We start from the raw sequence: 72,089 nt of genomic DNA, 5'->3' as shown, positions 1-72,089 counted from the left end.
CTACAGTTCCGTATTTTGCATAGAATTCTAAAGAAAATGAATTTCCCCGGCTTTCCTCACTGGTTGTATTGGCTATTTAAAAAAACCTTGTACATCTTAGGTATAATTCAAAGAACTTTTAATTCCCTTTATTTTCATGTATGATTGATGGGTGTACTATGGGTTATAGAGTATACAGCTTGTCCTTACTTCAGATGTGCACCTTTGAAAAAATTGTTAGCTATACTTGGTCATTTTCACTTCGTGAACTTCAGAGGTAAATTGTATTAAAAAAAAGAGCCGATAACTTTTTTTACGTTTTATATATTAGGTAATTCATTCATTGTACTTTCAGAAGCTGGTATTGTCTAGTCTGGCAACATTCATTTTCCCTATTTTAATAGCTGTTATGGACAGTGTACTTTAGAGTAATTCAGGCTGACTTTTTAGCACAAGGGAGCAGACATTTTAGTTAGCAGTGTGCTTAAATCATGTACAATTTCCAAAAGTACAATATCCAAAGAAATATCATCCACATTACATTAATATAGCATAGAGGTATGCCAACATTCTCTCCATTGTGCATGTTTTAAATGCGAACAACTTCACCTTACATACGTCACTCTCTCAAAAGTACATATTAACTGGTGAGCGCCCCCTATATTATTTGCGACATATTTTATCGAACGCGGGTTAATATTAAACTGTCTGCCAGCTGCATTTATCGATGGAAATATTATTTCTTCACCAGTCTCTGTATTTACAGACCTAATCACTCTCCTTGCAATTGTTTTACATCTCCCAGTATTTCCACATGAATAATTTTTACTCTGCGTGATAACTTGTAAATTACGAAAATCATTTTTAAGTTTTTTGGCCATCAGTATGATCGATTACAAGACCGTCTTCGGTTGGTCCAGGGAAGCATTCGAATATAAATTGGTGACAGTAATATATTTTCTTTCCAGCACTAAATTTGAGATAGCCAGTATTATTGACAGCACCGACTCATTTTTTTTAGTTGACAGCGTATAATGATACCATCACGAGATGAGTCGTAATTTTCGATGATAGGATGTTTAACAAATTCATTTTGCTCCATTTATATATAATCTTATTTGTCTAAATCATTATTTTGAAAATCTTGTTATATAGTCTTCAGAGTTTCTTATAACTTTCTCATTATTGTCGTTGTTATGTTGCTATGATAATATCTCTTCGGTTTTCAGTATATTCTAATTTCACAACGCACACACAAATGTGTTTCTCCTCTAACTCCAACAACGCAATTCAAGCACGGTTTTGGTCCTAAACTCCCTATTCGTACGCTTTGTGAATGATGCCCGTAGACTTCATTTACACAAGTTCTGTTACAAGGAGTTGTAAAGCCTATCATTTTCCACCTACACTTGTTCTTTGTTTGGATCACTGTATATAAAATATTTTAATTTAAATGTTTGTCTTAGTTATAATATGGAGATATTATCGGCGATTAAGATTAAACCCGCTGAAGGCAGATTCGATCTTGACAGAAAAACTCCTGACTTGCGGAGGTGAGCTCTGGTGGATCCGACAAAAACTCTGATTAATAGTATTCAAGATGCTAAAAATGAATTTCTCAACGATGGTGTATCGCACGTGTGGTCGACACTCAAAATCATGTGTAACACTGGTGGTGTCACCGCTGGTGTCGACTAAGGTGTCACTAATGCTACAATGAACGACGATCGAGCGGAAAAGATTATTGATTATCTCGACGATAAAAAATATTTTTTCAGAATAAAGTTTGTTGTGCTTACAAAAACAGACAATACTTGGATTATCTGCGACAAATATGAACCTGTCTTTCATAATGAAAAAATTGCCGTATTAAGTAAAAATTCAAAGCCAGGAATGTTGACTGGTATTGACAAACCGTATTACGAGCTAGCGTATCCTATGACCGCAGTTATTTATGGAATTTATTCGCTAAATGATAAACTCATCGTCAATGATCTTGCGCCGATGAATTTTCAAGGCTAAATTGTGTAGCCGAACGAGTAATGGAACATTTTACAAACTCGATACGTGGAACTGGCTTAACGAATCAGCGACGTGAATAAAAAAAAAAGAAATGGGTTGAATCAGTCAAGGATACGGGAACTACAATAAATGATGTTGCTGAATTAGGAAATAAATTAATATTCCCAATAATAGTAAAAGCGATAACCATATAGATTTTGTACGAATCGAAGAATAAATCGAGGGAGGGGGGTCACTTGAAATTATTGATCATAATGTACATGCGTGGGCTAGCGCAGTAACAATATTTCCACGAAATCAAACTATTAAAGTCTACCGGGGAGATATGTTTGATTTTATTAACGAAATAAGTAAGAACGATCCTGTATCAGTATGGTTATTTCAGAGTTCTGAAAACGATCATGATTTTTTTTATAGACCAGATGGAAATATCTGTATCGAAGAAAAAAGGAAGTTTGATCAGTTTGTAAGACCTAACGGCGAAATATATCGTAAAGAACCTCTAAACGAAAAAATTAAAACTCTTGCGTGGCGATATTTATCGCCGAATACACATGACCCTGACGATGTTGAACAATGGCTGATTAATTGTTTTACCGTTCCGTCAGTCGCAGCTAATTTTGTTCAGAAGAAAAATTCGTGGAAACAACAAGCGTTGATTTTCTTGAAGATGTGCAGCTAAGCTGCTGCGAATATGGACACGGTGGATTGTGGAATACTAAATACAAACACAATTATGTTATCTCGGTTGATATGGTTGCATGCTATCCGGGAAGTTTTCTTGGTATGGGAGAGTGTTCTGGGTATTTTAAGAGAGTTGGACATCCCACACACCAGATGACCAGAGTATCGGTAAATGGATCATTACCCGATTTTGATTTGACTGGATTCGCCTGTGTCGAGTCATTCGAGTTTGCTAAAGGTCGTCATCCGATCTGTTATGTTTGGTTTGGCAGACATTTTTCTGAAAAAAGGTGGGCGCCAATAGTACTGTTACGATATATGCTCGATGCAGAAATACTGATATCGCTGATTGTAAGTGAAGAAATTATATCATATCGTTCTCAGAAAGAAGTTTGGTTACCGCCACAAAATGAATATTCTGAAGAAGATCCTGATATAATTGATTATGAGAATAAAACAGCAAAGGATCACGGCAGAAAAATAATCGGTAAATTTACCCAGGGAGGGTCATATGATCATAAACGACATTGTGCAAGATTAATTATAGATGGTGCCGAGTTAGATTTTAGAATTTCCGATACAACGAATAAAAATACGTTTATTAGTCGAAAAATGACTTTCTTGCCAAATGGAACTAAAATATGTACAGTTGTGAGTTATCTAGACGGCGAGTCACCACAGTTTACTCATTTAAGATCAATGCTTGCGTACGTTTCGATAAATCTATTATCGATGATAAATAGAGTTTCTGAGTTTGCTGTCAGAGTCGCTACGGATTCATTTTATATCGATAAACAAATACGAAATTGCTAGAACAACTACATATCGGGGTTTATGCATCATGGGGTGAATGGAGAATAAAGCTAGAAGAAATACTTGATTATTCTGAATCCGCTATGTCTCGATCAGAGATATTTATCGTAAAAATAATAAAATATCAAAATTATCATCTCCACCATCTGTATTTGATCCTGTGGCTAGACATAAGACGGTTTATCTCAATGGGCCTGGATGTTCTGGTAAAACAATTCGTGTGATCGAATTATTTAGGTGGAGTTCGTCAAACTCTGTTGATATAATTATATTAACACCTACACTCAGACTCGCAAGAGAAATGAGAGAAAGAAGTATTAAATCGTGCACTTATCATAAATTCTTTCGATGGCAGGGAGATAAATGAACTTCCTGAACGAATGGGTGAAAAACACATTCCAATGATTATTGTTTGGGATGAGATATGTACAGTGTCGCTAGATACGCTAAAATATTTCTTGATTGGTTATTAACAAAAAATACTGCTGTGATAATGTGTGGCGATCATGGTCAGCCACCACCTTTTGTTGAATTGTCTCCACACGAATGGTTAAAGAAGTTTGTAGATTATTATGAACAAATAACTGATGATCATGGAGCACTTGATCGAGAATCAAGAGAGTTTAAGAAATTAATCAGACTACAACCGGATAAAAATATGGCGTGAAATAATTTCAGAAACTTCTATGAACGATTTTCTGCAAGTGTGGAGGCCCAAATGATTTAATAGTGGTAAGTAGAAAGATAGTTCGTAATACACTTCAACAGTGGTTATTTCAGTTGCATAAAGAAAAGTTTTCAAATCTACCCGTACCGTTGTGTTATCGACAGAATATCGACGTTGATATACCAGGATCGTCAGAGAAACATAATTTTGTATTAAATGATATTGTCAGTGTTATTGAGAGGATGTTAGCCATGGAAAAAACTCCATGGACGCTAGGATATGCAATGACAATTCATTCATCACAAGGATTAACTATTTCTGATATGCGAGTTTGGATCGTCGATGATCGTATCGAATGGTCAAACTTGGTTTATCTCGAGTCAGAAAAATATCTCAGCTGCGGAGAATTGTCATAGACTTTACAGAAACTGCAAGCAGCAACTTAGTTGTTGACAATGTTATTGACAATGACATATTAAGAAAAAAATTAGTTTAGTTATAAACATTGTGACAAAAATAAATAATCGCGACTTTGATCTCGACGGTGAATTTATCATGACATTGAAACAACAGCAAAATAATCATTGTGCGAGCTGTAATACAGTAATGTTGTGGAGCAATATTCTTAATAATCCAAGACAATTTACCGTAGACAGAATTAATAGTAGTCTTAGTCATACACGCGAAAATATGATGCTGACCTGTCTTGAGTGTAATCTACGTAAAGGTGCAGCACCTTACAAAAATGATCGCCTTGGTAGTTGTGTATCCTCGGGAATTACTTGTAAATGTTCAAGTGTAAATCCACGTTGAGGAGCAGTTGAATATAATCTGTAGATTGCAGGTCTACCCGTCGATCTTACCACGCTAGAAATGTTATGCGTTGTAATACTACAGATAGGATCAGTTGCTCTTTTTTTCCACCTTCAAGTTCACCGATTCATATAAATATCTTAGAGTAACATTACTTTCCTTCGCCTATTGATATTCAAATAACCGCTCAGGAAGTGTTCGATTAAAAATCGTTCAACAATTGTCTGATCACGATGAATTGCGGCATGTCCTCGTCTAATTTCGACATTGTTTTTTCATTGACGACGATACTGCACCTTGACGTTTTTTGCCAGGATCGCCTGTAGCAGATGTGGCCATCGTAGACCACAGATCCTCGCCGATAAATTCGTTCAAACGCAGAAGCATCTTCAGTTGCTGTCTTAGCAGATACTTGCAACGTCAACGACAGTCAACGCGTATTTTGTATGCGTATTGACGTCAAACAATTTTAATAGTATCGTGGTGTAAAAATAAAATATCCGCCTGATGAACTTCATTTGGCACGCTGATATCAAAATGTGCGGGGTAGATTAATTTGCCATATTGCCTGTCGTGCTGACCAGTTTTCGGTGGAAACACGTGTAACATTTTGCGCATCAGCGAGTTTACTAATCGCTGCTCTACCCTTCCAATATCCTCTTGGGCGATAATAAATTGATTCCTTTATTTTAATAATCGTTGACTAATTACCGGCTCGGAAAATTCCATTTCAGGAAACTCCGTTTTCCAATACTAGTTTACCTTTCATCGCAGATCCTACCAGCCAATCAACTGATGATTCTCTGAAAGATTTATTTTTTATATAATTTAATGCATGAATTAATTTCACATCTGCAATATGTCGTTGCTGAAGATCTTTATTTGTATAAGCTACATCATGAGTATAACATGCTTGATCAATAACGTTTATTGGATACTCTCCGGGTTTTGGTTGATGAAGTTGGGTCCCAGGGACCACAATAATTGTATCCTGGAAGATGTTTTTCTCCAGGATATTTAGCCCATGGAGTTCCTGGTAATTTTCCTAGCGAAGCGGCAATATCACCACCCTTGACATCCGTCAAGGACGAAATAAAAAAAATTTGTACCACATTTTACACACTTGCCTGTAATCGCACGCATTTTTTGTTTTGTTTTGTTTTCGTTGTTGTTGTTGTTGTAGGGTTTAACGCCATTTTTTCAGCACAAGATAGGCTATACATGGCGGCCAGTATTAAAGGTGGAGGAAGAACCCGGGAAATCCCCGGAAAGAACCATCGACCCTCGAGAAGCTACTGGCAAGCTTTCTCACATACCCATATTGGCTGAACCTGAGACTCGAACCTACACAGACAGAGGTGAGATGGCAGTGATCCGTAACGGAGAGCGCTTTAGACCACTCGGTCACTCGGGGCCCCTTTTGTTTTCGTAGTTGTCAACATACTCGTAGGAGTATGTGTTCTGCATAGAACACAATATCGATTCATATTATAAGTATATGGATGTAATTGATTTCTCAGCGACACGAAAGCAAGAACCAGTCAAACATCATCCAGCGTTACCAAATTATATCAGAGCAATTATCATAGGTCCATCTGGGTCTGGTAAAACATAACTGCTACTTAATTTGATAATGCGATTGATCAAATGGGATAAGTTGTATTTAGTAGCTCCGTCACTTGATGATCAACGATGTTACGAAGTACTTAAAAGATTTTAATGAAAATGCAAAATTGTTAGACAAGGACGACAATGATATTATTGAACTTATTACTGATATTGATGAAGCCCCATCCGTAGACGACTTTGATGGATTTATTAATAATTTAGTAGTATACGACGACGTAATGCTGGACAAACAATCAAATCCAGCAAGAATATGTTCTCGAGGCAGGCAGAAAAACACACACGTAATTTATGTTACTCAACCATATACACACATACCAAAAGTGATCGGGGCCCCGAGTGGCCGAGTGATCTAAAGCGCTCTCCGTTACGGATCACTGCCATCTCACCTCTGTCTGCGTGAGTTCGAGTCTCGTATTCGGCCAGTGTGGGTATGTGAGAAAGCTTGCCAGTAGCTTCTTGTGGGTCGGTGGTTTTTTCCGGGGTTTTCCCGGGTTCTTCCTCCACCATTAATACTGGCCGCCATGTATAGCCTATCGTGTGCTGAAAAATGGCGTTAAACCCTACAATAACAACAACAACAACAACCAAAAGTGATCCGAGACAACTGTAATATTTTAGTTGTATTTAACGAAGTGGATACACATACTCTAGGAAATATTCATCAGACTTGGTGTAAAGAAGACATGGATATAATTAAATTAAAAACAATTCTTTTCGCGAGCACAGTCAACCCCACACGGGTTTATAACAATAAATTTACAGGAACCCCGGTCAGGATATCGTATAGGCCTTGATAATTTGTTTGGATGAGACTGATAATTATAGCAGGAGAGGGGTGGGGTGCGAGTACAATGAAGCGTCACAATGGGTAAACGCGCGGTCATACTTTTTAAAAAACGACGACGACAAAAAAAAGTAACAAAAGAGCTTACCCGGTAGAGAGTGACTCTCGGTTGGTTAGAGGTTTTGGTTTGACGTCATTGACCCTTTTTTTTTTTTTCGTTTTCGTAGAAGGCCTTAATTTTCCAAAAATGACGCTCCAGCAAAAACTCTGTTCACCCCCTCTGCTGCCAGAAGTGTGTCCAGATTTGTCTTGGCCTACCACACCGCAAATCTGCATAGAGATTTTGCATATAATTGTCTGGGGAAAATAGAGCAAAAACTAATGACGAAGAAATAATAGTTTCAGCTACTTAAGTTGTGCATGCGTGTGTGTGTGTGTGTGTGTGTGTGTGTGCGCGCGCGCGCGCGTGTTTTAAAAGTATCGATAGCAGAGAGCTAGTGCTCATACGTGTAGTGTTAATAATTACGTCGTTTTCGGCTATTTCTATGATTCCATTGATCTTTGAGGACACTTTTATTGTACGGAAAGACACTGTAATGAGAATTTGATCTCACTCAACCAACAATTGACATTTTACCTGGTACTGTCCATTTATTTTCCGGACTTCTCTATTACGGGACTACCCCCACCCACACAAACATGCGAACAGAGAAAGATGCGACTTTTCAATACTGTATGAATTTATGACGTTGATCACCCTTCTCATCAAGAATGAAGTTCAACAGATACATCCATCTAGTACAATCAGGTGATGCCAATAACATTGAGAACCTCTTAAATATACATGTGGTATTTGTGAAAATGAATTTTGGATGGAATGCTAGTGTCAAACAAAGTGATGTTTGTAACATTAGATATCAAAACAGTTGTACTAGCATTAGTACCCAGCCCATTTGGTATCCTGTGCTTGTTAAACTTAACACTGCAAACCAACGTTTGTCCTATTTAGATTAATGTGGAAGGGAATCAACCAGCGATGGCTTATCCGGTTTTGACCATGTTTGTCACACCATGACCACACCTCGTAGAAGTCACTGCAGCACCCTTTCAGAGCATTTTGACACTGTCATTCCCCTAAATTAGTTTACACAGTGAATGCATGTCAAATGTAAATAGCATACTAACTAATACTAAGTCATCACTTTTTGGGAGATTCAGAACATAGTGACAGAACATCCATACCCCTCCCCCCCCCCCCCCCGCAGTAAAAACCCATTCGGTAACACAGCTTCATCAAACAACTTCAGCTGCCGGATTATACATTTTAATGTATCAAGAATAAACAGACAGACTTGTACAACATAATCTCGAGTATGCACGAGTGAAAGAAGGCAGTCGTGAGAAGATAAACAGATCATGTACTAGACAGTGTCTACTAATTGATCTGACGATAATATCGCACCACGAGCTTGAAGAAAAACTCTTTAACTGGCCTCCATCTGGATAAAGCGACCATAATGTACTGGCTGCAAACACACCCCTTACCCCCCCCCCCAAAAAAAAATAATGAATTAAATAACCGCTTTTAATTACAAGCAAGCAAAGTGGGATAAATTCAGGAACAACTCTCCAATGCTAATCATGATATACTGGTTAGAAACACCGTAGTTATACGAATTTCAGTCCGAAAACGCCGAAAAGAACCTTCAGTTACATGTTGGATTAAATCGGGAATCGCTTGGCAGTTTTCCGGACAAGTATATAAAATTTAATTTTGAGAATTAATCAGTAGAACACAACTGAAATAATTTTAAAGGTGTGATGTTCCATAAATCCCAAAGAAGAAAATCAAAAGTAATCAAGATACCACAGGTGAAACCAGAGATTAAAAGACTAATAAAGAAGAAAGGCCGAGTTTACTGACGGAATAGGAAGAGCAACTTTGAGGAATACAGGAGATAATTTCAAAATCTTAGCGGTATAGTACGGAATAAACTATACGCATATTGCTACTGCTATCTAAAAAACCTAATGGATCCAAAATTAGATAGTAATTCAAATGGCTTTTTGAGAAAGGTATAAAATCTAGAAATAAAGACACCACGAGTGTAAGAACTTTAAAACTTAACTGCAGATCGACAGAAACTGCACTGGACATAGTAGCTATGTTGACTGCACAACCCATATCTGCTTTAACAACAGAGGCACCTGATATTTCAACAGATGTGCCCCCCCCCCCCTTCCCCAGCTCGCTATATGAACCCATACAAATAGATAATTATTTCTATCAGAAGAGTTAAAACATGATTAGACGTTTAAACCCCTTAAAGGAAAGTGCTCCAGATTAAATGGCAATATTTGTCCTGAAAGAAACGCAGGAAATAATAGTATCAATCCTTGTATTCAACTACGAACGGTCTCTCGACACATCAGAGGTCCCAGTTGAATGGAAAAATACTAGCATAGTGCCTAATTATAAAATGGAGACAGATCCAAACCAGCAAATTATCACCCTGTAGCACTAGTTGCTGTTGCATCAGTAATGCGGGAATGCATTAACGTCTCAGATACAATAGACTACCTAAGCAACAAGAACATCCTGCAGGAAACTAGTATGGATTCAGAGTCAAGAAATTCTTCTAAAACGCAGTTCATCGCGGCCACTGATGACATTAGCAGGAATTTGAACAAATGCACTTAAGTTGATATAGCCGTTTGAGATTTATCCAAAGCCTTTGAAAAAGTAACACACCAGATGTCATCAAACAAGTTATCAAATTATGGAATCATAGGTGAAACCCATAGGTGGACTGATTCATTTTTACAAGGCTGAAGGAGACGGGACATACCAGACAGTGTTACATTAACACCCTCTACCCTTGTTTGGCACTCCACAAAGAGCAGTATTTGATCAAGTATTGTTCCTGATGTACATAAATGACATTTGCGACAAGCTCCAGGCAATTGTCCACCTCATCGTTGATGACTGTGCAATGTATCAATAGATTAAAAACTATAATGAGCATGTACTTTGACGGAACGATTCTCGTAACGTTGCTTAAATGGAGTCACAAATGGCAGATGTAGCTTAACATAAAAAATATACCATCATACAGGTCTCTAGTAAAACACTAAATCAGAAGTTTATCTGCACATGGAAGATCATATTTTTTAGCAGCATTTTCCATACCTTGGAGTATAATTGAGTGACAGCCTGAACTACAAAAATTCATATTAACAACATCAACAACAAAGATTCAAGAGTGCTGGGATAATTTAAATGTAATTTAAGGACGTGTCAGTCCCAATCTGATCAAACTCAGATCTCCACTGTCCTACGTGAAGATCAGATTGCGACCGGTTACGGGTCATGTTCTGATGACCTATGTCGTTACCACAATCGCTAATGTTATCAACCAATTAGATAGCGTCTTATATCTTTCTGATTGGAAGCGTGGCCGAAGAGCATTGATGTGTGTCGAATGATTTAATTCATTTTCAAAATTCTGAAAGCTCCACTTCCCTTGGCTAATTCAAAGGTCACTAGAAATGACCGCTAAGCGGTCGCTGCCAGGTGTTAACGTTGGACAGCGGATATCTGATTTTAATCAGACTGTGCCAATCCAAACAGTAAAAGAGATGGTCTACTTCGCCTTTTTAAGCCCAACGCTGAAATATGCATCAGCCATCTGGAACGCTCGACATATGTCCAAGATTAATCAGGTTGAACAGATCCAGAAGAATGCAGCATGTGTTACATTATAACAAAAACCATAGAACATGAGCTACATCATTTGACTAGCCACCATCCTTAACACCGTGTATTGGCAATAGTTACAACCACTGTCATCTTCGCTAGCTATGGTTTCGATCTCTTAACATATCTACTCTTTGACGGATCATTCCGATATATGATTGCTTCGGGTCGGTGAATTTGATTGGATGCAGTGGCACGTTTTCACTGTCAACAACATGGCGACATGTCGGCTGCATCCACTGTTCTTGGCAAATGTTCAATGCACCGCTGTTAAGCGCTATTCTATTTTTTATTTTGAAATTACATATTAAGGAAGGCAACCCATGATATCCAATAGATGTCGCTAATGCAAAGAACTGAAATATCGGATCAATCCACCAAGGTATAGATATGTTAACATGTCGGAATCGTGGCAAGCGAAGATGCTTATGTAGCTCAAAGCGAAAAGTACAGTAAAGATAAGATAATTCAAAACAACCCGTAATAACGATATATCGATTCTTAAAAGTATCTAGGTCTACATATCTTAGGTGAATACGTGGACAGTGTGCTACAGAAGGATAACGTCAGGTTGAAATTTTTGTACGGAAAAGGGTCAGTGTTCATCACTGAAAAATAGAAAAAAGAGCAACATATTTTCTGCTTTACTTTATTGTAAGTTTGATTATTTCTGTTCTTTGTGTATGCGAGATTTAGTGTAATCTCGATTATTAGGTTTGTTTTTTTTTGTATTGTGTGCGAGATTTTGTACAAATCTCAAAGCTCCAGAAATAGCACGGAATAAAACTAAGATTTGCAAGTAATCTTAAACAAAGACCAAGCAACAGACAGCGTAGTCTTAGAAGAGTTAAAAAGTCAAAAGTTAACGATAGAGTAAAACTTGTAACACTCGCCATGCTCTTGATTTTTGTTTGTTAATGAAAAATATATATCAATCTTAAGCAACAGATCTGTGAAAATCAGTGACCATCGTCATTTTGTCACTATAAGTAGTAAATGGAATTGAGTTTTACCATGTGTTTGTGGGTTAGTTTCGACAACTTTTTTTTTGTATAACGTCATAAAAAAACGTGAACCTATTACAAGTTTTATCAAGTACACTTCATATTTAGGTCATCTGAAGTCGGATGTTAAGTCTTACGTTTTGAATCAATACGAACAGAGTTCAAAGATATTTAAATAGTTTAACTTATTTCTGGTCATATGTTTATTTCTGGAATCATATTTTCAGTTTTAATGCTTCTAAGAAGTTTCTTACTTAATCTAAAATGGAATTTTAATTTCCAGTCTGTAGCCTTCTCTAACCTCTTGTTCCTTCTGGACCCCACCGGAAATAACTTTTGATAAACTTGCATGGGTCATCCTACGTTGATCGATATATTTTTATTTCTTTTTATTCCATTTTTTTAAATAAAAAAATAAATTATTGAGCATGAAAAGGTGGAAGACTCTGTCCTCTAGCTTTGATAAATGCGTGTGGTGTTAGTTTTATTGCTGGTGTAGGCGTTGTATTATTAATGTTATTGACTGCTTTAGTGTTATATATGTTTTATACATGCATTATATTTATTGTATGTGCATGCTCTGTCACGTGTTAGATGACTTATTTATATCTTTTGTATGTATTACTATGTGTGGTATATATTGCTCCACCTAATAAAAAGTATCATCTTCATTATTTTTCCTCCAACTCATACTCCTACTTCTTCTTCTTCTTCGTCGTCGTTTATGTCCTTCGGCCATACTTTTGGTGCACTTGCTATTATATATTATAGCCAGGCCCAGTCAGAGGAGTGGAAGCAGGGGTAGAGTTGGCCAAGGCCTTAACCCCTAAGGGGCCTCGAAATGCGTTTATTTTTATATTAAAAAAAACAATTGTGAAATAATAGATACACTTCGTTCTGTACTTAGTTATCGTTTAAATCTTTATACAGTAAATTATATGGGCTTGTTTTGGCATTTCAAATTTCAAATATAACCAGGGCCTAGGGGCCGCAAACTCGAGAAATTGATCGTACACTATACATCTGAGGGGGCCTGATCATAGCTAATGGATATAGTTGTCGTTACATTAATAATTAATTTGTTTGGTAAATAGTTAGCTAGCTTGGTTGGTGTGTAGGTTGGTGGACAAATAGAAGCGAACTTTACATGCTTGTGTTAGGATCAGACTGCTTGACAATCACCAGCGTACAGACAGATTTACTACCTAAGCACCCCATAAATTTGCTAAGCTCTTCCATAACAAACCACACGTCAGACTCACAAACGACAACATAAATGTTAATGATTAGATAAAATGGAGAAAAAAATTATGATGAAGTATTAAAATTAATTTAAAACTATTTTTAGAATAACCGATTTCATGACGTGATGAAACGTAAAAAGACAGATGATACAATATATCAACAAGCAATAGGAAAATAATTTTATAACTATCGACGTAAGTGGACTGTACAATATACGGTATGACTCAGCGCAAACACTGAGTATTAAATTAAATGACAGCCAACCTTATTCTGTTTACAACTGATGCACGTCACTTGCATGCAGTCTAGTCAGTAAAATTGATGCATGATGCTAATGGCGTTTTTATAATACGCAGTCCGCCAGCAAGTATGTACTGTATTATTACTAGCCCATGTCTGCTATCATTTATCTATTCTCTCTTGAATTTTCTCATTTCGATTTTATTTTCACTGAAATCTATAATCCCGTCACACCATTTTGTCTAGACGTTAATTAATCCTCCCAGCAGAGCCCCTGTCAATGGGTGCTTGTCTCCGAAAATGCATGTCCCCATTGACGATCCTCTTTTGTCGCCCGACTTATTACGTAATGTCTAGCCATAATCGAAGTACACACGGTGATAACTCTTCACAGCGGAGGTAAGGACTTAAACTGGCTGTGTTAGATAACTGTTGATTGGTCAAAATGTGTGTATCAGCCAATCAAAGCTAGTCTTTCGTATTGACAGACTGTCTAATAGACAAAATGAAGGAGATTTCTTACAATGGGTTATACCATAGCACGCGTTTTCGACGTATCATCATTGTAAATTGAGTTGCTGTTCATACATGTTGAAGAAGTTAATGATGGTTCTATTTTCGCTAACCGTTGTAAGACAGTAAGTATTCCCTAATGGATTATTACTTGTTTATGTAGGCTCGTTTGCTCCAGAAGTTAAACATCTTGTTAAACGTCGAATGATGTTTTTGACACTTTTCATTTTCTTAATTATGTAGATAAAATTGGACATTGCATTAGCTGAATATAGCTGTTCTGCAGAATTCACGTTGTTTCCCTGATCGAAATGTATAAAACTAGGTTTACAATTACAGTATATAAAAATTACGAGCGGTGACCAATGAATACAGCGAGAAGATTATGAGAATGAATTTTAATTTACAGCGTAGTTTTCAAATGTTTTATGTCAGTATAAAGTAAAGATATTTTGTTCCAATGCTATTTAATAATAAACTCGTATAAAACAATGATCGGATTTAAATTTGGATATATAGCTAAAGCGCAGAATTTGAGCGCAATAAAATAACGAAAATTCAGTTTAAGGAAAGGGTAAATTTTCTCCATCTTTGATAGTTATTTCAGTGTGAAAACATGTATTTTTGTCATAAAGTCTCAGCACTACAAACTTGAGATCATCCATAATAAGTACTTTCTCATTGCTTTCATCTCTACCAACACAAGAAGTGTCTGTTGATATGGCCACTATGTATCAGCCTTTACAAGGACTATTTGCATGGCTGCTGTGTACCCACATTAGCAAAGACTATCCACATGGTGATCAGTGAATGCATTAGGGATGAGTATGAAATATTCTACAGTCTCACGGCAGTTGCAGGATGAGTCTTGGACTGTTCACTCATGAAAAATCATGAGTCCCCAGCCTATTTCTGAGAGCCCTGTGGCATAAACTCACAAGTCCCTCACTTTAAAAAAGAATAGGAAAAAGTACATGAATATTATTATTATACCACATATGGATTAAAATTTTCAGCCTCATAATATCACATTATAGAGAAGATATTTCTCAGTTTTTTGACAAGGGACTTTATACCACACTGCATAGTTATTACTTTTGACTCTTATTTCATGTATGGCATTCAGGTTTTCAGAGTCCTGAAGTACAAGATGCTCCTTTATACTGATCATTTATTCACTCATGAAATGAATTTGCTGCTACTTAGTCAATGATTTTTCACACCAGATTTGAGAATTTTCTAAAATGAATTTGATATTGTCTTTTTTTACATAGCTTGGCAACTTTCAACAACATTCATATGATCCAGGCTAAGTTCATGACTGTTAAAGGCTGATATGTGCAAGTTAGTATTTTTGTTTCAAGTGAAAGGATTTTGCTTTCCATCAGTCTTACACCACTCACGAATTGCTATAAATGTACCATCTCATTGCAGTTTTTTCATTCAAGAGAACTGCTTTGCCCACTCTTGTCTTTTAGTTATGACATTTATGATTTTGCTGCCATTTTTATCAGGATTCTTTATGGTAGTTGAGTCAACATTAAGTACACATTCAGAGTTCAAGTTTTCTTTATTATTGCATTTCTGGATTAATTCTCAACCTCATAAGCTCATATTAGAGAGAAAAGATTCTTCACTAATTGTCCAAAGGACTTTAAATCATATTGCATTGTACCCTCATATCTGCAAGCTAGTTTTTCAATCCAGTCTATTTAGTTTTTACTGATCTTTCACTTGACAGATGTATGTATGGTATTCTGGTTATCAAAGTCTTCAAGTACATCACAAGCCATTATTCTGGTTAATTTATCAGCATCCTTTCCCATAGTCAAGATGGAGACAGTATACATTTCCAAGTTCCATTTGTCTTTGTTGTTTTTACTTGTACTCTCACTTCTATCAGTTTTTTTGCATTAGTCTCATTTTTATTTACTTTCCCAAAATATGACAGTGGATTTTGCTGAGTCATAGTACCTTTTGCACTAGTTAAAAAGTTTCCTATGATAGTTTAATGCCCTAGTCTGAATCACATGTACTGTTACTATTATTTTTTATTCTTGTTGTTCTTGTTGTTTTTGTTGCATAATAATAATTGGACAGTATTGTCTAACCCAGGCTCAGAGAAAGCTTGGATTACTTTCATTATAAACATTGTCACCAATTTAAACAACATTAAACCAGCAGTGGACATCATTTATTTACAAGACAATCACATTCAGTAGAACATCATTTTCGTTGAAGTCATCACATCAGAGAAGGATTAACTGTTAATTATCACACTGGCTTCATGCTTGTTAACTTAAGTATAGCTACCTATGGGTTGTTTTCACAGACATCACGATTGTGTACACAAACACCCACAATGCAACGTGCACATATCGTGCGCCACCATTTTGAGTCCCTAACAGACTTTATTGTCACATATATTCAAGATAATAATCATATTTAATTGTCAATTAGGATATTTACTGAATAGAAATGATACATAGATTATACTTAAAATTATGTGCCCTGTTAGCATGAAAATGAAAATAAAACTAAGTTACCTGGCTTATATCGAAAGACAGAATAGTGAAGTTAAACCGTAATTGAGCAAATATAAACGCAGTTATTTGTTTACACAAACAGACAATATTGTCTTTAAAAAAAATATTTTGTGTGATGTCAACCTTGTCATCTTGAAAGAGTATTTGTGGACAATGATCTTCGGGATACAATAACAGTTACGGAAATAAAATTTCATTACATGTGTATTATGCCAGAACTTATATCTACAAATGCTTTTTGCAAACACGTACATGTGCCAAAGACAGCTGACAAACCAGTTTTAATAAGTAGGGTCAAATATTGTATTTTGTGGTGAAGATTATGGACGTAGGATGATACTGATAAGTGTATTGAAACGAAACATTTGCTACATAGAACATGACTTTGTACCAAATGTCAAAATCGATTATTTTTTTAATACTTTTAAAAATATGAAAATATATATTAACAATTGTTTTTGTATTAACTTGAACTATAATGAAATGAATGATTTCAGCCCATGTAAATTGAAAATCATTATATGTTGCTACTTGTTTGTTTATGCACCTGTTTATTAATGAATCTATTTGTTTATGAAAGAATAACAAAGATGGTTGAAATTTCAATGTTTTACTTGAAGAAAAAAGGAGAAAAGTCACATATTTGATCCATGTAGTTGATATGCACAACAAAATGTGATGTTATAGCCTTGCGCACATAATGAGACATGCCTTCATAATTATGTGGGTTGAACAATGTTGTTAGGTGCCGGTTTGTGTGACTAGAGAATCACAATGGCGGATATGGATTTATACTAGTTTTGTGATGTCACGTGAAAACAACATATATGCTAGGGGAACATCAATAGGGAAAATCTAGCACATCACAAGGTTAAATTTATTTGGTGAAATGGTGTGCCTTATGCAAACTTAATTTATATTGGATCCAGAATCTCTGGTCGCCATGAGACTTTTCTGTCAATATGCCCAGAAAATGGACCAGATATCAGGTATTTTTAAAAAGCATCCCCAGACATCCCAAAGATTAAAGTCTCAATTCTACTGCAAAGATAGCCCCAAGACCTCTTTGATTCATACAAGGATTTTTTTCTGTTGGTCACCTTGTCACCTGGCCCCCATATTTTTGTACAAAATGTGTGTACATATTGGTTAATATATGTTTCAGTTACCAATTATTGGTGATCCACGTGGACTGCTGACAATCATATGACAAGCCACCACTGAACAGGCTTCCTGTAATTTCAGAACAGATCATTGTTCATGAAAATATGTGGATGTACTGTTGAATGCTGGGAAAATGTAAAATCACAGATGCAGAAATGGTTCAATTTTAGGTGTTCCTTCAATAACTTAAGTAATTTGTATACGCCATTTTTCACCCACGTTTAATGAGAATCACTCAATATAGGTGGAAATAACGGCATGTGAACATTCAAACCTATGCACAAGTCAGCCACTTCCAACATTACAAATTGAATCCAAGTGATACATTACAAATCCAAAATCATGCTGGCTTCATAGCTTAACTGTCTGTGTCATATGGTCATGGCCACAAAAACATGAGAATTTCATTATATGCAGAGTTTGTTCAGTGGAAGTTTTCAGCTGTCTGTGACCAAACAAGATGTAAACAACTTATAGACTAGAAATTAATAAACATACATACCTCTACAGCTGAAGATGTGCAAGTTCTTGAAGCAGACTGCCCGCTGACAAGACTATTTTGTATTGTAAAGAAATGTACACACGGTGAGGTATTTATACACAGACAGTCTGTGCAACGTAGGCATTCAGTTCATCCCATCGTGAGCACTTCGCACGTGCGGCATGGGATGAACCGAACTCAATATTTTGAAATACGACACAATATACATAAATCACCCACGGGTATCATTGTAGACAAAAAATGAAACCTGAGTACATGTATTCAGTAAATAAAAGAGTTTAATTCTGTGACAACATTAGCATTGCAAAACTGTATCTGATGCAGTCTAATCACGACACACATCACATCTGGGACTTGCCATAATATTAGCATTGTCAAAACTATATCTGATACAATCTGATCACAAGACACATGACATTTGGGACTTGTCATAACATTAGCATTGTCCAAGCTGTATCTGATGCAATCTTATCACAAGACACATCACATTTGGGACTTGCCATAACATTAGCATTGTCCAAACTGTATCTGATGCAATCTTGTCACAAGACACATCACATTTGGGACTTGCCATAACATTAGCAATGTCCAAGCTCCATCTGATAGAATCTTATCACAAGACACATCACATTTGGGACTTGCCATTAGACTGAAAGAGATGGCTTATTTTACAGTTTAATGTGGGCCTTACATGTACTACAGCAGTAATAATTGCTTCCTAATTGCCTTTGAAAATGAATCTCAGTTGAGCAGTATTTGGACATGATTTTATATATGGACTAAAATCCGACTTCAGAGAAACATTGCCACTGTTTACAAACTTGTCAATAATCTTTAATGTACCAGTAGATGGAATAAACATTCTCATTCAAGGCAGTGATCTTTAATAATGTTTGTTCTCCTACATAAATCTGGTATCCCTTTGAAATAACCAGTAAATAATTAAAAGTGTGCACAAAATGAAATGAACCATAACTCCTCTGAAATAAAAATTAATTCCAGATCTCTAAAACGCTTGATCAGGATGAATTCCAAATCCTTATTTCATTCAATACAAGACAAATCACTTAAAGTTAAGTGCTGTATACTATTTGTGTTAAGTTGAATCAGATATTCTTCAAATTCTCGAGGGCTTAATGTGCTGAATCTATGGTGCATTAATTCAGTATATTTTCTTACAATTTAATAAATTTCTGGACATGAAGTGGCTTAAACAGTGAAGGAGTGGGATGAAAAACAATAGATGTACATTGTATTAAATGTATACAGTGCACATTTATAGGCTGGAATGTTTTTTTAAGTGATGGGCAGTCCTGGATATTATCTCCTGTTTGTTTCCAACATCAAAAAGCGGTGGTACAAGTTCTCTTTCTGAAGTGATTTGTAAAGTTTCACTTCAAGCCAGAATTTTCACGTGACTCAGTATGGTGTTGTATACCTCGTTGGGGGATGCCTGAAGTTGCTTGAGGCTTTATAGCTAGGATTATGCTACCATGCTGTTAAACTCAGTACATAAATACTCAAAAGCAGTTTGTAGAAAAAGGGTTTAAAAGCATTTTAAAATGAGTAATATTAAATGTAGGTTTTTAAAACCAAGTTTTGGCACCAAGTTATTTGATTTCAGCATAAAGTTATGCATCCAAAATTTGGGGGTTACTTTATGGTGCTTTACAAGAAACTCAGAGAGGAAATTTATAGTTTTACAAACAATTTTAACCTACAGCAGAGTGTCAGCATTATGGCAATTCAAGGGAACTTAGTTGCTTACTTTTACATCTTGTTAGGGTCCAAAAAAGATTGTTAAATAATGTTTTAAAATAATAAAGACAGAAAACTTAGTTTTGCAAAATGCATATACTGTACTTCATAATAGTGAAAGATTTATAGATCTATACTGACATTCTTAGGAATCATTTGAACAAATTTTGTTTTTCTAATTATGTTTCTAGATGGTGGAAAAAATGTTTTTGTTTTAAAAATTTATATATATATATATATATATATATATATATATATATATATATATATATGTAATAGGACTGGTCGGCCTGGTGTCAGGATAGTGTGACTGTGTGACTGGGTGGGACATCACACTACATGTTAATGTTCTCTCATCAGAAAAAAATAACTTTATTTCTCATCAAATGAGATTTTGCCTATATTTAATTATTGTTTTGACAAATAGTTATGGTAAACTTAAAATGCCCTAACATGTTTAAGAATATTACCTCAACAATTTCATATTCATCAGGTAGATATTGTTTTAATAGTATATATCTGAATTTGTAACTATGGTAATATACATATTTAATTTCAGTTTCTGTTTATGTCTATTTTACATGCACCAACATTCAAAACTTGCTTGAATTTTTTCTGTTTGATATTTGTAATGTGACAGTTTTATGCAATTTGGCCAGATGTATTTATAAAGAGACCAAACATGGTAAACATTGCAATGTGGAAAATCCTCCCTATATGTGTATCAGTTTGCATATTGGAATATTAAAATAAAGACTGTCTTTTAGAATTTTGCAGTTTTAGGTTACTACATTTGTTTGAGAAAATATGATCAAGTTTTTTCGGAATAATACTGTACGACCTGTGGGAGTGATTATACTGAAAAAACTCGTTAATATTTTCCCATACAGAATCTGTCTTCATTAATTTTACTTTGTCAAAATGCATGATTCTGACAATTTAATTTAATGTTGATGGATAGAGAAATGAGCATATATTGAATTGGAATATTGAACTGAATAATATTATGTATAATTTTGCCTATTGGAATATTGATCTGAATAATGTCATTTATAATTTTACATACTGGAATATGGAACTGAATAATAACATGTATAATTTTGCATACTGGAATATGGAACTGAATAATATCATGTATAATATTGCATACTGGAATATGGAACTGAATAATATCATGTATAATTTTGCCTATTTGGAATATTGAACTGAATAATATCATTTATAATTTTACATATTGGAATATGGAACTGAATAATATCATGTATAATTTTGCATACTGGAATATGGAACTGAATAATATCATGTATAATTTTGCATACTGGAATATGGAACTGAATAATATCATGTATAGTTTTGCATACTGGAATATGGAACTGAATAATATCATGTATAATTTTGCCTATTTGGAATATTGAACTGAATAATATCATTTATAATTTTACATATTGGAATATTGAACTGAATAATATCATTTATAATTTTACATATTGGAATATGGAACTGAATAATATCATGTATAATTTTGCATACTGGAATATGGAACTGAATAATATCATGTATAATTTTGCATACTGGAATATGGAACTGAATAATATCGTGTATATTTTTCCCTACTGGAATATTGAACTGGATACTCTTGTACAAATGGATTAACTAACCTAATGTGTTGAAAAATTATAATTGTACAATAATATAAACATGTATGTGTTTATCTGAATGAAGATTTTATTTTATTTGATGAAATTGTTATCGTATATTCAGGAGTATTTTCAAGACCTTTATGTCTTGTAGGTGAAATTCTTGAAAGCTTATGTTCTGTTAATATGAGAAACAAGTGGACAGTAAGTTTGGAATGCAAGAACTTGCTGATTTGTCATTATTCACAGTGGCAAATCCTATAGCAATAACAATATATTTTTGTTGTAAGACCTCCTCCCTTCCATCTTTGAACACCCCAGTGTTAATTTTAGTAAATGATCTGTTACAAAGAACAATTTCCATTTACTTATTCAGTTTATTATAGTGGGGGAGTACTGTATTTGCATTCATGCCAGCTGCAGGTAATTTTGTAGCTTCGAATATTGATTTGTATTACATAACCATGGATTAATGCTGAGATGAATGTAAAGTTTTATGAGCCATAAACTTCATATCATCTGACATGAAACGGAGGTTAGTAAGATGCACTTACTGTTTCTTAAAACTTAATATTGATAGCAATGAAACCGAGGTCAATAAAATCTGTCTACCGTTTATTAAAATTTCATATTTACAACAATAATGTCATGTAATGTGCACAGGTATATTTCGTAGAAAAGGTTGAAATTCAGCTTGCTATAAAATATAGGGAAAATAGTTATTGAGTTTCATGACATCTTTATGCCATGCAAAGTAAGTGATGTCACAACCCGGTATGAATGACTTTTGTTTTTCTTGGATTTAACATGTCTTTTAATACATTATTGTCTGTATCATTACGAATAAATGGGAGCTACAGTAACTGCCTTTCCAAGGATACACAGTGGAAGCTGACCTGGTCTGGTTTGGTATCAAACCCATGATCCTTGGATTACAAGTCCAGTGATAGGCCAGCTTAACCTAATTTGATGTCCCCGTAATAAGGCTACTTTTCATTACATATTTGAATGTCGTGCTAGGATGTCATTGCCTTTGACAATACTTCATCTTTGTAATGCTGTCAATGGGAAGCTTAAAGTACTATATATACTCTTATAAGAGGAGTCCATCTGCACTGTATAGACCCAAATCTGCCTGTGCATAATGCACTGGCAGATCTTGGTCTATGCAGTTTGTTTGGAGTAATCAGGAGACCAAACAACATTGACCCTAATCTGCAGGTGCATTACACTATTGCACATCAGGATCTTTGTTGTTTGCAGTTTGACTCATCTTGCAGTATATACAGTATACCACCTCATAATGAGACCACCTTATAAATGGGATTCATGACCATATCTGCCTTAGGACAGGAACTGTTATACTGAATGATCTTATAGTGAGGGAATGCTGTAGTACTCTCACCCAAATGGTTCCACCAAATATCACAATACTATGTCAGTAGGACAAGTAGACGTACATATTGAGTTTTGCATTTTTTCTCATTGCTATCAGGTTTTAAATTTGAATTTATTCTGTTTTCAGTGGAGAGACCTCCTACAACAGAAAGGCAATCATTCAAGGTATCAAGCATTCTCAATTATCATAAATATATATTCTCATAAAAGTCGGGGCAAACAACAAAGAACCTGATCTGCCAAAGCATAATGTGCCTGCAGATCAGGGTCTATGTTGTTTATTCTACTGATTACTCCAACAAACTGTACAGAATTGGATCTGATGGTGCATTATGTATCATCAGATCAGGGTCTGTGCAGTTTGGACAGTTTTACCCTTAGGGTGAATTACACTATTAGTCAGCTGTGTGATTGATCAGTCATCATAAATAGCAGTGACAGATGCAGATGATGTTCAGTTGACCCCACTATACTCCTGACATAAGGTGGAGGATATGATGTTTTGATATCTGTCCATCTGTTTTGGTTTCTGGATAATAACTTTTCTTGTTCATTTACAGTTAATGGATTTTGTAGACATCTTGCACTTGAGATAAGGATAAATCCAATTAATTTCAGTGTCCAAAAGTCAAGGTCATTCTGACTGAAAAAGAACAATGTTGTATATAGGTTATACAGTGCTGTGCATTTTCAACAGGGTTGTGTGTGTGTGTGTGTGTATACACACACACACACACACATATATATATATATATATATATATATATATATATATATATATATATATATATATATATATATATACAGTCACATAGCTTGAATTGTGTTGATTAGCAGAGCTTTGTAAACATCTTGCGTATCCTGGCTTCATAATTTTTTTTTCTGGCTCCTATCCAGATAAAATACACAATAAGTTGTTGTTGTAGGGTTTAATGCCATTTTTCAGCACCCAATAGGCTATTCATGGCGGCCAGTATTAATGGTGGAGGAAAAACCTGGGAAATCCCCGGACAGAACCACCAACCCTTGAGATGCTACTGGCAAGCTTTATCACATACCCACATTGGCCAAATCCAAGGCTCAAACCCATGCAGACAGAGGTGAGATGGCAGTGATCCGTAACGGAGAGTGCTTTAGACCACTCATTCACTCGGGGCCTCCTACACAATAAGTGTGATGTCATCTATAGGCATCAGTGATGCTAACTTTGTGTAAATTTTTTGGTGTACAAACGCATAACTCAAAAGAAGGTAAGGTATAAATTTATTGGAACTGTTCTTTCATGGCAGCTTGTTAACTCACAGTAGTTATGGACTAATATAGTTGAAAGATAATAATGTATCAGTACATTGTCAAACAATATATTTTATACTTAATGCTGCACTGCTACTTTTCTAACCTGGACCCATAGTTTTCAGAAGACAGAAAGTCCATCACAAGCCTACAGAGAGCTCTGATTTAGGTCATGTCAATAATACAAAACAAGGAATGAATGTGATTGAATGTCGTTAGTCAGAATTACAACCTTATCATAATTCCACATTTAAAGGTATCATTCACATCCCTGTGTAATACAGACACTGCCGCATCAATCTGAAATCGGAAACAACTGTGAATATTTGATAATTGGGGGTGGTGTCATTTTATTATGCTCTGACAAGGACCAATAACTACAAGCTTAGTCATGAATATATACTGCATTGTAATATTTTATGGAATTAAAGTTACCAAAGCATATATTTGTGTCCCTGAAGCATGAATTTAAGCATGTGCACCTGGTTAAATGTTTAAGCCAAAAATTATAATTTGAAATCATAAATTCATTGTAGATGTAGACCAGGTTCATGATAATAAACATATTGACGTGACTATATTCTACTTACATTTAGTATATGGTTTGTAGAACTTTGAAATTCCATGAATTTAAGATGTTGTCTTGAAAAGTCACTGAATTTTGAAAAGTTTCTTAAAATCCTTGAAAAGTTGTTGAAATTTGAAAATTTGGTTAAAATTTCTGAAAAGTGGTTGAATTGCTGAAATAATGTTGAAATTTTCCAAAATCTCCTTGAATTTTTCTGATATAAAAAGTTTAAACTAGAAAATTGTAATTCTTTTTGAATTCATAATATTTTTTAAAACTCATTTTCCTAATAAAATGGAGTAAGATTGGGAGGATCAGATAATACATACAACCTATAATAACCTTATAGTGTGAAGGTGATACAGCCTATATTAACCTTATAGTGTGAAGAAGGTGATACAATTATAATAACCTTATAGTGTGAAGAAGGTGATACAGTTATAATAACCTTATAGTGTGAAGAAGGTGATACAATTATAATAACCTTATAGTGTGAAGAAGGTGATACAATTATAATGACCTTATAGTGTGAAGAAGGTGATGGGTTGTTATGACATGAAGTAGCACCCGTTTGCAGTAATGGTACACTAATTAATTACTTGTCTTTTGTCCTTTTATATCTCATTATTTAGTGATACAAAACATATAAAAATACTCCTTGAAAACTTATGGAAGTCTTGGAAAACAACTATATTAGATTGTATGAGCAATGTACCAGTGTCTTTATTTAGCTTAAAATTTTGATTCTTAGTTTGATTATTGCATTCAAGGATTCACACAATATTCTTTGTCAAGTTTTCTGCTAATAAATTAATATCAAAAAGAACAAAAACAATAAAATTATACTTATTTAACTCTAGGGTTTGTAATGTTAAAGGTCTTGGTAACCTACAATGTAATCATTTGATGTGAAAATTTCTGCAATAGTATCATTGTGGTATAATTATATGGATTCATTTGTCAAACCTCTAGTTCACGGTTTGAATTATCTCTCTTTCAGGTCAGACTGATATCCCATTGTCAGGTATTGGAGTTGAACAGGCTCGGCTTGCAGGACATCATCTACAAAATGAACGCTTCACGCATGTCTTTTCAAGCGACTTGTTGCGTGCCAGCCAAACAGCTCAGGTTATTATGGAGGGGAATAAAGTGAGCCACTGCTCCATCAAGTATGATAAAAGACTCAGAGAAAGGGTATGGCTACTGACAAGTGTTTAGTTTTATTTTTAGGTTGTTGCTGAAATACCTTTTTATGCTCTTCATAATGCTAGATTTTAATGTTATACATAAAATCATCAAAATGCATATGCTTCATGATTCTAGTTAAACATTTTGTCGAATTAAAAAGCTTGTTCTCCGGTAAAATTTACTTGAATAAAATTCCTAAAACTTAACCATTAAAATTAATGAAAAGCTAGATTGTTCAGAATTATAAACATTGTTACTTCCTTTGACTAACCTGGTTTCTTGGTATATCTGATGTATTTAAAATGAGCACACCAGCTTCTCACGGAATTGTATTAATGGTCATTTCAAGTGAAACATGATGGATTTTGTGCATATTAGGGTGGCCATAGTTTGGGATCTAAAACACAAAAAGGTTAGTTTTCCTTATTTTAAGATTTCTGCATGGAGAAAGAACAGGAAAGTAAGACTCTTCTGACCATGATGTGTCAGACCAGGAAGCATTAGAAAGACATTTACCAGTTGGTCCTAGCGCTTGATTTGTTTCCAAGCATTTTACAGAATATCAGATCATCACAAATCCTTCAAAACTTCAGGTGACAAAAATGATTTAGACCTGTTATTGAGGCAACCATGCATGGGGGGAAATGATCGAGATAAAGAGATCAAAGATAAAAATAGACTGATATTGAAAATTGAATTGTCCTCTTTTATAGGGTGTTAAAAATTGAATTGCAAATAAGTGACAGGTAGAATATGGCAAAATATGTTTGGAGATAAGGAGTTACATTTAAAGAAGGTGGTATCCCTTTTGTACCATTTCAAAGAGCTGCAGTTTATTTTTAAAGAGTTATTGTTAGTTCTATTGATTTATTCAGCTTATGGAACATAATTTTGGATGATGTTTTGAGTAATTGTTCGAATGTTAACATTTCATAATGAACTGATATTTTGTAGGGATTATCAGTTATTTATCAGCATGTGTAATCTAATAACTATACCACTTTTTCTGTATACTGATCCAGGCTAGTCTTGTTTTCGTTCACTTTATCAGAATGAAGGATTATGAGGCATTCTCCTACCCGTGATGATGAGATATAGGTCTTTTGAATAGACTTGGTTTCACTATGATGTAGGCCTTTACCTTTTCATATATTTTTATATCAGAAGGTGAGATATCTTTAATAGTATATGTATATTTTCTGTCCATTCATTCACGCTTCATCAGATTTTTGTTCAAGTTTTCTTAGAGGTAATATCTTTCTGTTTGATTCCGTAGAATATAATTATAATTGCCCTTAACTGTATCCCAGGTAAAAAAAAACAGTTAGCTTAAATATTTTTTAAATATGTGGCATCACATTTTCAGTAAGTGACCGTTTTTAGATATTTATTGCCACAAGTGAAAGTTATAACAAGCTGAACTAAGTAGCTTGCTTAAGGGTACTTCAAAACGGCTGGTCAGCACTGAGGTTTGAACCATCTACAAGTTGGATGCTGTCAGCAGCAAGGTTAAATATTATGATCGCGTGAGGCAGTTGTTTAATTGTTTTGGTGGGTAGTCAACGATTACTTTAGTTTTGGATCTTGTATTATCTACTGTTGCCATGGAGTACATGTGTTATGATGGGATATAAACTGTTTCTAGGTCTTTGTCTGTCAAAGATCATGTCACACTTTTGGTTGCTGAAAGTATTTTGTTTAGCTCACCTGGCTGTATGACCAAGTGGTCATGTGGTAAGTCCTATGTCAGCAATTGCTTATTACCACTCTGGAATCCATTATCCTCATCATTGAATGTGGGCTTGTATCATCAAAATCTTAGAAGAGTGAGATCCATGCATATTAATGAAGAGCTCTTGAATCTGATTGGCTAAACTTTTTATCTTATTAAACTCAGAATATTTGCATATGTCACTGTGAGCTCAGACAAGTTCAGTATTGAGCAAGTTTATTAAAAAAGTGATCTTGGATTTTATTGGCTGAGCTTGTTAACATTCAGAAGGCCATGTTTCTGATCCAGGTACGATCAGGCTTGGAATATGTACTTATATCATTATGATCATGGATGAGTCCGATGATAACTGAGATCCACTTTTACTAGTGAGGTAATCTTGCATCAGATTGACTGACCTTGCTACCACTATGGAAACCATATTTCTGATGAGGTTTTGAACAGATTTGGAACATTCAGTTATATCATTAAGGTCAATAATGAGTGAGATCCACCCTATTAATACAGTAGTCTTGTATCTGATTGCTAAGTTTGTTACCACTGGAAGTCATATTATGATCCAATTTTGAACATGCTTTAGATATGGGCTTATGCAATCAGGATTTTGGTTGAGTTCATTGGAGAGTGAGATCCACATTTGTTACTGAGGCTTACTTGTATCTGATTGGCTCACCTTGTTACCAGTTTGGAAGCCAGATTTCTGGTCCATCCAGTGTTAATCATTTGTAATATATATGCTTATATCATCTTGATCAGGGATGAATTCGAGTACAGGTGAGGTTCATGAATACTAATGAGGTGATCCTGCATCTGATTGGATGAGCTTGTTACCGCTTTAGTAATGATTTCATTTGATCATATTGGGAAAATATGCTGGTAATCATAAAAAGTTGAATAAGTTCAGTAATGAGAGATGCATCCACACCAATGGGTTATCTTGGATCTGCTTGCTTGTTGCACATGCATGACATGTGTGTATAAAAATAGTAATGTGTTAGGAACTACTTTATAAAGAAATCATGTACACTCGTGTAGTAAACTTTAGGTTTAAGTTTATTAGATTTGTTTGAACAATTGTGAGAGATGCAGATTGAAAATACCATTCTGATCATTTAAATAGTTATGTCGGAGAAATGTTCATAACATTTTGTACATAGAATGGTTCAGATTATTACCAGTCCTATCTGGGGTATATACAAATAGAGAAAAGCTTGCTGAGGGCAAGGGTTATCGGATATCTGTCATATATGTACCATTTTATAGGTGAAAGTACTACATTTGTGGAAAGAGGGTTTTGGTAGAAAAGTAAGGGCCTCAGAGCCAATAAGCCAAGACAACCAAGAATTCTTATTCCCATTGTCTGACTGAATTGTGACACACCAGCTGCTTTGCAATTTTCCATGTTAACTTTTTTGATACAGTGTTTCGGAATTAGGCTAGAGATAAATGCCATATATGTCATAACATAGCTGGGGGAGCAAGTGACCAGTCATGAACATTTCTTCTTTAGCTGGTAATAAAAAGGGCTAAAACTATACTTACATTTTTGAATCTTGAATTTAATCAAATGTACTTTCTTTGTTCTGCAAATCTGAATTACATGAGCTATGTCGTGGGTTCAAAAGCTTGATTACACATTTTGGAATTGTACTGTAATTTTGACTACATCCCAAGTGCAAGAACATTCTCCTTACTGCACTCAAAATTAAATGAAGATGATATTTCATGGTGTCTTTTGAATAATTAGAATTGAGAGATTTCATATATTTCCAACATTATGATTCCAAGCATTCAGTGACAGGACAGAAACACACATGCAGCCAAGTTAAGACATGTCTCTCCCTGCTCAAATCACAGACATGTATTTTGTGTGGAATTGACACAGATAATAGATCCAAGTCCAGCGGAATTGAGTAGAATCAACCAAAAACAAAAAAATCCACCCATTCCAGACCAACTGGAAAAGCTGTTGACATGCACATTTATTCACAATGACTCACAGTGACTCTGAATGCCAGTTTTAAGTAAACCAAAAGACACAATTCTTTTAGAAAGTGATATCAAACTGACTAAGTTCAAATTTTGTTTCTCAGAGTTATGTGCGCATAACTATTCGTATTGTGTATTGGTGAATCTGATCTTTTGTATTTATTTTAAAATACAGTATAAAGTCAGTTACTTTGTTTCTTTTAGTGTATTTGTTTTTAAAAATTATGTCTTAGGTTGAATAAGAAAATGAGTATATAATAAAAAGGTTAATGTATTTGTATTGGAAAATATTAACTCGTTTTGTTGGTTTTATACTTCACTCCACAAAGTCGTGCAATATCCATTTGAAAAACGCGTTCATGTTTTTCCATACAGATGTAGTAATCTATAAATCTTGCATCTGATTGGTTGTGCTTGCTACCATTCTGAAAGCCATATTTGTGATGCGATTTGATAAAACTTGGAATATATGCTCATATCATAAGGACTGTGGACACTTTCAGTATTGGGTGAGATCAGTGGGACGAACTTGCATCTGATTGGCTGAACTTATGACTTCTTCAGAATTTATGATTCTGATCTGATTTTGATCAAAATTGGAATTAGGGTTCATATGAGGATAAAAGTTAGTAGGATCCACACATGTTAATCAGCTGATCTTGCATATATCTGATTGGCTGAGCTTCATATCCTGTAGTATCACAAATATTACTGGCTTTTGTTGTTGCACAGAATCACGAAAAATTAGCCACATATGATAAAAGAAGCCCCCTCTCCTTTCTGTTTGCTGTTTTATTCTTTGAGATCAACAAAGTAAATTGATAAATCAACGTTATTTCAGTAATCTGGTTAAATGTTTTTGCTGTTACATGTGACCGTTTTATTTTCACCCTTAAAGAAAGAAAGAGTTATAAAGCATTTTATAGTGTTTCAGTGCACATGTATTAATATGTAGTATATAATAAGTGACATTCACATTATTCTTCTTAACAAAAAGTTGTACAAATACAGGTAATATAAAATAGAAATAAGTACTTGGTCATTAACAGATCGATCTTACACAGCCAGTATGAACTAAGTCAACTTGAGCAACATTCAGAAACATCCTGCCAATTTTTGGGGATTATGGACTGAGTTGGAATACTCCACCCAACTGTAAGCAGCATCAACCCATTGTGCACCAGCAGATGAGAATCAGTTACACTCGGAACACCACCTTGAATTTGATTGTAATAATATGTATAATGTCATAGCCATTGTGTCTACTTGAACACTTTATGCCAAGAAGATACTTTAATGAGAACTGGTTGTGATATGTTAACAGTGTTACACATAGATCCCAAAGACAGGGAACACTATATTCCCCACCCTCCAACTTTGGGAAAATGCAACATTTTAGGAGGACCAAGGAAAACAGTAGTACAAAATGCACTATTAGTGCCAACAAAAAAAATGGTCTTGTTTGATTCAACTGTTTTGCCACCTTAACTTTATGGGTTCCATTGTTCTATCATATATTTCTTGGGCTTTTTCATTTTGTTAAACATTTTATCATGTGCTCAAGTAATTTATGAAACCTAAACATATTTTAACCTGAAATTACCTGCACCATGGAATTTTGTATCTTGCTTTCATTGAATTTCAGGGTACACCTATTATCTACCTGCATCTATTGTAAAAATTTCACGTGTTCTAAATTACTTTTCAAACTAATAAATCAGTAATTAAATGACATCTGTGTATTTGCATAAATTTGGTCTCTTTTATCATAATTTTAACCTCAAAATATATTAAACATTCTTTGGCATTACAGGAATTAAACATCAAACACTTTGCATTGCAGCATGGCCAACTGCAAGAAACCTTGAATGTTTCGCTGTAAAAAAATATAGATATTTATTGCCATCATACAGTTGATATCATCTTTCACAACTTTGACCATTGCTTACGCCTGCATAGACATGCAGATCTGTGTTAAACAGTTCACAGTTGGAGGTGCATTATACAATGGCAGATCCGAGATACATTGATCACTGTTGGAAGCACATGTTATAGTTGTAGATCTGTTTTACACAGTTTACTGTAGGAAGTACATTATGCAGGGGCAGATCTGGGTTACACTGTACACACATGGAAGCACATTATGAAGTGGCAGATCTGGATTACATTGTACACAGATGGAGGCACATTATGTAGGGGCAGATCTGGATTACACTGTACACAGATGGAGGCATATTATACAGAGGCAGATCTAGATTACACTGTACACAGATGGAGGCACATTAGAAAGGGGCAGATCTGGATTACACTGTACACAGATGGAGGCATATTATGCAGGGGCAGATCTGGATTACACTGTACACAGATGGAGGCACATTATGCAGGGGCAGATCTGGATTACACTGTACACAGATGGAGGCACATTATGTAATGGTTGATCTTGGTTACATGGTACACAGATGGAAGTACATTATGCAGGGGCAGATCTGGGTTAAACTGTATGCAGATGGAAGCATATTATGAAGTGGCAGATCTGGGTTACGCTGTACACAGATGGAAGTACATTATGCAGAGGCTGATCTGGGTTACACAGTTCACTATTTGGAAGCATATTATGAAGTGGCAGATCTGGGTTACACCGTACACATTTGGAAGTACATTATGCAGAGGCTGATCTGGGTTACACTGTACACAGATGGAAGTACATTATGCAGAGGCTGATCTGGGTTACACAGTTCACTATTTGGAAGCATATTATGAAGTGGCAGATCTGGGTTACACTGGAAACAGATGGAAGCCCATTATGCAGCAACAGTTACACAGTTCACTATAGAAAGTACATTATGCAGGGGCAGATCTGGGTTACATGTTTCACTGTTGGCAGCATATTACATATGGTTGTATCTAGACTAGATTAACTGGTTATTGACAGGTTCTGTGTCCGTAGTTACAGAACTCTAAGTACAAGGATAGAACTGAGACTTGATACTGCAAAAATCATCCTTTAAAACGTAATGTCAATTTTCATTTTGTGATTGGTCAGAACAAAATTCCTTTTGCTTGCAAAATTGCTCATCTTTATTTAGAATGGAAACCTTTGCAACAGTGATAGTGGCATCACAATATTGATTACAATCTTTGCATAAAGTAGGCTTTTCTGATTGTTATTCCCAGGCTGAGTTTATAATGTTTATATCAGTCAACAATGAAAAAGGCTGTATTACATTTTGTTTCATATTTTGAAGTTACTTAATTTCTGTGCCTCTTTCTCCACAGAAATTTGGATCAGCAGAGGGAAAATCCAGTAAGGATCTTGTGGCAGCTGCAAAGAAAGCAAGAAAGAAATTGGTTGACTACACTCCTGTTGGGGCAGAAACAATAGAACAGGTTTGTACACTTCCATTAAGGTGTAATCGATAGTACAGCTATGCACTCTCATTGGAGCAGAATCAGTAGAGCAGGTTTGTACATTATATAAATGGTTTACTAGAGATGTGAGAAAAAAAATCTTATTCCATTTGATGCATAGAAAACATGAACAACGTGTCAAATCTCCTTATTTGGGTACGTTGTAATAGTATCTGTCAGGGTGCCTTCACACATCCAGTGGAATTGTGTCTGTAAGAGTGCTTTCAGACATCAAGTGGAATAGCATTTGTCAGGTTGCTTTCATGCATCTTGTGGAATAATGTCTGTGAAAGTGCTCCCACACATCAAATGGTATAATGACTGTCAGGGTGCTTTCACACAGCCAGTGGAATGGTGTCTGTCAGAGAGTGCTTTCACACAGCCAGTGGAATTGTGTCTGTCAGAGAGTGCTTTCACACAGCCAGTGGAATAGTATCTGGCAGGGTGCTTTCACACATCCAGTTGAATAGTATTTGCCAGTGTGCTTTCACACAGCCTGTGGAATATTGTCTGTCAGAGTGCTTTCACACAGCCAGTGGAATGGTATCTGTCAGGGTGCTTTCACGCAGCCATTGGAATGGTGTCTCTCAGAGAGTGCTTTCACACAGCCAGTAGAATAGTATCTGACAGGGTGCTTTCACGCATCCAGTGGAATAGTATGTCAGGGTGCTTTCACACATCAAGTTTAAGTGTCTGTTGGGATGCTTTCACATATCCAGTGGGCTATTGTTTCCAGGGTGCTTTCACACATCCAGTTTGATGCAGAAAACCTGAATAATAGGTCAAATCTGTCTGTTTTGGGGAACTTTCTTCCCGAAGCCAATGAACCACCTCCATCACATTCTCAAGGAACATTAACTATACAATATGCCCTGAAATTAAAACTTAACCCTTTGCAGCCTGCTTGTATTGACTGTACTCCAACCTATATACCAAAAAATTCTAAATTTTATATGAATACACAGTACAAAAATTAACCTTTTAAAATGCCAAAAGACTTTTTCTGAAACACCTCCCTGGATTTTTAAACATTGAAGAGTACTTTTTAAGCTACATGATGGAAACAAATCTTGAGACAAATCTTCCATTTTTATCAACTCCTGTAAGAGTCTTCTCTCAGAATTTAAGAACTCCACATAAACTTACTTTGATGGATCAAAGGATGAGAAAAAGGCTGCATGGCCTTCATTAATAGAAATCACACTGCAAAAGTTCACTTGCCAGAAGGCACATCAATATTTTCAGCAGAAAAGGGAATAGACCTTGCCTGGAAATATATCGAAACCAAACATATTTTAAACTTTGTCATCTCCAATTCACTCAGTAAAATAAAACCCAGCTGTTACCATAGTAAAGGTTGAGCTACTAAAATAGCCTTATCTCTGCAACCATCTGGTTTTGGAATACAATACATTGATTTTAAACCTGGTATAAAAAGTCCTTATATTATAAGTAGCAGGCATCATGGAATGGTGTTGTGAGTAACAAGTTCCATGTGATCAAACCAACCCTAGGTGATTGGCCTCCTTCCTACAGAACTATTCATAAGAGTGAGGTAGTCATTGAAAGAATTAGAATTAGTCATAAGTATATAACCCACTCCTACATATTAAAAGGTGAAGAACATCCTGAGTGCATTTTTGCAATGACCCCTTCACTGTGACACACTTTATGATAAAGATTTTTCAGTCTCCCGCTTAAACGTTATTATTACTACAATGTTTAACACATGAAGGAATTTTTTATGTGGTAAATATATCTTGTAGTTTAAATTTCTTGAAGGAAGTTAACATTTATTCAGAAATTTAGCTTGTATGCAGTCCTAATTAAATTGTGTATTTTCAATTAACATTTGTACTGTTTAATCACCCTGTATTTTTTTAAATCATCTTGTTACCCTTTACAAAGAACATTTACTTCACACGTTGATCAGGAACCATCATTTATAGTTCCACCATATCATTGTTGTGTATTTTACTTTTATCGCTCCTTGATGATAAACCTTTTTGATTTTTATTTTCTTGTATAATTTGTTTGGGCGCTTTATAGCCTTATAGTGCCAGTATGTCATAAAATCCACAATCATATGCCTATTTTTGGTGCAGTGGAATAGTGTATGTAAGGGCAAATTCGCACACTTTGTGAAATAGTTCATCTGGGTGCATTCACACATCCATTAGAGTAGAGTCAGGGTGCTTTCACACATCCATGGAATAGTGTCTGTCAAGGTGCTTTCACATATCCAGTGGAATAGCATCAGGTGCTTTGACAGATCCAGTGGAATAGGGTCTGTTCTGATGCATTCACACATCCTTTGTAATAGTGTCTGTTAGGGTGTTTTCACACATCCAGTGGAATAGCATTTGTCAGTGTGCTTTTACATGTTCATTGGAATAGTTTTTGTCAAGGTACTTTCATACATCCGTTTTCGTGCATAAAATATGAAGGATAGGTACTATGTGCCTGTTTTGTGTACAGTGGAGTAGTGTCTGTCAGAGTGCTTACACACATTCAGTTTTGTGCAGAAAAAAGGGAGAAGATATGTGATGCATAAATTTATGATTGTCACTGGATTAAGAAAAAGGATCAACCCTTATATGATGCAAGCCTCCAGAGAGAATATCGTGCAAGAAGACCCTTCTCACTGAAGGCTTTTAAGTTTGCAGGGACTGGTGCAGACGCAACATAGTCCCTTGGAATGCTTCAGTCATTCATTTGGTAATGTTTTCTCTAGCTTTTCAAGGAAAGATGGTTGGCCCCTATTAATGTCGGAATATTGCTTTTTGATTTCTGACACATTCAGCCGTCATTGTGGAGTGAATATGTACTGACAGGGACCTTCATATGCTCATGAGATTACAGCTATCTCAGTGAGTCTTGTGTTTAAATTCGGCGTTTTGATATAAGATATATAATAGGAACCTATGGATGGAAAGCAGTCAGCTTTCTCAGTTTTCATCTCTGAGATCTAATGTCATAGACACATGGATGGAATGTTATGGGTCCAGCCATCACAGACAAGATAACCATCAGACCCATTTGAGGTTTGCACAATATCCTCATGGACATGAATTTGACACTTTTGCAGGATTCAGTGAAAGCTATTTGCCTTGGTAAGAAAAGTCACTCTTTCCTTCCTTATCAGTGTATTGTTGTCACATGTTACACGAATGTAATTTGTGCTGTCTTCATATTAGGAGAGCTATGTATTGTTTTTGTAGTGAATTCAACCATTCCTCTCTTGGGATGATAATGGTAGAGTTTGGATGTTCGTGCATTTCCTTCTTCTATGACCAATTCTCCTAACATTGGTGTCATTTGTGAATGTATTTGACAAAAAAAGTAAACTTGTAGTAAATAATCATTCTTCAAGAACACTTAACTTTTTAATCAGTCATTGCTTCCCATGCAAATACGAGCATTCTTGTTGATGTATCACTCAGCTTACACTGGTAAAGAGGCAGTTGATGTGTAACCAACTTGTGGTGATAAGGGAAGGTATTTGGTAAGAGTTTCTTCCCTTTATTTAGTAATCAATTATGGAAAGATGAAAGTTTGTCTTTCTGGGGTTGCTTGATTCAAGAGGTAGCAGGGCTTATATCCTAGCATTCATGTGATCTTGTAAGTATTCTCCTAGAAACATGATTTACTAAACAATCTACATTTGATCTCGATGAAATAAGGATTCTTTAGATATTAACATCATTCTCCAATTATCATTGCATTTTGCATTTTAAGGCTCTGACTTCAGTTTGCTTAACTTCCAGGTAAGAGAGAGAGTGGAATCCTTCTTCAGCGACCTGATAAAACTATTTCTTAGTTCTAGTGAGATGGAGGATACTTCCTATACACCTGGAACAATAAAACGGCGCCATGGGGGTAGCCTCGGACGTAACAGTGGGCCAAACAAAAGACAAGAAATCAGTCGCAGAAGTCAGTCCTTTTGTGTGCCTGGAAACATTGAGAACATAATGAATGAAATTAACCGTCAAGTGGATTTGGCAGAGAATGAAATAAGCTGTAATGAAGAACTTGATTCCTTTGGCAGCAGTTCACACAATTTTCCAGGTGTATCTGAAAATGATGACAGACACAAAGATCAGGATAATTTTGTGGCGGAACAACTTTCTCTGAGCACAAGTGAAAAATCCAAAGATCAGCAAGATGACAAAGCTAATCATAAAATAATGTTCATTAATGGTGATGATCTCTCTACAAATGGAGATGTTTCAGATGATGATATTGATGATTCAGGCATGCAAGATTCTATGCATTTGAACAATATCCAAGTCTTCCAGATGCCGGAAAAGGACAACAGAGATGCTAACAAAATACTGTCCCATAGCTGTCCCAATGTGTCCCTATCTCCGCTAATGTCCCACAGGCTTCCCAGTGTCTCCAGCATCAGCTCAGGGCGTAACAGTAGCTTTGATGATGGTGAATCATTTCCCCTCACTGTGGCTGACATACTAGTTGTCAGTCATGGTGGCTTTATGAAGGAACTAATTCATTATTTTGTAGACAAGCTAGGATGCAAGTTGCCTGGGGGTAAATGCAATTATTTGCAAGTGTGTCCCAATGCTAGTATTTCAAAATTCAATATTAATGTGGATGAGTTTACGGGAAGACCCTCTCTCACATGTTTGATCATTCATAACAAAGATCATTTAGCAGGACTTGGTGTAAGTGAAGCTGAGGGAAAGTTATAGCATCATGTTTCTTTTAATAAAATGTTAGGTATCTTTTTGTGTGTTTTTCATTTTGTCTTTGATGTTAATGTAGGTAGCCAATATGTGGGATTAAAGCTATCTTATTTGGTTGGGAAAGATAGATTTCTTGTCACCACATGTTGGCAATCTCTTGTCATTATCTCTTTAGTATTATCTTATTTTAGTTAAGAGGTAATGTTACAGATTTAATTATTTAATCATTTATCCATATATAAGTAATGGCAACTGGATTACTCTTGGATACATATGTATTATAACATGTAATAATTTTGAGGAAATAAATGTTTCAGATGGGATAGTATATAGGATCTTTGTGACAGTCAGTTTGTCCATCCAGCACACAATCTCATCAATGCATCTAGTCTTGTAATTTTTGATAGATTGCCATGAAATTTGGCAAGTTTTTGGTCATCACCTGAAGATCTGCATATCAACAAGTCACTGTTCTTCCTACAGTTTGATAAGAGTTATTGTCTTTTATAACTTGCACCTGAATAAAGCGAAATCTTGTGTATAATCTCACATTTATTAATGCATTGCCATGAAATTTGTTAATGTTCTGGTCATCGTCTGAGGATGTGCATGTCAACAATTCATTTATCCACAAGTTTTCATTTGAGTTATTGCCCTTTCTGCTTTATAGTTGAGTGTTTGACACAGTCTTGTTAACTAGTCCTGCAGTTTTTGGTAAATTGGCATGAAATTTAGTAAATGTTACAGTTACCACCTGAAGATGTGCATATCAACAAATCACCATGTTCCCAACATTTTGATAAGAGTTGTTGCCCCTTTTGACTTAAGGCTGAATGCAGTGTATACAGAATCTTGTGAATGCAACTAGCCTCTGATTTAGTTAGATGACCATAAAACTTGGGAAGAATTGTAATTGTATCTGAAAATGCTCCTTCAACAACTTGCTGTGGTCCTGCTATTTTTGTGTAGAGACAACATATCCCTCAGTTTTGGGTGGCTCACACTCAGAGCATTGTACATGTTTTGGCCATCATCTGATTGTATGCATAACACTATGCCACAATTTCTGTTGGAGTTATTGCTTATTTTGACTTGGAGCTGGATGTCAGGTATGATAGAATCTTCTTGAAGCTTTTAATGGATTGCCATGAAATGTGATGCCATCATCTGAAGATTTTCTTATTGACAAATCACTGTGCTCACTGAATTATTGCCTTTTATTTGTAGGACAGAAGCAACTTGTATGGCAGTATTTGATGGATTGCTGTGAAACTTGGTACATATCCTTGCCATCATTTAAAGATGCATCTATTAACAAATCTGTGCACTCCTATGATTTATGTAAGAGTAATTGCCCTTTAGGGACTTTCACCTGGAGGAAGTTTATGACCGAATTTTGTGAATGCAACTACTCTTGCAGTTTTTCTTGTTGATTGATGTAAAACATATGGTCATTAACAAAAAATATTATGTTGACATATCATTATGCTTGAACTTTTTTAACTGTAGACTCATCTCCATCATGAGGTAGGGGTGAGAAGCAGAAGAGGTGGGAAAATATTTGCATGATAAATTTGCTTAGCATTCTTATTCTTCAATACTGGTAATATGGCATTGAAAGAAAGATAGTGTAATGCAGTTAAGGATAGATCAGAATTCAAGAATTTGAGACATGGTGTGATATAATTTAAAGTTTTAAGGAGATATGTTTATATTATTTGTAAGTCTTATATTTAGTTATTATGCTGTCTTTGTAAGAGGAAATTACATAAATGTATTGCCAATTATTGTTTGTAAGTATAGTCTTACTTTGTTTATATAGTAGATTGCAACAATAACTAAGAAAATTACAACTTTGCATAAAATGATACCTAATTTTTCCAACACTGGTAAAATTTTATTGGCAAAATGAGTAGTATTAAGAATAGAATATTTACAGTTGAATATGAAATTTTCAGATGTATATTTTTCTTGTTTCTTGTTGTTATTTTATAAATCTTTATCCCAGCCAGCAATGCTTAAACTAGACGAGCAGGTATTGGCATAGGCTTCAACTTGGCATCGTTGTTGTAATAACATAGATCTATTGGTATTAGTCCCACTAATGAAACCTGATTGGTGAACTGATTGTAGATGAGGAGTACTAGTTACTGCTGGCAAGTATGTCACAGGAACATTGTTGGAAGCTTTTGTAATTTAAGTTTTCACATTTAAATCTTATTTATTTAATACTGTTGTATGCTCATTAATTGCTTTTGATGAATAAATGCTATTAAAAACAATTAGGTCACAGTGGCCTACTTTTTATAATCTTATGATTATATCATGTAAGTTGCTGCATATAGCTCCATTTCAACAACAGTGTTTGGAAGGGCATGAAACTTTATGTTTGCATTTTTCTTGAGGATGTTTAGTCACATTTATAAATGATTGGTTGCAGTGATCTGCATTTATTGTTGTAGTAAATATGCCAAGTTTTCATCTAATGCATTGGTAATGGCAGGTGAGCTGTTGCAATCTTCTGAATTCTTGCTTGAATGATAATGAATGTTCAAGGAATTGTTGCAGATTGCATATGAAAAGCTCTATTACTGGAATTTCTGTTTTAATAAGCCGCATATATGTAATAGACATTGCAAAATACTGAATGATATTTTGCTTTATTATAATTTTTGTGAAATTTAAAGTCACTAAAAATTGAAGGACAGCATACTAAGCATGAATAAGTGCTTTATATATATATATATATATATATATATATATATATATATATATATATATATATATATATATATATATATAATGAATTTAGTATCAATCTGCCAATCATATTTTAGTTATGTCCATTAAATAATTTTTATTTTCCTTGAGACGATTTTATTTCTGACAGGATGTTGTGTGTTAATTCATCATATTGCACTGTCATGACTTTGTTCATATTATCACATATATTTGATGGTGTCATGTGGATAAATTCTCAATGTCATTTTTTTGCACAAAGTTTTTAGGTTAAAAATAAGTTTAATAATTTAGACAACTTATAAGATTGATCTCTGCTTCATATCAGTCAATTTGAGGTTTACTGGTTCATATTGAGTCAATATGATGTTTACTGGTGGATAAAACTTCATTTTCAGCTCAACAAAAGACATTAATTGTATTATATAAATAATTCACTTTCTTTGAGGGACAAAGATTGATAAATCTTCTTTTACTGAGAATAAATGTTAGCCATCAAAACAGTATGAAAATCTACTAAATGATGTAAATAATTGAGCCTATTAGTAAAGTTAGCATATGTTTTCATTTGAATTCCATATAATTTTCAAGAGTTATCTCTCTTTGCCCATTTAATAAATTTAGTAATCTTGACTGCAGCAGTTCCCAACCTTAGGTCGTATCTCAAATCAGGTCATGTGAGCAGGGGATCTCATTAAGGTTGCAAAGGGTCATCAGAAGAAATCATATCATGAGGGTCTGGAGGTCCTGTTGGTGGTCAGTTTAAGGTTGCAACAAAACATAAAACCAGTTGGGAACCACTGCTCTGTTGTATGATCTACAAGATATGTAGATCTCTTTCAGTTTTTCTTTTTTTGAATGTTGAACACAAGCTGTAAACAAAATTTCAGATGAAGAAAAACATATTCTCATCCATAAAACTGAATTTATGAAATAACATCCACATACAGTAATACTTTGGTAACTCCGACTTGGACAGATTTAATCCATATCACTGATAAAGCTTTCTCTTGTCCGCAGCTTCAAAAACTTGGGCTTTCTGAAAACTAGTAACACAATTTTGAGCACACAGTGTTTCAAGTGTTTTAAGTTGAGCTCAGCTATAAAGTGTACTTACTGACCATGAGCATAATGCTAAAAGTTAATATCACAAATATGTAGATTTGTAAAGAGTTTGTGAAAGTTGAACGATTCCTTTGATGTCAAGATATATTGTTAAAAAAAAGTACATTGTAATAGTCAGTCTATACAGTATCCTTCCAAATTATGCTGTGTTAATTAAATGGTCAGTTATTTGCTGAGTGTTTCTTTTGCTGCATCTTCCTGCAGATAACCTATGTGGAAATTCTATGTGCTCTTTATTTTATTAGAATCTCAATTAGAATTTATTAATAATTGCCCTCAGATTATTTGATTGTTATACTGTGTTAAATTTTTTGTAAAGTGAATGTTGTATAATACATTGACAAATGCTGTTAACTTATTAAAACAAATACTGCCATACATTTTTTGCAGCTAATACAATTGCAAATACCTGTGTATGATTATGTAGCTTCGTTTGATGAAGTAATTTTGTCTATTCTATTAGTACTGATATTTGACTGTAAATTGTACAGTTCCTATGAGGGTGATTTAGTTGTTTATCATAATTCAATAAATTCTTGGTGCATTTAGCTCTGTACTTTATGGATGTATTAAGTCCTTCCCATTTTGATGCCTCCACTGCTGCGGGGACATCTTTGAATTAGTCCTACCTGTTTGAACGCAAGACACTTGCTTGCAAGATTGTGCAAAAGCCTCATAATGTAAAGAAATTAAATTTGACATGCATATTTGCATTCATAAGGAAATGAGCTGATTAGATTGTTTGATCATAATGGCAGATTTTCATTGTTTAGCAATCCCATACTAGGTAGTGGAGAGTTGTGGTACTGAAGCTGGCATCCGAGTCAGTATCAGGCTGTCCTCCCATGTCAAAAGCATCTCATTTATTTCTCCTTCCCCCCTGTCCTTGGTCCTAGACAACAGTTTTGGAGTGGGATTCATGGCAACTGTCCCATGGGGAGGGGGCTAAGATGGTTACTGTGTACTTACATGGCTTTTGTTTTTGTGGTCCTTTTAACATTATATGGTATATCTAGCAGAGGAAATGGGACTTAAATATCTTTTTAAGGCACACACTGAGGAAGTTAACCTCTGGCTGGTCTGGATGAGTGTCAGTCCTGTGACTTTTACATTTTCAGAACTCGTCCAAATGAGCTACATTGACTCTCTGTATCCTAATATTTTACATTATTGTCCATTGTTGGTTAAGTTTTACATTTAGCTCATGACTCCATAGGTGTTTTACTCCTGTGTATATAATGCTGTATCTGAGATCCTGCTACTTTGTGAGAGAATGCATTTTGTTAGGAACTATATCTTTGTCACAAAATGAAGTCACTTTGACATATTTTTGCTTCACTTTCTTCTTTAATATTTTATGTTCAGCTGTATCTTTTAGTATAAATAATCAGCATTTATGTTAAAATTTCAGATTGGCTTTAAGACTTGTGTTTTGGTAGGAATGCATTCTGGCGGTCAGTACCTGAAGATTCAGTATGGTAAACTTACTTTTGGTGTTAACAGTATTATGTTTTTTATTTACCTAAGCGGAATACAGTATAGACAGAATCACTGGGGGAAAAACCTATTATTCATTTTAACTGAGTTAACTACCCCATCCCCAGTTGCTAGTGGAGATTATGATAACACAAAAAAAAAGAAATTGTGACCATTGTTTGCAGCGAATCAGAATTAGAAGTTCAGTTTTTTGTATTTGTATATAATGAATAAAAAGAAAAAATCTAGGATTGTAAACTTTCCTTGTCACAAAGTCATATTGTGTTCGGAGGGCATTTATTTTTGGTAACTAAACTTCCAAGTCCTGTGTTCTTGGAGCTATGTTCTCTGGGTGTGTGTGTGACACACAGCTGGCTCTGTTTCTTTTCACAGTTGAGATTTGATTGTATATTTTCATCAGTAAAAATCCCATATGACATATTCCCTAGGGAAATTTTATGCTTGAGTGTTGAACATAGTTGACCTTTTTCAGGAATTGGATTCATCCATAAAGGTTCAGACAAATTGAACTACAATACGTAGAATTTTGATTGAACGGCTGACACCAAAAATTGGCTTTTTTTTTTTTTGGTTTTTATTATTAGGAATGAAATTATTTCTTCACTTATGTACTCAAATACTTCTTTCTTTTTTCCATTGTGTTAATTTGAAAATGGTCAATGTAGCTCAGTTTTGTTTTCATTCAGGAAGAGAGGTTGACATTTACAAAGGTTTTTTAAAATAATTTTTCAGATGCTAAAGATAACTAATTCAAATGAGAGTATATTCATAAATGACTAGATTCTAAATGTCAGAAGTCGAAAATAACAATGAAAGACAAGGGAAAATTAGTTAAGGACTGCAGTAATAAGAGTTTATTGGGTGTTTTTCTGTGTTTATTGTGTTATAAACTGTCAGTTGCCAAAATAGATTTCTTAATGTCCTTGAGCATAATGTAAATTTTGTGATTCAATGACTTTAACTTTATGAAATGACAAATACTGAACAAACTTTACATTTTTAATGGTACTAGACTTGTACAACAAAAGATCTACATTTGACATTTTGTTGGCTTATGTTAAGCACATGTATTGTGTTAGGTCATGATTACATAGGTTTATTTGTGTACTCTTTATAGACTATCCTAGTTACAACCACAACATTTTATGAGGGGACACATCTTGATTGGTACTACACCCTTGTTGCAAAAATAGGTCACTAAGACCTGTATGTATGCCTCACTGGCTTGGTTACATTTTGTGTTTGAAGTTCATTTCTTTGGCACTGCAGATAGTAAAAGCATGAAATGTGAATATGGTTTGCATCCATGATAATATCAGACCCTTACTACAAAAGGGAAGTCACCTAACAGGTAATGGCTTTCTTGCTATTGTTTATGATGTATCTGAAGAAACTGACTGAAGTACACAAAGTAAAACAATGTTTGAACACTTTGGGTGATCAACAAAACATAATAAAATGTAAATGACTTGATTCAAACTCAAAATGAAGCATGATGACTGAAAAACAGAAGAAAGTGACTCCTGATCTCTCAATCTCAATTACTACCCTGTTAAATGCCTATTCTGTCAATGTGTGTGTGTGTGTGTTTTGGATTTTTAATGTGGCTTTCAGTGTCTTCATCACTACAATGTCTGCAATGTGGCAGTTTATAGTGATGTCTAGCACTGGGGCATCTTGCTGCTGACATGTGGCATTAGGTCCCACACAGTCACATAATCCTGACACCAGGCCAGCCAATCCTAGCACTAACTTCTTAATGCTAAGTGCCAAGCGAGGTCTGTGAATATGAAGAACTGGTTTGGTTTTATATTATTTTGATGATTTTGTTTTAACTGACAATGGATGAATCTTCTCTGGCAGCAAACCATTACTAATTAGCTGGTCCTTAGTCACCAAAACCTACATATAGTTACCAAAACCTACATATAGTTACCAAAACCTGCATATAGTCACCAAAACCTGCATATACAATTAACTTCATCACCTGTTCAAAAGTGATTTTGTATAGTGGCCCAGTTTAGGAATCAAGTTGAAGTACAAAAAGGGGTCTCCTTAACTTCATGAGTCAGTGGATGTTGCATGCAACAAGGCTTGATGCATCACTTTAAAACTGTTTTAAAGATAGCTGAATTGTATAAACTCTTTAGTCCATGAAGCTGTTTTGCTTAGTGCTAGACCAAATTATTTCAAAATATGAACTGTTTACTTCAGCAGTAATTTTTTGTGGCTCATATTTCTTGGTGTATCTAAATTCCTTCTTTCATGCATTTTATTATCTTTCATTAGTAAGTCCCTTAACTTTACTGATGGCTTGAAACTTTCAGCTGTTTTCTAAACAATGGTCAAAAGAGACAAAAAATTTGCCCATTGCAGCTTTGTATCATCTAACTCATTCTTATTTTTTTTTTATCTCGTCAAATGATTGTTTTAGTACATCATCTAACATTTTGCATCCTAGCTTATAGAAAGAGGCTTGGTATGCCATTGTTGAGGTTTGTAACTTTATTTTTGAATTAGATGAAATGTACTCCTTGACTTCAATTGTGCTTTTTCTTGGCAGACATGTAACTTGTGATTATCGCTTATGAATTTAACTAGCTCAGATATTTAATTTACGTTAGATGATTCATTTAGCTAGCAGTTTCATGCATGGGTCTGGTATCTTCCAGATTTAAATTAGTGGAGCTTCAGTAAAGTTGTTTGTCAGGTTCAGCTTCATTAGCCGTTCTTCTCCCACCTTTGGTATCCTATTGAACTCCTTCAGTAAAATCATGCACATCAGGACATGAAAATTTAGAAACTCATTCCAAAAATTGTACTTTTTCTAGTGAGTTTGTTTGTTTTTTGTTGTTCATAATGTGTCATTTTCACACCTAAATGGATATGGTATAGCAAACTATTTCATTATCTTGTAATGTGTTCCTATGATCTTTTGATCTTAAAAACTCCTTTATCAGTCTACCAATTCATTTTTGAATAACCGTTCAGTTTTCTTGTTCACTTAAGAAATCTTATAGATGTTGTATAATGCTTTCATATAAAACGTGTTTGTCTCAGCATTAATATACAAGGAATCAATAATGGTAAGAAGTAATTTTGTTCTGTCGTTGTTTTTTTTTTTGCATTTCAAATTGTTGAGGTAGAAACCATACATTAACCAATTACTTATTTTGTAACACTGTAAATGCACCTTATATTGGGTTAGTTAATTTGATTTTCATGGTTTTCATAGTCATAAGGATAAAGTTATACCCTTTTATCAGCAAATGATATGCACCAGAAGAGCTTATGATGAGGCTTGTTGCTGATTGTCATCCATTCTTTGTCCAAACATCCATCAGTTAGATTTTTTTTATGGCTGCTCCTCCCAGGCTACTTCAATTGCCATGAAACTTAACACACATTAATCTCATGGTGTAGTTGTTCTAAAATGAAAATGTTGCTACTTGGATATCCAGTATGACAACCAAAGTCATGCTCAGAAGGTGTTTTCACTGCAAGACTTCTATTTTACATATGGCCTTTTTGTGCTAGAGAGAGAGAGAGAGAGAGAGAGAGAGAGAGAGAGAGAGATCTTATAAACCAAGTAAGAAAGACAATTTAATTTTCTCTCTTCAGCAATATATTACATGCTTTCACTGAATTATTTACTATTTCCGGGAGGCCAAGTCCTCCAGTCCTAGCTAAATAACCCTTTCCCAGCTCTACAGGTGTGTGTCAACCGCATAATGCGTTGTTGTATTAACGGTCCCACTTTTAAATTATTATTATTGTTATTATTATTACAATTATTATTATTATTACAAGATATTATGCCTGAGCATCAATATTATTTATTTAGTATACATTGTTGCAAGACGTGTATTTACTGAGTTTTCTTTCATGGTCTTAGTAACCTCCAACGTTGTTTACAAAACCGAAAGCACAAAGTTAGATATTACAGAAAAGGCCTTTGATAGTGTCACTTCTCATTGAGGGGTTACAGAACCTACCTACCGACATGCTGGGGCAAGACTGAATTCGGGTCATTCAGCTGTCACATATACTATCCCCGATATCAGTCTTCCATGTTCTGATTGAGGAGAAACCTGTTTGTTTAAATATTGTTGTTACAGGTAAGGTACTCAAAACTCTTGCCCCCATTTGTATGCTGTCATATGCTTTATATGTTGTCATTTTATGGCCTTTCACATTAACCTGTAACTTTATCTCTAAATTGTCTCTTAATTCATCTGTGGATATTTCCATGGGGAACCTCTTAATGTGTATACTGGTAGGTTTTCTTTTCGATTTCTTGGTCTATCAAGGTGACTACATCTACCCATACACTTTTTCCAGCTACCTCGACTACCCCATCATCTATCTCCTTAGCATACAGCATATGCCTTCTCTTCCCTATGTTCTGCTGGGCTTCTGTATCTTCATTTTTGTCCCTCCTGGCCAAAAGAGCCGCCAGCGTGCAGGTCGGGGTCTTTCGTTGTAATCAGACTCCACCATGTTTAGAATTCGAATACCTGGCCTCCAGTGTCTTTTGTACTTCTCGCCTTACTCCAACCCTCCGGTCTTGGCAAGTATCTGCCATGAAACTATGTACATACTTTCTTGTTCACTTCCAATTATTTTACATACAGGCATATTCATACATTAAGGAACAAGATTGCAAATTCTAACTGGTTGACAATACTGAATCTAAAATGGGATAGAAACAACTGTCTGCCTTGCATATAAAATTGGAAAACCTATCAAAATGAAAGCTCATCATTGAACTAATCAAGAACTATCTACATCGACACTTAGTCAATTCTTTTGTGTAGGTTTTACATAATGTTTCAGCACATGATGGGTTATATATGGCGGCCAGTATGTTTGGTTGAGGCAGAACCTGGGAAGACCATCAAAAAGAATCAACGACCCACGGGAAGCTACTAGTAAGCTTTCTCACATGCGCACGTCGACTGAGCTGAGACCAGAATCCATGCAGAGACGAGATTTGTGTGGTCTGTAAAGGCGGGCGCCATAGTCCACTCAGCCACCTGGGGCCTCGTCAGACAAACACGAACACACAAACAAAGGTAATTTACCTATCACCAGATCTGACATAACCATGGAAATTAATGCATGTCAAATAAAGTTGCATAAAGAAAGTAATCAGTAACCAAAATCTGACTGCACTCGATCACTTTATGCCATGAATATAATTCAGACGTACATCTGTACTACTGCCTTGCTTTGCATGGAGCACCACATTCGTGAGAATTATTTGGCACCCTTGTTTGCTTGCTCTGGAGGCATGATGCTGGTCACCATCATCTTGACTAGCAATGTTTATATCCTGGTAATTGATTTAGAACGGGGGATGTGGGAAATCTTAATAATGTCGCATTAACATCATCGGTTGTATCACTGGTATTAATGCATTTTCCACTTTTCAAAATGCCATAAAGATGACCCCCTCCCAAGTGTTCCTTGACTTTCTGTCACTGAATTAGGTTTTTTCCCCCCGTCTATGTCTGACATCACAGCATACTCTACCATTTTGCCGAGCTTATATCCCTCGTTACACAAGACTCACACTTCTATTATTAATTTATGTTTTTGATTATCAACTGCCAACTGCACTGCTTTAACTAGTAGATTCTGTGCTGTCGTGTATCTATTTTCAAGTTGTTTATTCAAGCACTAGACAATTGCCTGCCGAGTACAGGAACCACCTGTGGAGCACGAATATCAAACAACTTTACCGTATCCTAAACCAGACCTATGGTAAGGGATTAACGCATATTAAAAAGCAATATTTGCTGGTGTTAATGTCCATATCATAAAGTAATCACTGATGGGTTTGGAGTTAAGGATATAGATTTGTACATATGAGTAGGTTCCGTGTTAGGCGCTTTACTATAGTCTAAAATTATATTTATTGACTATATTGCAGACTGTTTATATCTGCACGCACGGTTATATGCAGAAGATAATTCTCTTGGAAATTTGCCAGATCCTTAACATGTAGATATAATTATCAAAACTGATCATGAAAGACGTAATGCATTAGCAAAAGTCTGACTTTCTACTTTTAAACCATCTAAAACCGACACTTATTAATTAGAAACAGAAAATCTCTTTAAAACATTCTCCCTGACAATGTCAACAATGCTTCAAATTTATTTAAATCAACAAAAAGACGTAATCCAGTTACTGGGACACCACGTTTTTTCTGTTGATAAACGCCACCTTAATATCATGCACACTAAATTTCTACATGCATGTGTTTAACCCTCTCAGATATCGTTGTTGTGAGTTTAACACCTTTTTTCAGCACATGGTGGCTACTATAACTGGTGGAGGGAAAACCCGATTAAGAACCTCTGATGCACGGGAAGCTACTAGCAAGCTTTCTCATTTACCCACATTAGCGGAATCTCCGACTCAAACCCACGCGAACAGCGGTGAGATGGCAATGATCGGTAAAGGCAAGCAGTTCTGACCACTCGGCCACCTCCTTTCAAATGTGACCTTCACAGAGTTAACTTAGTTAACTCTCCAGTGTGTATTGCCCAGTTGCGATCAAATTCCATAGTCCATTGTCCCGGACAAATAGTTTTCCAAGTCGGACAAGAAAAATTCTCCAAAATTCTCAATCAGTTAATCTACCTTTGTCTGGTCATCCATGCTCTTTAGGCATACTGAATGATAGAATCTGCTCTTCTTCATTTATGGATTCACATCCTGTGATACTACAGTCTGATAATTGATAACAATTCATTGAGATTAATATCATTAGCCCATGAGAGAATATCTATTTATTACACGAGAAATACATCTCGATTTTTTTAAAACTTTGAACACATATCCATTTAGCATAGTTCAGCTCAAGATTGAACAGATCAAAGATCCGGGAGTTACTTGTTGGCCAATTTATTAAAAAGTGGCAAATCTTAATTATTAACTAATGTTTGATAAGCGTTTAGACCCAGCTGCTTGATTATTTGACTGAGCTGTTAGCGTCAGATACCTTTCCTTTGGAAATCATTTCATTTCTTCCTATGTTTAGTTCGATGTGAAGACTCACAAAATTTACGAAATATTGTGCTTTTGAACTTTAAATGTTGCCAATGATACATGTATGGCAGACGTCAGTTTAGTCGCAGATGGTATTTGTAGAGTGTAGTAAGACAAGTCTTGTTGCTAAACATCATGCTCAGTATGTTTATTGATAATGGGCAAGGTTCTTATTCCTTCGTAACATAAGTCACTGGTTGTAGATAACAAAATTGACATTTTTATCTTTCACATTTCGTTTTACATATGATGCTCTGCGAAATCCAATATGGTCCTTTATACCGGTCCAATTTTGTTTTTTCTCATACGATAAATGTCAGGACATTTGACTAGTACAAAAGATTTTGAAAATGTTTCTGACATTAGCAGGAAGTAAAATAGTAGGACATACTGTACTTTGAATTACGCCTTTAATAAATAACATCATCCATACTAATATATCAACAGAATCATCATTGCTAGAAAAGAGTTCTACATCCATGTTTACCTAGGCATCCGCAAGAAAATTATTCCTGTATTACGCAACTTTGTACTCTAAATAATGACTGAGTAGAGTTAGGCAGGTGTCCAGCTAGAATCAGATCCAAAGCTAACATAGTGAGCTTAAATGAAAATCAGTTTAAAGTGTCAGATGATAAACACACAATTGAATTTATCATTATGGACTCGAACAGGTTCAGTCATCATTTTATGTCAAACAAACGAAATTGTCCTTTTTGAAACTCTATCTGAATCCATTGATTTGTGTTGAAAAGACATACACCATTAAAATTTACGGATGGCTTCCTGAACAAAACAAAAAGCTCGTAAAGTAAAATATCTTATCACTCCAACCAAACCAGGTATTAAACATTTGTTGAAAAATACAAACACCAGTAATCTTTATGGAAGCAATCTTCAGATGTAGATGTATGTGAACTATACAACTGCACACATTTTTTTGCTACCTGTGTTGTGTGATAGAAATGTTTTATATACTGGCTGTTCTGGCATTTATTCAAAATTGTACAGGTAGTCAGATCTATGATCTATAATGCCATGTTATTAGATAGACTATAGTCTGTTTCAAGTTATTCATTTTATAACTAAACAGACGAATTGAATTCCCTTATGCGCTGCATATATTAAAGGATGAAAACATTTTCACATTATTATAACTTAGTGAGGTTATTCTTGTCGGATATAGCTTCATGTACGAACCTAGTTATTATAATAACAATCTCGTACAGTATTTTTGATGAAATGATTTAATATGAAATGAAGCAAATTCACATGTACGCATGCACAGCATATATCATTGCATTGTACTTTACCTTGTCTCGTATACTCCACGACTCTAGTCATTATACTAGTTGCTGATTTTTTCGGGGGGGGGGGTGCGTAGAACTAGGGGTTTTGTGTAACCAGTATGCTGTTGTCGATGGTGACGTTAGCTCGGCAGACGGTATTGGTTTTCTAGCAGTGAGGGACCAACTTCAGAAGTAATGTGTCTGAAGCAAAGAAGTTGGCTCTTGAGGGATTCTTTGCCCGACTAGGAGGGGCTGGCCATGGTTGATGGCTCCATGCCCATTAAATGAAAGCCGTGGAATCGGATATACTTGGTGATCTTAAACTGCACAGCACGAGTTACATATATATTCAAGATTACTATGAGTAAAATTAAAATCAAACCAATTACCGTTGGTGACAGAATCATAACATTATTCACAGTTGTGTAAATCCCATACTATCATACCCTTGGTGATAGATGAAACATTGTTTATTGCTGTGTTTAAGTTCCAGAGATTGATCATCCATAGTGATAGATCAGTCATATTAGTCAGGAGTGATATCATTTCCTTGTAACAGTTGTCAGTACTGCAACATCATTCTGCTGACTCCACTGTTGGACATTATATACATGGGTTTTGTGTAAGATCTATTCATCCTTCAATTACATTATAAACATATCTTTTACGAAACTGTTTTCAGTGACCCAGCTTCATCCTTATATATATATATATATATATATATATATATATATATATATATATATATATATATATATATATATATAGTCAAATAAATAAATAAATAAATAAATAATAATAATAATAATAATAATAATAATAATAAACGAGGATAACACATTTGGTCATAGCTGACCCATCTGCCATGTGGTCCTCAGTTTTTGTAATAATAAAAAATATATAAATTTTAAAAAAAAATAGAAGACCATGCACATAACCATGTATCGTCGCACACTCATTCGTACATATTTTACATGAATGACTATATGTGACTATACTGGAAAACATACAAATATATATCAATTTTGGATATGATTATAAAGTTTTCTATTTAGAGCTTTTAATATGTCATTCCAGCTGGTCTAGAAGGAATTTCTTTAATGATATTTTAAAAGAAGCAAGGGAAGTTGAATTACGTATCCTCGTTGGTAAGGAATTCCATACAGTGGTGCTGATACAGTAAATGAGATTTTGTAATGATTTGTTTTCGACCAAGGAATCTGGGGATCGTTGTTAGTCGTCGATCGGAGATTACGCTCAGAATTCGATGATCTTAGTTCAATTATGTTAGAGATATAATCTGGAGAAAGACCGTTTAAAGACTTGTATGTCATGATTCCTTTAAAATCTAATTCATCCTTTATGTCCTGGAATGCCGGCTGGGCCAAATGATTTCTATAATTTAATATGCTGTAAGTATAAAGTAAAGTTAAACATCCTGAACAACAAACACTATATATGATGATAGTCAACTTATAGTAGAGAAGTTACAACATCATAGATTTACATTGCTTAAAAATATCAGTGATCATCATTGTAACCATATAAAACCACTACTGTACTTATCTTTGCGCCAATCCAATAATAATGCAATGTATCTACCCTGACAATCACATTTCTATAAATGGACAATTTAACACTATGTTTTAATAAAGATTATCAATACCAAAAATACTACTTGTATTAAAGCTAAACACATTTATATCCCTTTCTGCCTCCAATTATTTTTTAATCTCAGGGTTACTGCGTTTTGTATAAACATATGGTGGAAACATTATTTTTTTAAGCCAGTGTAAATTATCTGTTCTTGTGAAAATGAAGCTGTGAAGACACATCACATTCATTGTTACGATTATTGTTTGATTACTCTTAATTTATTTATAACTAAAAAAGTAAGCACCGATGCACTATACTATGATGTATGATCCATGCAACATATTTAAGTGCACATTGGAATACAAGGGGTCACACACACACACACACACACACACACACACACACGCACAGCATAAACATTATACCAGTGTATCATAATGCCAATCTCTGATGAAATATTAACCGTCATGGAGGTACATGACCTTGTCCTACACTGGAGTGACGGTGTAAACTTTGCTATTATGTTTCGTAAAAATAAAATAATTTTACACGACAACTCGCCAATTATTGAACTTTATTATTAGTAATTTAGCTATTCAACACTTCATTCCAACAATATATACTGCTTGTCACATGGTTTGCGTGGGGTTTAAAAAAAACAGATAAAATCTATGATAAATATCATTATCTACTGAAAAGATAAAGAAGTAGAAATTAAAATCTATGTTCATATCTCAGTCTCCACAACAAACCCAGCTGGAACAGGATCAGATCAAATATATATAAAGAAATAGCCAAATCAATGTTTTGTTTTAATTATTTTTATTGTTCCATCAACACTATCAACAAAGAAAATATAGATACCTTTCCCAACCGCTGGTGTTGCATAGAAATTAACATAGAAGGGTGAATCTAAGTTCAAGACAGTCTGTTTATGAGCCCCATATTTCGTTTTGTAAAAGCATTCTGGTTTAACATTTTGGTATTCCACAGTTGGATGAATCAACAGAACAGCCTCACTCTTTAATATTCAACTTCTGAATATTTTCACATTCAAGTTTGTCCAAATAATTATACAAAAAATCATCTGCAAATCCAAGTATTTGCTGCAGTGCAAGCAAAGCAAGGGCACTGATTTTGTCATCAAGACGCACTTCGTTCTCGTAATTCTTCACTGGTAGGACATTGCCTCGTGGAACACCAAACATCTGAGAGACCTTCTCCACTGCATCTTTGACCTCTTCACTTTTAAAGACATCTGAAATATCGGCTACAACTACTTTTGAAAGTTTGTCCACCTTGGTTAAAATGACGGTTTGTGGGATTCCTATTAAACAACAAAAACAAACAAACAAAAACCAAACAATATCCATATACATGTATTTCATTAATGCTTGTTCTGTTTTCTGTTCTCATGGCATCTAAACGCAGAGACGAAATGTGTACCTATATAATGATTATGCTGCACCATTTGCTAAACCCTTGTACATCAGATACATATCTGTGATCCGATGATTAAGCATATGGTAGTTGGAGTACGACCAATCTCCGTGTTATCATAATCCTTGACATTTGATAAATGGAATTACTACATGATTCAAAACATATTCCTTACAGAGCCGATTCTTAAATGCAATACTATGATAGACATCTTCTCAACTCCAATTTGATTAAAATAAAGATATGCTGATCAATATTTAGATCTAACTGACACCGACACAAAATCCTGTTTTGTTGACCATTATAATCACCAATCAAATTACAGCTTTCATATTGCCGTATAAGAGAAACGATATTCGGAGCATATTATTCCTAACTATAAAACTCTCCCTAACAAAAGATGAAAGGCTTCTTATCTGACAATCTGCTAAAAATAACTGAATCATAAATTCCAAAGATCACCCGGATATAAACCTATAATGGCGTCTGTCAAATCTATGTTATGATTTTAGTCAGAATGACTTGAATTGTTACTTAACAATTAAAAAGATTTTGCTTATTGATATCTAGTAAGCTTAGAAGACATCCTTTGGATGTTGTTCAGGTGAGTTCGAGGAATTGTTGTCTTGATAAATCGGTACGTAATGTACATTATAAGTAATTACATGCTTCTAAATAGTGTGTGTGTGTGTGATTTGGATTTTTACGTAGCTTTTAAAAAAATTCAGTCATATGGCTACGATGTCTTTAGTGTGGCAGTTTATAGTGATGCATAGCACTAGGGCATCTTGCATCATATTATCCTGACACCAGGCCGACCAGTCCTAACATTAACCTCTTAATGCTGAGCGCCAAGAGAGGCAGCTATTAGCATCATTTTTGTAAGTCCTTGGCATGACTCCACCGGGGATCAAACTCACAACCTTCCACATCCGAGGCGGACGTTCTAACCACGGAGCGGTTGATTCTAAATAAAGTAGTATCTGTATATGTGACCTGTTTGCTGCAGTCTCATTATGATAATGCACTCTATAAAGTACGAAAATCTAATGGCTAGTCAATCAAATAGAGGTGGCATTATGTTTGGTTGCAGGAGAGTTCAGCCAGAGGAACTATTAGCCAGATCCTCAACCAGTGAATCTTTACATCATATGCTCTGCATGGGAAATAAGACATATTTTGTCCCTGATCAGCAATCAGAGGCAGTTTTGATAACCACGGTTCTCTTAATGCTGCGTTGTATTCTGAGATAAATGCATAACATGTATCTATGTCACTTCCAATGTGAACCAATGATAAATAGTGTGCAAGAATATACACTCAAGTCAAGAAAAATGGGACAGTTAAGGGGTAGGTGGACTCATACCCGTCATGTAGACGCGGTAATGTTTAAATATGATGGGGTCATTTTAGTATACTTTGTTTACTATATAAATAAGTAGTCAACATATGTCTACAGCAGTTCTTTACTTTACCTATGTCAGCAACACAGAGACCTCCAAAATACTGAATTTGAACTGGAATATCACGGTGGATTTTGGCTGGTAAGACAATTGTTTGATATGGTTATGAAGAAGAAAATGCTCGTCACATTAGTTTCAAGTAGTGTATATTTAATAACATTGTTTTCTTTTTACCTCTTTGGTTCATTCGTGTTTGCATGCTCTTAATTTTTTCCAAAATCGGTTTAGCGATGAGATCAACCGTGCTGCCATCTATTACAAAGGCCACACAGTGGATCTTGTCCTTCAAAGCTGGACTTCTGTTAAAGCCCGCGACTTCTGGCGTAATTGGTGATGATGGATTGAACTGGAAAATTAATTTTGCAAACAAAACTAAATAAAGAACACAAGGATCAATTTAGGTTTAACGTAACATAACGTATCATTTCTATTTCTGAAGGAATCAAAAGTCAGAAGGAACATTTCAATCGGATGGATATTTCAAAGTAAAAAGTACACACACACACACACACACACACACACACACACACACATATAATTATCATTCATCCTCTATTGAGAATCAAACCCAGGTCACTGAGTTACGGCACCCATTTCCTTGCCTGCATGTAACAACTCCTATGCTGTCCAGGTTGAGAAACATCCCCAAAATATAATGGAACTTAGTTGTGAATCTAGGCATTGGTCCAAGGGATACAGTCTCTACAATACAGTCACTCCGACTGTTTTTATATAAACCTATGAATATAGCAGTTATTATTGTAAGTACAAATATACACCAACCAGACTGAACAGGGTTATCCCTGGTTCCGACAGGAGGATGTTAAAGAATATCAAGTGAAACTGCAGAGGGAAAAAATAGAGGGAGGGGATGGGAATAACGTGTTGAGTGCTTTTAATAAAGATGTTTCTTCAATTAACAAATATGACAGTAATTTTTTATTAAAATCAAATGGAAAATTTGACCTTCCAAAGACCAAATTCCACTTTTCAGTGGGAAAACTGCTTCGTATGAATTTGATAGAAACAAATGAAAGAAGAAAGCATTAACTACTTTGTTCGTGAATAAAAAGCATTGCAATACTTTAAATATTTTTTCTCCTCTTTAAAATCGAAGAGAAATCAACAAAAAAGTTTAAATTTACATCATTTACAATATGGCACCATACCATTTAAAGACAATTCCATGAATTAAAGTTGACAATGTACTACAGATATAATCATATCAGCGATTAATAACATATACGAGGAAGTTATTGATCAAATAGTATCCCTTAAATTACGGAATAATTTGTTTTAAAGTATTTGTTCTTTTACAATAATTTATATAGTTATTGTTAAATTTATAGAGATTTCGTAAATGCTCATTAGATATGTGTCTGAGAACCTGATTCCAACATGCGTTTTATGTAAGCTGCATATTAAATGCATAAAACAGGACATCTATTACACTGTCTGTGTATCATACACCTTTAAAATGTTAATTAAGCTATTCATTTTAGGGCAACGTTACAACACTTCATCAACTATTTCACAAACTACAGACTCACTGATGACTACATTTTGTACTGTGAACATTTGAAGATGCTTTGGTTCAAGACGTATTGACAAATTGCTATATCAAAGGCCATAGCAGAGTTAAATACTGTCAGAAAATGGCTCAGTTGCAATTAGCTCTGTTGTGTTCTTTTCTGTTAAGCCTCATACAAATGTTTTTCATCCATGAAGTCCTTCAAATTTTAATGAGTAAAAAATGGTCACACAAAACATAAGCAGGGACAGATATGGATAATACTCCATGAATCGTCCACAAATGGTTATAAAAAATGGAAATAACCTGATAAAAATCTGGAACATGTCCTTCCAGTAAATAGTTTACTTCCAAGATATCCAGTCCTTGTCCTTCTTCCAAGCCGCGTGTGTCGCACAACCGAAAGCTAAGAGGTTCACCAGTCGTACGTGACCTTACCTGATATTGCCGGTACTGAAATGAAACATTAGGAAAATATCTAATGCCAAACAGATGGTAATGTAAGAAATTCGATTGAAAGCTTTACTCCATCGATTACAAATAAGTGCTAACAATCACTACTCTACCACGGAAGTATATATGGAAACTCTGTTGAAGTTAATGTGTTAATTATCAATGCACTAAATGCTTATCCATCAAGGTCTATTTATAAACTTTAATTTACATTCTTTTTAGTTTTAGAATTTTAATTAAAAAATAATAAAAGTGATTATGATGATAAGAAGAATATATTCAACATTAAAGATCACTGACAGAAAACCCAAAATATCCCTACCACATTCGTGAGGCTGTGATCAGAGCTTCCAGTACATCCCTGATGACTGATACGGCCCCTGAAGACAGAGTTGATTGTGTTGAAGAAACTTGACTTCCCTGCCCCAACAGGGCCCAGCAAGAGGATCCTAACCTGTTGCAGGCTTAGGGAGGGGACAGGTTTGTAGTTTTCAATTTGCTCCTTCAGTTCTTCAAACAGATTCAAGAAAATATTTGATGACATTTTAAAAGAGAGGAGTTTCACCGACATCATTGTCGGTTACAGCCATAAAAACACAAGAAATTACATTAGTAGTAGCAGACGTTGTGTGTGGTGTTTGTCTGGTTCTTTCTATTCTGGTTCTTGTTATTGCTGTTGATGATGATATGATTGATATAGCATGCATGTACGGATGGATGAATGGATATACACCACTGTCGCAGTATGATCTGAAATGTATGTATATTCATTGTTCTGTTGAGCCGTTTGTTGGAAATATAATTTGTTCTGCTGAAAAATTATTATATTTTAATTTCTGACTAATTCATGTTTTGTATTTTATGGAAAATTGAATTTTCTCTAGTTTAAAAAAGTCATACAAATATGTATTATAAGCAGTTAGTTGTACAGAACAGAACTGTGAAAAATCAGCAATGATTTATGGATTATATTCTGCCCTGATTCTTTGGAATCAGTATAAAGTTTTACATTGATAGTACACTGAAATAATGATTTTTCCAATATTATTTTTCAAATACACAGATCCTGAATAGCACCTTAATGCGGTGATGGATATATACGGAATCTGCTGACCTATTCATTTATGACTTATATATATATATATATATATATATATATATATATATATATATATATATATATATATATATATATATATATATATATATATATATATATATATATACACACTTTTAATTTAATAAATGTATGACTCTGCCATTTCTATAATGTATTCAGCAATTACAATGTAGATTTTAATTTTATGTGACATATATATATATATATATATATATATATATATATATATATATATATATATATATATATATATATATATATATATATATATATATATCACAAATACCACCATTTAAAAAAAAATATTTTGCTCTCCTACCATTTGTTATCCAGTCATCTTCTTAAATCATCAAACCAGATACGATTACCATCGTTTATCATCTAATCACCCTTCTAAAATAGCACGCCAAATATAATATAACTACAATTGGTGTAGATGGACTTTAGGTTACAAAATTACCTTTGAAAACGTAACTTTTGACACAACTACCCATTTTCCACCGGGGATGCATCAAGGTTCTAAGACAATTATTGTCATCGACTCATTCTCGCACCATCCTTAAACATCATACCAAATATGATCCCTCCCCCATCCTGATGTAGTTATTCAGGCACAGGATAGCATAGCGTTAAATGAAGCATGGAAGATCTGGCTTATCACAATATATCAGCAAAATTCTGGAGATACTTATAATATTATTAGTTTTATTGAAAAGCAAACGAAACATTTAATTTCACTGCACCAATCTTCCACGTGGTCTTCATTGTTTCATTTATTTAATTACGTAAATAGGAAATAAGTACATCACTAAATAATTTAAAACTCTCTCTCTCTCTCTTGAATTCTCCAATGAATTTTTTTCTTCTTACCACATTGTTCAAAGCTGGAGAGTTTCTCCACTGATCATCCAAATATGAATCTTTTCCATCTGCAATTACAACAATGAATATTGGCATATAAAACTCAAAATATGCTGTCTCTAATATATCTAATTTATTGCTACTCTTGTCCTTTTGTTCAACACAATAAAAATTTGGATATTAACTTAAAAATTGGTTCTTTCAACCTTGAATCAAGTTAGTTCCTTCTTGCCTTTAGGGAATCTATGATAGCTGCAAGCAGTTAATTATCTGACATTCAAACAGTCAACCAAAAGAAGAAAAAGAAGAAAATATATTGAGACTTAGCGATGCTGTTGTTGTATGCATCAGCATTTTCAATGTCGTACATGTCTTTAAATGTTTAGGTCGTTGTACACGTATGGAAACTAACCGTCTATCCCTTGCAATCATACGAAACGTGCTAGTTTTAGTGATTAATGAGTATGGAGTAATATTTGTGTGATTTGGATTTTTAACGTAACATTAACAATGTTTTCAGTCATATTGCAACGATGTGACAGTTTATAGTGATGTCTAGCACTGGGGCATCATGCCGCAGACATGATGTCCCACCCAGTCACATTATCCTGAGACCAGGCCTACCAGTCCTAACACTAACCTCTTGATGCTGAGCACCAAGCGAAGCAGCTGTTAGTACCATTTTGTAAGTCTTTGGATATGACTCGGCCGGGGATCGAACCCGCGACCTCTTGCAGTCGAGGCGGATAGTCTAACCACTAGGCCACCGGAGCGGTGATGATTAATGAGCAGGATGTGACCGTATTAATTAAAATTATTCCCCCACACCCACCACCCAATCCCTATAAGGAAAAGGATGTGACTGGTCTGTCATATTTGGTTACAATTTCTACATAATTATCTTATAAATAAATACCCACATTTGTCTTTCTTTCTTTCTGTGTCATGGTTGCCAAACAAGAGGTCGCTAGTTCAAATCTCGTTACGGCATCCCATTTTTTTGGTTGTATTTTTATGTTCAAACCTTCTTTTATACTGAATCATCCATTTTTTTCCAAACATATTTTGTTTTTATGTTGAAGCATTCTCTTTTTTGTAATGATATCATTACGTCACCGTTAACAAACTGAGGCACATAGATTAGGTTCTGATAGCAGAACAAAATTTATAAATTGTAATGGAAAGTTATAATTCGTACACGAATTATCCAATTTCTGTTGTATAAACAGTAGCACAACTTCTTTATAACAACAAGGAAAAAAATAAACAATTTACATACGTTTTTAAATCTACAGTAAACAGGTTACTTTCATTTCTATTATATTTATCGCATCGACCTCGCACCAAGCGATGTCAATTTGCCCTTGTATTGAAGAGAGGACGATTTCCAATCATATCCGCATTCACAATCACGATAAACTAGTCGCCTTGAATAAGTATGTGTACTCTCATGGAGAGCTTTATGTCGCATTATCGCTATCCAAAAATCCCAACGATATCAAATAAAACTCTTAACAAAGTCCACTGTGAGGAAATTAGGAATGGTTCACCTCTAATGTTACATTCAGAGAAATTTTTCAACAGCAATAAACATGAAATTATGTTTTTTAAAGAGTTCATATTGCATTCTAATAAAAAGATGTTTTTAGACCTATTATGATTCCAGACCTAGGATGAGTAATAATGCTAGTTTTATATATAGAATTCAATGCACATCTCCTACAATGTACACAGTTTTCGTTACAATATAGCATGAACAGACAGCTTACTTTTCATAACCAACACCGCCACTGGTCATGCCCTCGCACCAGGAGACCAATACCTGGACAGTAGAAAGGTAACCTTTGAGATCCCACCCTACAATTATATATATATATATATATATATATATATATATATATATATATATATATATATATATATATATATATATATATATATATATATATATATATATATATATATATATATATATATATATATAAAGATGGTTTTTAATATTTTACAGAGGGCTGAGATTTTCTTTACCGTTATTTACAGATTCATCGTTTCTTTCAGAATGTTGATGTACTTATCCATGTTATTGTCATTATATTTATAGTAAACAATTTATAATGACTAATGTCAGAACTTAGACATAGAATTTTCAAACATCAAACGTTTGTACCATGCATGTAATCACGAAAAAAGAAGATAAATGAGTCAGTTTTACCATCTTTTCATCCTTGAATTGCATAGAACTATCAACCCGTGACTCTAAAGTTCCAGTTATGAATGAGGGATGACTATCACATCTTTGTTACCTGGCACTTTTTTGTTGTTAGGCCTTTATTTCTTAAACCACCAATATTGTTTATCTGTCTTTGGCACGTCAAGTGATACCAATTTTATAACTGAGCTAATTTTCTCAGGCGGACCACATAAATAAAATGCTATAAACAATTAAATATTTTTTTAATAAAAAAATGTTATAACACAGCCTTTAGAATGAATAGTAATTATGAATTTGGTCCATGAAATGTTCTAAATGAAGAAACGCTGCATCCAATATATATGAAAAAATGAATCTGTCCATGTGTCATATAATACATGGAGAAATTAGTTAATGAAACAGAAGATCAGAAAAATATATGTCCTTTATCCCAGACAATATTGGTCACTGGATCTGTTTTTACTTCCTGGGACCCAGCTCTGGGTTATAACTAGGAACCCATGTGTATTTTCATCCAATAGCCTTATAGACAGTGCCATCGCTTGTAAAGGCCAAGTCATTTATGTAGCCAGCATTTACACCCGAATTTCTCATTATCCACTTGGGTCAGGGAACCTTGTTTATAATTTGGACACTTCAGAACCATGCCTACATGTACACTCACTCGACAGCAATCAACAAAACAATTGTAGGCTGGATCCACAACAAACCCTTTATTTCTATATTTGAATGCTACATACATTATCACTTCTAAAATGAATTATTAACTGGTAAGAAGTTTGCCACACTAAAAGAATCGATTGTAATCATTTGAAAGAATATTAATTTTTGAAAATATCTTAAATCGAATTTGGTGGCAAATACTTCAGTGAATCATTTTTATTGCATCAGATGAAAGTACAGGAAATAATGTACTTTAGTTTCACTTAACATATCTCCTTTTCCTTGTAGCAAATACATAATAATTAATTCAAAATCCAATGAATAAGTGATAGAATACCTGTGACTTTATAAACATGGAGATCGAAGACGTTCAGGTTGCTATTCATGAACGTATCACTGGTCAGTCCAGCATTGCTAAACCCACTGCCAATTTTGCAATGACCGTTCAAGGTAAACGTGTTTGCTGAACTTGTCTTTTGTATGATGTTATTGAATGTACATAAATCATGACCACTGCCAAAGGTTGGGCCACAATGTCCAGCATCATATATAGCATGTGATGTATTTGTGACAGGAAATTTCCGATATTGCCTATTTCCATTGTATGTCAACTGGAACAAAAAGGCTTTATCATCGCTGCCATAATTTCCAGATGATCTCCAGGATATGCGTGTGTAGCCTCCAAACACGGAATTGCTGGTATTATACAGGATAGTGACTGTTGGACCTTGATTATCACAAAGCCGGTGGAATTCGGTGGCGGAGCAGCCATTCTTCTCAATACTATAGAGCAAGGTAAAGGTTTTTGGTCCTCCACCTATCCATTGCTCTAACTGCTGTCTATCTTGTCTATCGAGTTTTGAATCCATGATCTGTAAACCAAACATACAAATTTAGGAATTATTATTCAAAATGATTTTACGGAATGACAGTCCTTATTCTTTTTTTCCAGAGAAGTTTAAGAGAGAAGGTCGTCCGTTTCATGAGAAAATGTATGCAGCATTAGACTCGGGAGTTTTTCAGTTCTGGAGAGTTTGGGTATCTTTGTAGCCAGAAATAAAGCGTCATGCCAAACATCACAAGAATAACCTAGTTAACTTCAAACAGAAACGGAGAAAAAAATTAATATGACGGCACATAACCATAGTAAAAAATAGAAATATACAAAACATAACTAGAAGAGCGACAAATTTTCGAAGTTGATCATCATTGTGGTAGACTGTAGTATTTTCATAGTAAATTATGATTGTAATGGATTATGAAAGATTGTATTAGATTGTGGTAAATCGTGACAACCGATCACCATTCAATTTACTGTGTCTTTTACCAACTCCTGAAAATACAAAATATTCTTTTTGTGTCAGTCGGATTATTGTAACTTACACAATATAATATGTGGAGGAAAAATATGAACAAACGGAAAATGGTTTTCAAACTCGTGCCTTTTGCCTGAATAATAAGTATACAAATGTACACAGTGCAAAATGTAAAAAATTCACTAACTTAAATTACCAAAGAAATAAATAATGCAACCCTTGGTTTATGCTTTATGGCTAATAATTTTTTTATTTAATACCTAAACATACTGTTTTTCATTTTTATTTGAGCCTATAGAAATCAAGACAATGACGACAAACCAAATATCTCCTTTTCAAGTCTTTCATAACTTGAAAATTACTCTATTCTCTAATTACTTTATAAACTATAATTTTGAAAAACTAAATTAACTTTATTTACGAGTACAATGTGAATTTAGCCTTCCATGACAAGTTAATACATATAAAAACCAAAGTCAGATGAATAGCATAATATTTAATATAAAATGTTTATTTACTTATACATCGTAAAATTTCTTTGCAGTAATTTCTTAAATTAAATTATTGAAATGTTGCAATTATTAATAAATTAAACTATCAGTGTAGTTTCAATAAACCAAATACTTGTACCCTGCTTTACAGCATCAATTCTGACTTCAATTTAATTTATACTTGAATTCTAATTTACCTTTAAAAATATAAAAAGAATTTTATAAATAAGATAGTTCTATTTACATATTAATGAACATAACACAAACTTTTAACACTGACACAGTCCCGTTTTTTGTATCTATTTTATTCATGATATCTGATGGAAATATACTTTACCAGGAACTTTGTGTTCACCATGGAGTCAAGAGTGAAGCTTGTAAAGAATAAGACTTGTCAGTTAAATGATGCGCAGTTGAGAATGTTGTTTTACTTAAGAATTATAACTTTAAATTAAATTACAAATACGTGTCAATCATAAATCGGTCCTTGATTTCTTTGATGAAATGTTGAAACGGTTTGCCAAAAACGTAAACACAATCAAAATAAAGTTTAATGGATTTCTCGTCATGTTTAACATGTACAAGTATATTTTAATATTATGACCATTATATTATTATATGCTCTTTTTTCTCCATTACATTGTAAGAATCGTGCAGTATTTTTCCATACTGCACGGCTTCATATTGCACGATACGTGTGTCTAAAACTAGTATCGTATATTAGGAATTACTTTGTAAACAATCGACGTACGCTCATGTGTTCTTCCAGTGTTTTCTTGATAATTTCAATTAAAAGAATTCATATTTTCCCGATATTATGATTCGAGATAATCGATGACAGAACATAAACACTGGTGCGATTGATTAAACTGATCAAATCACATGAACATCATCTGGAATTCACCCAATAAATCCAGTCCATCGCAAACAGAAACGAATAATTGAATTGGATCGACGGAAAATTAAAATTCATCCATTCCAGACGAAATGGAAAATTTGTTGCAATGCGCATTCATTCATAATATGACTCTAACTTTCAGTTTGAATTAAACCAAAACGATAATTATTTTTGAAACCAATGAGGAAAACGAAACCAATTTCAAAGATCGTTAGGCGATGCTGTGTGCGCTTTAACATTATTGCAGTGTATTGATGAATCTATGATTGTGTAATTATTTTGGAATACGGCATAAATTCAAGTACTTAATTTCTTGTAATGTGTTCTTTTTCTTATTAAGCCTTAGATAGAAAAAACAAAATGAATATATAATAAAAAAGGTAACCGCATTTGTATGGGAAAATATGAAATCGTCTTTTGGGGGTAATACTGCACTCCCATGGTCGTGAAGTATTGATCAGAAAAAACAACTTGTTCATATTTTCCCACACAAATGCAGTAACCTGTTATTATTTCATGGGTAGAAAGATATGAAATTTAAACGAAATGATATTAATGGAAAACTTCTGAAACTGCAACAGAAAAAACTCTTCTGTATTGTTAACAAAAAACATTAGTGCTTGCATTGTCTTACATAGTAATGTTCGTGAAATATTTAACCCTGTAGGTTGTCACAGGTACATATATTTCTTTACTAGCACTATATACATCGACTGATAGAAAAGTAATTCATCACTATTTCGTTTGCTGTTCATTGCATACCTTTGTAATCGAGTCTTAATAGTCACATAATTTCACAAAATGATTTCTACTTTCTTAATTATGAATCATATCCTTGTAGATACTTTTATTTTAACGAACATTGTCCAACAGAGCATAGGGACCCTCTGATAAATGGAAGGTCGAGTCCAGGTTTGATACATAAAACCTGTACAATCTCATAACACAATTTTGTTCCTGCATCAACGTTTCACAAATGCAACTTTACATGAGGTGTTAAGGTTACAGTGTAATTGCCTATTGATAAAGACTGTTGTTATCGAGGAACATAATGACCTGGATTTTCACCAATCGTCCTCACCATCGTTTTTCTTTAACTTATCATAACTTAGTAGCATTCGTGATATGCTTAAGAAATCCCCACGTATTATCATGCTCATTCCACTTCTAGTTCGAGAATCAGTCACTAAGAACATGTCATTGTTATTCAACATGTCGAAATGTTAGTGGTGAGTAAAACATTATATTTGCAGGAGAGCTATTTCATTATTCTCATCAAAACTATTCATGCATTCATAGGGATATTTAAGCAGCATGACTCTAAACTACTGTTTTGTTTCTGTAAACGTTTCAGCACTTAAATTATTGCCGACTGTTGTACAGATTGTTCAATGAATCAAGCTATTAATAAATATAACTGGCCTTTTACCTATTTGTCTTTTCTTTCTGTCATTAACATACGAACGAGGATATTTATGTTATATGATATGCATGTCATGTCTCGCATTTGTCCCGTATGACTTTTACCTCTTCGTCTTGATCTTTGTAAATACGCGTGTTGTGATGATACGATAGCTGCCCTAATTGATGAAGTTACATACGAACAATGATTGTATATTACATATCCATCATTAAAACCGTATGATGGACCTTTATATTTACTTGCATGATCGTGGTCGTTAACACTGCTTTCAGCTGTAGTGCACCGATTACACCTTGCCTTGATACAATATCTTCTTCACCAATGTAACATGTTTGCTGAACTAAAGTGTTTCATCGTCATCTACGAACACTACAGGTTTCGCATTTTCCGGTCGTAATTTTCCATCCACTTATTTTGCAATCTTATCTCATTAATATTCTTTAATACGATCTGCAGCTTGGCCAAATATGGTTTGTTTTTAAATATTTCTTATTGATTGATCTGAGGTACAATTAAAGTCATAATGAAATGTGTACTGGTTGTTTTCATTGTCCAGGATCGTACCGCACTTGTGGAATTGTTATACTTTTGAAATCATAATAGAGAATATACGGTATTTTAAGTGGTCCAAATAATTTATAAAATTTTACAACTAAGCCTTCTCCAGACATTATATTTTCCGAGTTGTAAACATTGTAATATGCGTTTATCTTAAAATAATATTTCCGGTGTATTGAAAGCATTTAATCGTATTTTTACAAAAATGTTATCTCTTATCGTGTCTGGTTATCTGTGATGATATAAATGTTTAAAAATTCTTTTTTAATCCAAACTTGTGTTAAATTCCATTGTATAGTCGTCATGACAACCACACTGAAATATAATTAAAGATCTTTCAGCATGTTATTTTCTTGTTTATTTCATTCTAACAACATTAATGTAGGTTTTCACAGCGGCACTGTCACTTGCTCTGTATAAGCGCCGTTGACACAGCTGCGCGTAAAGTCTTCGCCATTGTCGATCAACACGACAGAGCCGTCCTCTTCAGCACACAGCTCTACAGCATAGACGTACATACCGTTTTCTCCTCATTCCGATATTCCATAACATTTACAGATATATCAAAATTATTTCAGCTTTGTTTGATTCTCGATTTATAAAGTACATCATTTTAACTAATGACTGTACCTGTCCAAATTGTATATCGATGGTCTGACTAAATGATTACTTGGTTTGTTTAACATAAATTGCCGGACAAAGAAAACCAATACCGTCTTTTTCACGTTTATGCAAGCTTCTATATTTCAACTCCTTTTAGGAAGACCTGTGTATGACCTGCCACTGAGCTTTTAATGCCTGTTTGTAATATTACATATTAAATCCTATCAAACAATCCATTTTGATCTTAGACTTATATCGGGTCCACAATTGGTATGTAAATTGTTAAATAAACGCGTAATGACAATATCAATCTCGCCCGTTTAATATATTTAGAGGTTTTGTTCTGTAGTAAAAGTAGTAACAATTACATGCTCAACTTGCATTCCACTATCTACAACTATGGTTAAATATCATTGAAATACAATATTGATTCTTACCAAAAAATGGTATCATGCTTTTATATTCCTTATTAATTCGAAAGACGTATTAAAGGTACATCATCATATATTGTAGCATAAGAGCATCTGCTACGTCTGATCCATCAATCACTCAGGGCAACCATCTCTGGAGTTTGTGTGCACCTGAGACGAGCATCTTCGCTAGCCAAAGTTCCGATATCTTAACCCTCTCTACAACCTTGGTGTATCGAGCAGATATTTCTGTGCTTCAGGTCTGTGAATTTCATTGGATGCGGTGGCTTCAATCAAAATTAAGTTGTTCAAATTTGTACACTGTTCCTACATGATCGAAATAAGGGGGCATGCAGCTTGAATGGTCTCATAAATATGCAATTTTTCACTGCCGGTCTATGCTTGTACAAATACCTTTCGCTAAAATAAATATGTAATGGTCTCTCTTTGGTACGTAGTCATACTTTCGATGTTAAACTTACAAAGTACATTTTAGAGTCGATTGCATCCACCATTTTCGGCCAATGTACAATGTACCGTTCTATCACGCTATTGGTTAGTTTGCATTATATACTAAGTGAGGCAAGTCATGAAATCCATTATATATCGCTAGGACAAATCCCTGCAATGTATGTTCCATCCGTTAAGGTGCAGATATACTTAACATACTGGAACCTTGGCAAGCGAAGAAGCTGAGACGGGATTAATTGCTTTCTCTTACAGTGAAATTGTAGGATTGCCGCTACTGGTTTCTTACCTCGCTGAATCACTTTAAGCACACTGCATGCGAAACTGTTTCAAGAGTTCTAATTTGCACATCGGTATACGTATAACATATAGTCTTAAACAAAATAAATTCAAGTCCTTCCAATAATTTATTATTAAACTTTCTTTGACTCAGGACCATTCAACCCAATCCACTTTCATATTTGAGCAAACGAATCAACGAGATGAAGCATGTGTACTTATTTATTAGATATGCTAATTTCCTTATATATTAATATTTCAATGCAATATTGTTAATTTAATTATGTATTTTTGTTGAATATCTTTAAAAGCACGAAAGCTCTTTTTGCGATTCTTAAAAATGAATCAAATAAAATCAAAACGTTATTGACACTTTTAAACTTTTTCAAATTTTCACATTCGTTTAAATAGTTGTTAAAATAAATTGAAGAAATAAATAATCCAGTGTTAGCTGTGCCAGGATCGACTACATGGATACTACTTGAGCTCTTTACATATTCTCATAAAACTATAACCACAAGTTAAGATTTAAAACCAGTTATGGTATTATCGTCTCTTAATTTTGAAAGGGAAGCATTAACATGCATTACAACTATTTTGTACTATTAGTTTTATCTATATTTATAATCTAAAAGAGACAGAATTACATAGCCTTGCTGCATACTCTTCCTAATAAGCAACAAGTCTGATATTCATACGTCACATTTTAAACGTTCCCCACCTGATGTCTCGACTAGTAGCCTAAATCTAAAACCAGTATGTTATCAGTGTGCAAAAGTCTAAAAGACTGCACTTTTGGGGGCGGGGTGGTGGTGGTAATTTAATGATTGTTGATGTCCTGTTATCCGATTGGAAGGTATTTTTTAGGAACAACGTATCACTTACGGGATTTTAAAACATGAAAACAAATATGAGTGAATCTCAAAGTCAATGTCAAATACAACAACAACGTATACATTATATAGTCAAGTTAACTTTGCATATTTGGTTTTTAAATAAACAGGAGTGAATGAGTAGTTTATGGTCCATTGGCCCTGGAGTATGTTTGTTGCTGAAAATGAGAGGGCTGCATGTCAACATCAAAGACAGCATGACTGCCGTAGGGGGGTGAGGGTGGGATGGGTTCTCTTAAAAAATTAGTTTGGTTCTGTATTTCAAACTAAAAAAACAGCCATATGGTCCAGAAACTCAATGATATTTTTTTTTACAATACGAGCGAACAAAAAACATTCGCGTATGTAGATGCGAGATTTTATATTGCAAAAATGACTGTCTGGATTAAACCGGTCTGATTGAATAAGTTGTGTGATCCAGGATAGCCACATCTATACAACCACTATATATACTTTTGCTTTGTGTTTAAGTCGTTTTATGGGATTCTTCATCGGCAAAGCATTACATTGCGCTAATATTGGGTATTAAGTTAATTTGCTTATGTGATATCACTTTGTTTATATTTAGAGTTCCTGTTTATTTGAGTGTTGATTTGCTCCATTTAATTTTGCATATCTTAAGTTATTCATCTTCACTGGCACGTCAGGAATTAGTTGATACTTATTTTTTCATTTGTGTTAATTGCTTTTAAAGTATCGTCTAGTTCGCTATATAATATGCCTTTTTATTTGCTTGTCTGTAATTAATTTGCACATGCCGTTCAATTGAGGTAATTGTTTACAGCTATATTTTCGCCATGCTTGTACAATTATGACTTGTTTTTTCTTGTATTATCACGTGGAAAATAGTTACATAGTTAAGTTTAAGATATATTCTGTTCTGGTACTTTGAAGATATTAACAAATTAATGGAATTGTTACATACTATATTATTACGGCTAGTAGCTTATGTTATCTACACAAATAAGGTCCTAAAATGATCTTAATATTTCAGGAAAAGTAAATAATGATGTAAACATATCCCTTCTTTTGTATGGATTGTGATTTCTGACTTGCATAAAGATATTTCCACCAAAAATTTAGACATACAAAGTTATTATTGTTTTGGTACATTTCCTCAAAAAAAGTAATGACTCGTGAGTACTTGGGTTTTATACCATCATGAATACGGTGAACTCTGAAGCATTCATGTGTATTACGTGCAAGTTAGCAGTACCGTAGCCTTTCACTGTATGGGATGTGGAAAGAAGGAAAGGAATATTAACAGTAATTTTAATTTGTTCAATATACAATAGTTAAAGTAAAATGGTTAAAATATATGCTATAAATACTCCATACCACATATTTGTAGCGTATTCATTCGAACCGCAAGATGGAACCTATTGTGGAGTTTAGTACGGAAGAGAGTATTTCTTTTTTAAAAGCATGGAGTCACTTAGCACTTTCTAATATGCATAACAAAACCCAAGCCAATTATCAATATAAATCACGATTAACTTACGGTGGCCATCACTGATGCAAATATATTGAGTTGGTAATTTACTAAGTACAAATGACCGCTCCGGTGGCATAGTGGTTAGAGCGTCCGCCTCAGAAGCTGAAGGTCGTGAGTTCAATTTTCAGTCATGTTGCTACGATGTCTGCAGTGTGACAGTTTATAGTGATG

The 72,089-nt window shown here is 34.5% G+C and overlaps 3 protein-coding genes across 3 annotated transcripts; 1 reads left to right on the top strand and 2 right to left on the bottom strand.

Moving 5' to 3' along the window:
- The first annotated feature begins 14,017 nt into the window (after nucleotides 1-14,017).
- On the top strand, nucleotides 14,018-42,448 carry LOC149773737 (uncharacterized). Its single transcript, XM_089946187.1, has 5 exons — nucleotides 14,018-14,275; nucleotides 23,283-23,320; nucleotides 26,017-26,210; nucleotides 33,202-33,312; nucleotides 37,101-42,448. The coding sequence occupies exons 1-5, from the start codon at nucleotides 14,226-14,228 to the stop codon at nucleotides 38,040-38,042; spliced, it is 1,335 nt and encodes a 444-aa protein (XP_089802313.1). The 5' UTR covers nucleotides 14,018-14,225; the 3' UTR covers nucleotides 38,043-42,448.
- Nucleotides 42,449-53,978: 11,530 nt separating this feature from the next.
- On the bottom strand, nucleotides 53,979-58,772 carry LOC149773736 (interferon-induced protein 44-like). Its single transcript, XM_089946262.1, has 4 exons — nucleotides 58,551-58,772; nucleotides 58,082-58,228; nucleotides 56,419-56,590; nucleotides 53,979-54,668 (listed from the first exon to the last, which is right to left on the bottom strand). The coding sequence occupies exons 1-4, from the start codon at nucleotides 58,770-58,772 to the stop codon at nucleotides 54,358-54,360; spliced, it is 852 nt and encodes a 283-aa protein (XP_089802388.1). The 3' UTR covers nucleotides 53,979-54,357.
- LOC149773735 (uncharacterized) lies at nucleotides 58,605-63,953 on the bottom strand. Its single transcript, XM_089946098.1, has 4 exons — nucleotides 63,422-63,953; nucleotides 61,979-62,066; nucleotides 60,219-60,277; nucleotides 58,605-58,738 (listed from the first exon to the last, which is right to left on the bottom strand). The coding sequence occupies exons 1-3, from the start codon at nucleotides 63,951-63,953 to the stop codon at nucleotides 60,253-60,255; spliced, it is 645 nt and encodes a 214-aa protein (XP_089802224.1). The 3' UTR covers nucleotides 58,605-58,738; nucleotides 60,219-60,252.
- Between the last annotated feature and the right edge of the window lie 8,136 nt (nucleotides 63,954-72,089).

The sequence above is a fragment of the Sinohyriopsis cumingii genome, unplaced genomic scaffold (assembly GCF_028554795.1).
Source record: "Sinohyriopsis cumingii isolate HCF-2022 unplaced genomic scaffold, ASM2855479v2 utg000622l, whole genome shotgun sequence".
NCBI classification, from domain to species: Eukaryota; Metazoa; Mollusca; class Bivalvia; order Unionida; family Unionidae; genus Sinohyriopsis; species Sinohyriopsis cumingii.
This window is presented reverse-complemented; position numbering and strand designations above follow the sequence as displayed.

Coding starts and splice junctions, on each gene's coding strand:
- LOC149773737 (XM_089946187.1), top strand. CDS start 14,226: ATGTTGAAGAAGTTAATGATGGTTCTATTTTCGCTAACCGTTGTAAGA. Junction 14,276..23,282: donor TCGCTAACCGTTGTAAGACA/GTAAGTATTCCC, acceptor TTCTGTTTTCAG/TGGAGAGACCTCCTACAACA. Junction 26,211..33,201: donor ATAAAAGACTCAGAGAAAGG/GTATGGCTACTG, acceptor CTTTCTCCACAG/AAATTTGGATCAGCAGAGGG.
- LOC149773736 (XM_089946262.1), bottom strand. CDS start 58,772: ATGTCATCAAATATTTTCTTGAATCTGTTTGAAGAACTGAAGGAGCAA. Junction 58,229..58,550: donor ATCACAGCCTCACGAATGTG/GTAGGGATATTT, acceptor GTTTCATTTCAG/TACCGGCAATATCAGGTAAG. Junction 56,591..58,081: donor ATGTTCCAGATTTTTATCAG/GTTATTTCCATT, acceptor TTAATTTTCCAG/TTCAATCCATCATCACCAAT.
- LOC149773735 (XM_089946098.1), bottom strand. CDS start 63,953: ATGGATTCAAAACTCGATAGACAAGATAGACAGCAGTTAGAGCAATGG. Junction 62,067..63,421: donor CCATGTTTATAAAGTCACAG/GTATTCTATCAC, acceptor ATATAATTGTAG/GGTGGGATCTCAAAGGTTAC. Junction 60,278..61,978: donor GGCGGTGTTGGTTATGAAAA/GTAAGCTGTCTG, acceptor TTGTAATTGCAG/ATGGAAAAGATTCATATTTG.